Below are 71,123 nucleotides of genomic sequence, written 5' to 3'. Positions count from 1 at the left end.
ATTCAATGCTGTGAAGAAATCCAAGCTTTCTCTGAGGTTTCCAAGTTACACACAGGAAGGAGAAACAATGCTACCACTGAGGCAAAGGAGTGAAGGGGTGCAGGCACATTCACTCCCTCAAAATAAAAAAATAAATAAAAACATAAATCAATTGAAATGATAAAGGGAACACCAGAAAACATTATGTTTGTAACATAAAATTAGGTATCAACAACACTAAAAGCCTTGCAAGTATTTTGAGGCTGAATATTGCTGTGAGCATGAAGGCTACATGCTAACATGCTGATGTTTAGCAGGTAAGATGTTCAGCTGGAAATGATGCAATGTTCGAGGAATGTCTTCGATGGGATTTTTGTTTTGTTTGTCTGTTTGTTTGTTGTTCCTTCCCAATCAATATCATGGCGTGAAAAGCATGAAATAGTCATGCCTATCCACGACAGCAAGACGTGAGGTAGCCACGCTTAGTCCTGTCTAGGCGTGACAGTCCAGGAGGTGACAAAGTTATTCTTAAGTTGTTGTTTTTTTCTCCTAAACTGAACCATGTTTTCTTTTCTAACTCCAACCGTGTGTTTCTGCTCATATTGTTGTTTTCCTGTAAATCACATGGTTCAAACCTTGCAGCAAGTTCCATTTTCCTTGAAATAGACGTGCGTCTACTACAGGAAAACGTGGAACTTCCACGCCTGCACATCGTCCATCCACTCTCACGCTGGCTATCTCACGTTTTGCTGTAGTGGACGGGCGTGTCAATTTCAGACTTTGCCGTGATACCAGGTTGTCGTCAGAATGTTCCTCTTAAAGGTAGGATAATGTTCTCTCCGAACATTTTCATTTTCAAGACATTTTAAGAATGTTATCCCACAAAACATTTGTGTAATGTTTTTAAAGTATGTTATTCCACTCTAAAATAATAACATTCTGGGAAAGAATACAATCAACTTGATAGTGAAAGCATTTCAAGAATTAAAGCATAATCATCTGGCAATGTTGGGAAAAATACAGTATTTTAGGACTCCATCCATCCATCCATCCATCCATCCATCCATCCATCCATCCATCCATCAATCAATCCATGTCAAGATGGAGACCTAGCAACACTTGATAAACGAGTACCCGACACAGCACCGTGCAAAATGTAGATGTTGATTGTTATCCATCATCTCATTATGCAGGCATCTGATTAGCCCCTGAGACATCTTGCAGTATATAGGCATAACATGGTGAGCCCTGATCTCAACAACAGAACACAAACTGGGATTACATGTAGAGACAGAACACTGGAACAGAATAAATCCACAGAAGAACTGAGGCACGTTCCTCAAGATGCTCGAAACAATACCTGCCAATTATGTAAAAAACAAAGAAAAAAATGAAAGTGTAACTCAGTGGTGCTGGTTTTTAAAGACAAATTGTGTTTACACCAAATATTGATTGTATTTAGTTGTATCTGTTCACTGCACTTGGGGTGAAAATATTCTTGAAAAAATATTTTTGAAAGCATTTTCAATCTTCGGTCAGTGTCTAGATATTTTCTCAGTGCTGTATCTGTAGCAGACGTACACAGCTTTTGGGGTAGTGCGTTGTGTCTCACCTGTGTTCCACGTGTTGTTGCAGGACGCCCAGGGCAGATTCCAGGTGAAGGAGTTGGACAGAAAGAAGATTGCCCAGGCGAGCACAACAATGTAGTAGACGTTCAGCAGACCAACAATCACCTGAGTGGCATAACCCAATCCTGGAACATAAAAACATCACATGTATGGTACTGTAAAGTCCAACTCTAATTATTACTTTGAAAATGAATAGTTTGATTGGGGGTTTGAGCCCCATTGTCCACAGTCAACTGATAACAAAGCCATGTGACTAAATATTTGAGTATATGTGACTATTTACTTCCACAGATTTTATGGAGCTGTACTCTTCTTGCAGGTTATTGCTCGTCACACACTGTCACAAAAGCAGCTTGAAAGACATTAAACAGCACAACTGGAAATGTATTATTATTGGTTAGTTTTCAACAGCAGACTGCGAACACTGAAATGAGATTTAATTCTACTGATGATGGCTTCAGACGGAAGCAATCACTGCATCTCAAGTGATGCACAGAGATGAAAATTCTACAATAAAATCCTGTTTCAAAAGATGATTGCAACCCTGATAGGACTCTTCCCCAGCTGTCATGCTCTGTAGGTTATGATTATGGCTGATTACAGACTTATTAGAAAGCAGCTGAATGCTGAAAGCCTTGTAGAAAATGAACATTAGCCAGACTTGGTTGCTTTCCAACCAGTCAGCTACGTCCACAAGTCTCCCACATCTGAGCGGGATTCATACTGGATTGACACACACAAAGTCACACGTATACTGCACATGCTAATTCACATCACACTGACAAGAATAAAAGAATATAATGTCCATAAACACATTACATGGTACGGACATGTTTCACTTGTTTTCATACATTTTTCCCCCTTTCATTTAATGTATTCTGTGTGATGCACACGCAGCTGATTGTTACATAATACCATGCTTTCTGTTATCTAATAGATCATACTGAGGATGGATGTTCCCCCAAACATACATTTTTACAAAGCATCTTAATTATGTCAGAGAAGTGATGCGTTGGATCCACTTACAGTGCGTTTAACATCAATAAACATCCATTAAGTCACCTTTCTTCAGAAAATACCTTCAAACAATGGACAGACTTTCCTCCAGCAGGTGATCCCTCCCTCACTGGTGAACTGACCGAGAGCCGTCTCCAGGAAAAAGACCGGGATCCCACAAGCAAACAGGAAGATGAGGTATGGTATAAAAAAGGCTCCTGAGTAAGAACAGGTTAAAGGAAGAAAAAAAAAAAAATCACAAAGACACATTCAACATGCCTTCAAGTAATGAAGGACAGTAGGGACTAGTGTATCATCTTTCAATTGATTCAGACATATATAGTGCAAGGTGGCTTGAAGTGAAAATGTCTTTCTTTTCCCCTTTTCTTTCATAAATATATAAAACTTAAAACTAACCTATTCACAAATTCAAAACACTGTACTGAGATTTTATTGTTTACCTGTTTTAGTGTTTGTCAATGAGGTCATGTTTTATTTTGAAAAAGCCCAAATCTCCAAGTCTCCTTGGAATAGATAGAAAATATATTGAACTAGATTTTGCAGTTTGTTTGTTTGTCTGGTTCTCAGCAGGATTACAGAAAAACTACTGACCTAATTGTCATGAAACTGGGTGGAAGGGTGTAACTTGGGCCAAGAAAGAACACGTACAATTTTGGCGCAGATCCAAATTTCAGGGTGTTTCTGCTAATTATTTTTCACTTTTGATTAACAATGCTAGATTGGGCATTTGTCCTACTGAATGCCATACATCCTAAAATCCAGTAGAGGATAGTAGAGTTCAATAGTGAAAAAACATTCTGGAAATATGATGACTCCAGATCAAAATCCAGATTCACGGGAACCAGTAATCCTCTGGGACACACATTTACATCCTCAAACTTAAGCAGTTATTATGGAGCACTCAGGGATAGTAGTTTCATGGGGAAAAACTGGAAGTTGTAAATTGTAATATAAAATTACATTTGACTCAAGTAAAAGTTTCTGCTTATGAACATACAGTTTTCTGTAACAACTGTTTTGATAACAAGCTTTAATGTTCACAATGTTATTTCAACCTTCTGGTGTTTACAATTGTATGTTAAGTATGTAAAATGTACATGATGAATAAACAGCTGGAATGTGAGGCTTCAGCTACACACTAGTGTATTTTTGCCATTACTCTACAGTTGCACATGTGCATAAAAGATTTGCTACCCATTGGCCTTGGCGGAGGTCAGAGCTCTCCGAGTGCCCTTCTACTTTATAATAATCTCCTCTCAGATTAATTTAGTACCTGCAAAATTGCTTTGCGACAAAAATAAGAAATTCCCAGATTTTTAATTTTTTTATTTTAAGATACAGTTTTGATCATTTTTTTTTCTTCCACTTTTTGGATAGACAGAGTGAGAAAGAAGGGAATGACATGTAGTAAATGGTCTAACTGGCCAGGACTCAAACTGGCGACTCTCTGCTCAGAGCTCCAATGCCCACGTGGTATGTGCCCCAACTACTGGCTATTGGGTCACCCTAGAACAATGTAAGACTTATTCAACGCCACAATTTGTGCAGTGTGATAGTGTTGCCAGTGCAAAAGGGAGGAAAGGTGGTGAAAAAGCCCACTACACCTATGCATCTAACCAAATGTCTGTTTCTAGTCGCAAACACTCCATCAGACCCTGACGTGGTTGACTAAATGCTGAAACTCATGCTTTTGTGTTAAACAGGCACCAAGATGACAGGGATTTCCAGCACTCACCTCCTCCATTCTTGTAACAAAGGTAAGGGAAACGCCAAACATTCCCCAGGCCAATAATTTCTCCAGCCACTGACAGGACAAACTCGATCTTGTTGCCCCACTGACCCCTTTCAATCAACTTCTCCTCCGTACTGGGCACAATGTCCAGAGACCTGCTGTGGCCATTGGAAGGTTCCAATTTGGACATGTTCTCCACATCTCCTGGGTGTCCTAGGAGTTACAGTGGAAAGAGTGCAAGAGACAAAGCAAAAATTAGATAGAAGAAACTGTGCAAAATCCATTTTGCTTCACCTGGGTGTGACTAAGCATCTGGTCAAGACCTGCTTCGTTGAACCTGCTCATACGTGCATACATTTCATGCTGTGGCAACTTTATATGATACTGGGCTGCAAAATTCATCTGAGAATTAACAAATCATTATATAGAATGTTTGCCCTGCTGTTTTCACAACGTTTTAGTAAATTCAAACAAATCTGGAAGAAATTACAAAACTGGGTATAGAATCAAATTTCCATGACAGATGACAGCATGTTTTTACTGGTTGGATTTACCATCCAAAATTTGGGGGGATTCATTCAGGAAGCCTAAAGTGCATCCAATAAAAGGCCATCATATAAATTGAATTTGCAGAACTCAGAACTTTAAGGCACCCATTCATGGAGAGTTCCCATGTGCCAAATGTTTATGTTTACATGAGCTATTATTCATGTCATCCCCTTTTTCTGAGTTGGATGAGGTCAGTAATGGTTTGGGGTTACGTGACAACCACATTTGAAGTTGGTCAAGTCCTCAGCCAGACCCCGTTTTTGGGGCCACTGCAGCTGAAAGAATTTCTCTCTGTGGAGGAAACAGACAGCCCACTGACTGTGCTCACTCCTGTCAGGTTGCATTAACGGGCTTCTCAGCGGTCCTTCTGTTACCCTCTCTCCTCTCTCTGGATGACATTGTGAACACTGCTGTGGTCCAGATTCAAACAAATTGGTCATCAGTCTGCAGGAAACATGCTCACACTGATTCAGTTACCAGAACACAGCAATAATTCTTTCCTTCCTCTGTTTTTTAACACATCCACACAAACACAAAAACACAACTTACATGTTGTATGACCAGGTCTCATGGGACTAATGCAGCTGCCTATTATCTAAGTGTACTTCTGTAAACAACACAGGATATAGCTATCCCATTTCATGTGATATATTGTGTGAAGCCACCTTTAGGAATGTGCTCTTACTGGCAAAGGCCAAAGGTGGAGCACAACCGTGACTTTGTATGTGCTGTGTGCAAGGGTTGAAGGCTGGACTCTGTTTTGGAGCCAAATTGCAGTAAAAATAGAGCTCCTTGTTTTCTGAAGGTACTCTTGGTGGGAATGAAGGCTTAGTGCTAACAAAAGCAGAGTAGCCCCTCTCCTTTGTGCTGGCAAATTAGAATCCTTACTGGACTTGCAGCCAAATCACAGTTTACCTCACTTTTTTCACAGTTTGTCTGTGGACCACATGCCTTACTTCAAAAGACATGAGACTAAAAGTTATCATTATTTATACTGACATATTCTGGCAAAGACAAAAGGTCTTCAAACACATTTTTACACTGGACCTCAGAAAAGAGGCACCCTGTGAGAAAATAAGCCAAGACTGGGAATGACCTCATTGAGGCACAGTGGAGCTTTATCCCAGGAAACAGCACCGGCATCGAGTCTTTTTGAAATGCAATGGACTGACTGACTGTCTGAGTGAGTGACTGACAGACTGACCTACTGAAAGACTGGCTAACTAACTGAAGGATTGGCAGACTTTGTGGTCCTTAAAGGAATAGTTTGATGATACGATGAATACAGATCATTTGATGAATACCACCCACATGTCTGCTAAAGCCAGCAACCGGGTTAGCTATGCTTTGCTTCAAGAATGTAAACAGTGAGGCGAAACAGGCGGCGTGGTGCCGTCCAAAGGCAAAATAATGCACCTGTCTGGACTCATTAGTGGTAGCCTGGCAACATCACGGTGACAAGACTGCAGGAAGTTTCCTCACCCAGAAATAATCATAACACTCGTAAAATTTAAACTTTTAGTTAGACTAAACAAACAAGAAATAATGAAGTAGTGACCATTAGTGGTGGACATACATTTTCAATACTGGACGCTGCCAGGCCAGCTGCTGAACTGTCCACTCTCACAATCTATCCACATATGGTATCGATCTTCTCACTTAACTCTCAGCAATTTCCCAAAATACTGAACTATTCCTTTCAGTGTCACCAGTATGTCACAATCACAGTGACCTTGGGTAAAGTAAATAATCACTTTAGGTCTCCACCAACTCATGACTTTTTGGCTGCTAAATGTTCCAAAGTGCTAATCGCCAACTTTAGCTGTGTACTGAGCAGCGCAGGACATGTGGAGTACCATGATGTTTGCTGCAGCTGGAAACAAGGATGTTGAACTAAGAGAGTGAACCAAAACAGTAAAGATATGGCAGAACAAAAAGCTGAGGACAATAGTAGAAGATGTATTCAGATCGTTTGGTTAAGTAAAAGTACCAATATAGCAGTGTAAAAATACTCCATTACAAGTAAAAGTCCTGCATGAAGAATCCTAAGTAAAAGAACATAGATATTAGCAGCAAAATGTAGTTAAATTGTCAAAGTAAAAGTACTAGTTTGGTCCCTCTGACTGATATAATATCATTAGGTTATTAATACTGAAGCATCTGTGTGTAAGCGGCATGTTATTGTTGCAGCTGCTGAAGGTGGAGTAGTTTAAATTACTTTATATGCAGTTTTAAACACAGGGACAACAGATAAATCTGAGGGGTAGTCAGATGATTACTAAGTTCTGATCCACAAATCTGAAAAAAAACATTTTGGACTTTTTATCTTTCATTCTTTTCTTGAGATATTGGATCATTTAAACATTTATTGAAAGGAAACCATGTGAGAAGTTTAGAGGGAAAAATCACTAATGGAGCTGTAAACAACTCAGGCATCTGAAATGTGACCTCCCATGCCACACACCGCCTTATGTAAGATGTCAGAAGCCAAAGGGGTTGGAAACCGCTGGTTTAATCTTTAACATTGAGATGTATTTAAAGATGTCAAATGACAAAATTTACCTCTGAAAAGTTGTGAAATGAAAGTATAAAGTTTCCTCAAATGAAAATACTCAAGTACAGTAAAAATATTTAATATAAAGTACAAAATGTATACATTGTTATTTTCCACAACTGGCTGAAGGTGAACTGCAGTCGGGTGATAATTCTCCATGGGTTCACCAAAGCGACTCCTATTCACATGTAATCAGTCATGTTTTCTCTTGTCTTTTCCTTCTGATATGACTGTTAGGGTGATAGATACCATTAGTCAGGTAGTGAGTACATTGTAAAGATTTACAGAATGCAGCCTGTGACGTTGAATATGAATTGACAGAAGTATAGATGGAAGTAAATGATAAATCTTCTAGATGCAAAAAAAAAAAAAGATGCAAAGTGAAAGCAATGGTATGAATTGGAAATTTAAACAGAGAAAATAAGTGATTTCTTTTGCATTTTTTTGTCCTGTTGAAGTTAAATGATTTTCTTCCCTGTTAATAACGTTCTAATACTGAGTGTCACAATTAAAATTTTGACCATTTGATGCGATTATGCAAAATAAGCGATACTGCTTAAAGTAGTTATTGATTGAAAATGAACTGCAATCTGCAAAAGCACATTTCATCATGTGATCTGCTTTCTGCCAACTGAACAAACAGATTATCAACACAGAATGAACTGAGCTGCATCAAAATTTGCAGAGTAAAACAATACATTTTTTGAAAGCCAATTTTTAAATCACATATGTGCAGTTTCTGCACTTGAGCATGATGGTTAATATAGCAGGTGAAGGGCAAAAGGAAGAAAAATGCTTGGCAGAAATCTTAAAAATAAATTGAATATGTAAGAGATCATTTTAAGCAGCAGCTTTCACTGAGCTCTGCTGACAATGAATAAATAATCAAATCAGATTTGAAAATGATGAATGTTTACATTATATCTCATAAATAGCAATAAACTCACTGATTATCTGTGAGTCAAGAAAAACATCACATACTTGAATAATCAGAGGCACTCACCTTTCATATTGTACTACAATGACAGTTTCCACAGGAGAGTGGGGCATCAAATACAGGCCTGCTGCCGTTTCAGGTTTCACCATGTAACATGGAGGGGGGAGATCTGAGGAACTGAAAACTTAGTTGCAGCCGACAGTGAGATTTTCCCTCTGCTTTGCCTCTCTCTGGAGACACCCCCACCCCCTTCATCCAGTTCCATTCAGACACCCCTACACACAAATGCACTCACTCACTCCCCACAGCACACTAGTCTGTTCTGTCTCAGCATGGTGTGCTGATTGCGTAACCTTTTGACACACACATTCTCCATGGGCTTTTTCAGACAGCAGCCAGAAAGTATGGAGAAGAGGCTGAGACTGAGGTGGACTTTCAGATTGTGTGTCATGGCCATGAAAACATTCACATGGGTATTGACATGATATATTACTGAGGCTGGCCTCAAAAAGCTTTAAGGGAACCAAAATCATTCACAACCACATTCATCACTTCTGCTTCATAAAGCCTGTTGTACAACTGTAATAAAGGCCAACACAATAGACCATGTTTTAGACAAAATATGTTGTCAGGTTGTCTGCATGTTCATTCATCCCATTCTCAGCAACGCCTTGCTAGAATTCCTTAAAATTTGGCACAAACATCCACTTGGTACCAAGAATGATCTGATTAGATTTTGACTTCACAAAACACGTTTGTGGCCATAACTCCACAACATTCATATTGGAGGCATTGTCTGCTGCATATTAAAACTGCAAGCAGTGATATGCGGGCCCTGGCACGGTGCGCGTCGGGGATCCGGCTGTCCGGGGTCGCCGGCTCCTGGACATGCAATGCGCAAAGAACCGCATATCCCCGCTTGCAGTTAAAAATATATATATATATCACGTTTCCTGTCTCCAGCAGGGGGCACTACGACTACGAGCGAATATTACCATAGAGGTGTCTTCACGGCGGGACTGTTATCAAAGATGTAATGTTTGAGGAAGATCGGAATATGTACAGAAAAGTTACAGTCACTTGTAGTTTCATGGTGAGACGCTCAAAACGTGCACACCGATCGAAAACAAAATCATGATGCCGAGAGACTTTTTTGTACATCTCGATGTGATACACGTGTCCAACGAATTTGGTGCACGTAGGTGAAACTAGGTGCCAGGGTTGCAGTTTAGGGGGCGTTAGCGAGTCGTTTGGCCAATCCCACTGACCATTAAGTCAACTAAACAGGAAGTCTGCCATTTTGAATTTAGTCGCCATTTTGGCCGATTTGCACATGTTGTACTTTAACGAACTCCTCCTAGGGATTTTGTCAGACCGACTTGAAATTGAGTCAGTTCACTCTTAACATGTTTGGAATTAAAAGTTGTTAAAATAATTCGTTTTTGTCGATGGGTGTGCCCGTGGCGTGATGGCCATTTTGAGCGTCTCGCCATGAAACTACAAATTGCTGTAAATCTTATGTACATGGACCGACCTTCTCCAAACATTACAGGTATGGTAACAGTCCAGCCCTGAAGACACCTGTGTGGTAATATTCACTCATAGTCATAGCGCCCCCTGGTGGCAACTGTAAATGACACTTTTCATACTTTCACATGCTACATCGAGCTGGTTGATCACATGAACCTGAAGTCAGGTCAGAATAGCCTTCAGGCATTGATGATGATATATTGAGAAGTTCATGCGACTTTATCAAAGGACTTCGTGTTGGCGATGCGGAAAAGTTTGATGTTTCGACGTGACACAGGAAGTTGATGTTTAAGGTCAAAGGATGCCTGAAATGAAACCTCATGAAACGTGGCACATACATCCGGCGTGGTGAGACAATACATCTGATGTGTTTTGTGAGTGGACGGGGCCAAATGGCTGGCTAGCGCCCCCTAAACAGATGCCCAGGCAGCTACATTTACCTACATGTACAAAATTTGGTGGACATGTGTATCACACCGAGATGTACAAAAATGTCCAATGCACCATTAAGTCAACTCAACATGAAGTCGGCCATTTTGAATTTAGTTGCCATTTTTGGCAATTCACACATTTTGTACTTTAACGAACTCCTCCAACAGATTTTGTTGGACTGACTTGAAATTGAGTCAGTTCACTCTTAACATGTTTGGAATTAAAAGTTATCAAAATAATACATTTTTGTCAATTGGTGTGCCCGTGGCTTGGCGGCCAAAAAATGAGCCAAAAGTCATGCTCACTCAAAAAATGTCGTTCAAAAAATTACTTATGATTTTCTTTTAAAGTCATGACAAAGGGGGATCAAACCCCAAAACCTTTTAGTTTGTTCACCACCCATTTTGAGGCTCTGATGATGACTTCCATGGTCATTGTAAAAGCCAAGGGTGAAATTGTGCAGCCTGCCATAATGCCTACCTCCAAGCGTTGCCATGTTGTACTGAAGTCAGCTGTAGCGAAGCACAGTTGCAGGTCTTGGAAATGGCTTTGACCAGTGTGGTGATGGGCTCTGGTACACAGAAGTTGCAGGATTCCCAGAGGAGTTCATGGGGAACTGAGCCAAACATGTTTGCCAGGTCAAGGAATGTAACATGGAGGTCTCTTTTGTCCTTCTAAGCTGCTTGGATCTGGTGCCAAATCATGCTTGTATGCTCTAAGCAACCAGAGAATCCTGTTATTCCTGCTTTCTGTACATATGTATCATATGTATGTACTTGTTTCTTTCCAGGTAAGTGGACTGCCTCTGTGATATTAAGCGCTCCTCTCCTTAGTTATAGATAATGTCGCCCATCCTTTCTAGCTTTCCAGTTGTAGTGCCCACTTGCTGCTCCAAAATTTTTGATAGGTCATTGTTGATGGTTTCCTACTCTCTCTTTTCAACACCTTTGGGCCACTTGACACAAGGTTTGTGCCCCTTGATCTTTTTCTCCATTGGAGGTCTCTGTGGTTGGGTGGGCCACTCCACCGGCATTTCTGCGCTTTTATTTCTTTCCCCCCCTCAGTGACAGGGTTGCTGATGCTCTGCGAACTTTAGTTTGTGTCCCGTCGCTGTGCTTCAGTCGACTGATTTGACTGGTTGCTTCGTAGGAAGTACTGGTCAATTCGAAGTCCATATCTCTGCTCTCTCAAGCACTTTTTCCTCCCTCGGTGGATCTTCAAGCCTATTGCTGATGTTACTTTCTCCCAACCACAAATGCACACCTGAAGCTTGTGTCCTGCTGCTGTTGTGGTTGTTTCATGTGCCGGTGCCCTCCTTGTCCATAGTCGTGTCCGTTCCTGGGTCTGTAAGCATGTTGTCAGTCTGTGAGCCATCTTGCGCCCCCGCTCTGCAGGCTCTAGAGTTATATTTCTTTGTTTACTTTTCGTAGCATTTAGCGGGTGTCTCCAACTAACTGAACCAGCGTTGGGAACTACTGCCATGGGTAGCTAGCTTTAGGTTGAATGGATGATGATTTGGTGGTCAAAGGTCAAGGTCAATTTGAACTCATGTTAGTCCCATTATGGTGAAAGCACGATCTCAGAAACAGCTTGGGAGACTTTCTTCAAATTTGGTGCCAATGTTCACCTGGACTCAAGGGTGAATCAATGTGATTTTGGTGGTCAAAGGTCAAAGCTCAGGGAGGATAACTGTTCAGAGATTGTCTGTTTGTTTCCTTCTCAGGAATGGCGTTGACACCAGTATCACCTGTCATGGTCCCTGCTTCACTCTTTTCCATGTTTTTCGACCGGGTTCTGCAGGTTATTTTTCGCAGCAGCGAAAGTTCATCATCCTGCTCATGGTGCAAAATATTCATGGGAATTCGGTAGCAAAAGCTCACAAACGAGAGAGTTTTCTAGGTTTATTGTATACTCACAAGCCAGCACATACCAACATCAGTTTACAGGTAATGTGCAACTTTCTTCTTCAAACAGCCTGATTTTTTTTACTGCCTCTGTTATGCAGAGTTTGGGTGTGCTGCATTTGTACAGCGTTGTTTAAAGCTTCATATCTAATGTAAGCCGGTTGTACAAAATAAAGCTTACTATAGAACAGTACTTCCATTGTGAGTGCAGTCTGAAGACAGACATAACCCATCTCTCAAAAGTTTTTTACTCACTAATGTTCAACACTGTATTTTTCTACAGTAAAGCCCCTTCTCTAAACAAATCCCTTAATTCAGCCCCCTGCAAAACACTCTATTTCTTCAACCAGGCTCCTTCCTCACAGACTAAAAAGCTCATTCAGAACATTGTCTCACCACAGGGGTCCATAGTTCCCTGTTTCAAGGCATTTGCTTTAAGGTCACAATCCAGAGGGTCTGTATGGCGGTGGGGACGGGGCGACTGATGTGCATCTTTCCTGTCTGAAATCTTTCAAGGTCCTTTTGTTTTTTTATAAACCTCCCTCCCCCACTTCAGAACAAATTATCATTCAAGACACGGACACATTGGCTTTCTAGTTCTTCTGGTCAGTTTGGACTTTTAATGTATGAAAAACTACCCCGATAAATGTTTTCTGAGTTAGTTCAAAAATAACATAAATCAATAGAGCCTTTAATTTAATTTCAGTCTTATGTTCTCACCAACAGCTTGAACATGTTTGAAATCTCTCTGCATTTTTCAGAACGAGTATAGCTTTTGGCCTCATACATGATGTTACAACCCATTAACAGCAGACGTAATTCAATCCAATGGTTTATCCAAGGCTTATCAATTTAAAAACATCCTACACTGCATAATATCTGATTTTTTTTTTCTCTCACATTTCTGAATTAATTCTTCACCTTTCCTTTCCAGACACGGCGTTTCTTCTTTACTTTGGATACTACTTAGATATAATGGATAATTTAGCATTTAGGAAACTGTGCTTATTTGCTCGTTTGCTGAGAGTTTGATGAGATACAAAAATATAACTGTAAAAAGTTGTGCATGTCCCTAACTACTAAAACAGTAATGTTTGGTTTTTATATTTCTGTATTCTTGTGAATTAAACCAGTGTGATCTAATGCATCAGTGAGCTATAAATGTGCCGGTTAGTTGATTTTATTAGGACAGAGTTCAGCTATCTGTTTTCCCTGGGTTATGCCAAGCTAAGCTATGGGACCGATGGCTGTACACTCCTATCATACTTGAGGGTGAAATCAATCTTTATACCCGGTTCCCAGCAAGAAACCAAACTCTCTTTTAAAAAAAAAAAAAAAAAATGATCAGACCATTCCTTAAGGAAAAGTATGCAACATTAGATGTGGACTGAGATGAAAAGTTGCCAAAGTAAACAAAATCTTAGTAACTTAAATACAGACTGGAAAATAAAAGTTCATCTCTGTTTAAAATAAACAATTTTAGATGATGTACAAAACAGATAAATGCTTCCTTTCATGTATTATTGTTCATTGCGCCTGAGTCCTGTCAGTTGCAGAACAAAATTGTGTCTGTGCAATTTTGCTTGCAATATCGCCAACAAACAAAACAATAGACACAAAAGAAGACAGTGAAGAGCTGATGAATGAAATTTATTTCTTCTTTTCTTCTGCAGCTTCCTGCTGCTCTCTAACTGTGACACCACGGGTCACTGCTCAGATTGTACTTCGTGTACTCTGAAGGGTCCATCCTATCTCTTCACATTAAAATCAAAAGTGACTGTTAAATCAGATGTGTAAAAAGCACCTGGCTTGAGGGATCCTAGAATGAGAAGTTAAAATTTAGTCCACAGTCTCACAGGGCTTGTTAATGATTAATATTCTAATCAGTTAGACCCTAAAACTTGCATACATTAACTTGTATTGGGTTGCTAGAGGTCAGTGGAAGAAAACTGCATCATATTGTAATTGGACTGCATTATTGGGGGTATTGGACATGTTAAACAACATTTAGATACATTAATACTGCTCCAAGTAAAGGTTGACCAGGTAATACGCCACTCCACTCTTTTTCCTATTTTAGGTTTTCTGCAAAATAGATTAAAAAAGATCCGCTATCTCATAATTATTTACACAAATCAATTTTTTTTTCCAACAGGGAAAAGGCATAAAGCCACTAATAAGAAAATACCCACAAAACATCTGTAAAATGCTTCTGATTGCTCCTTCTTCTCCTATTCTGGTGGATTTTTTTGTTGTTGTTGCTTTTGACAGCTGAGGCCACGAATTAGGTAATAGGTGTGTACACAAAGATTACACAGTGTGTCAACACTGTGATGACAGATTTGATCCGATCAAACTCATATACCCGCTCTGTGTAAACAAGGCAGAAAAAGATTATAATGTGACAGTTTCGGACAGTTTCAATTATATACAGCCAAACTGTGTATCTAATGACTAGAAAATAACTAACCATATGCTTTATTATTTTTTTGCAACAAAAATAGTTGATGTCTGTAATCTTGGGCAAAAATAAGTTACTCATTAACCAATAAGTTGGAAAAACACTCAAAGGTTGAACTCACTGTCCAGTGTTGTCATGAGTCATTTAACTTTATAACTCCGCTACTTAAACATGTTTTAACATAATTATCAGAGACTAACAAGCCTGCAACACAAATAAACCATAAAAAAGGTGAGTTTTCTTTTACAATTTTGCCCAAGAAAAAGTCTGTATAATATTGTTAGATCCCTGATTTTTTTTTTTTTTTTTTTTTTTTTACAGTCAGTCAGTTCAAACCTCCATCAATTGTACAGGTTATCAGAGGTGCATTTCTGAGAAAAAATATGTTGAATATGTTTGAATAAACAGTCACACCTCTGGTGCGTTACCACAAAGACGTCTTAAAGCAATATAGTTAAACACAAAGACGTGTTGCTGGCATTAAATTCAAAATAAGCACATATTTTCATAATAAAATAACATTTCTCCATTTCAACACTTGATATGTTGTCTTTGGTCTATTTGCAATTAAATATTGTTTCATGGGATTTGCAAATCATTGCATTTTGTTTTTATTTACATTTACACAGCATCCCAACTTTTTGGGAAACGGGGTTGTAAGACCAACATATCTTTTTATTCATGGTTTGTTTTGCTTATGTTTGCTATTCATTACACTTTTCTTACTATTGTTGCTGTATCATTCTGTTTGAGTCTTGCACCCCATTTGTCCTGTTTTGAGTCATATGTGTTATTGGTAATTATATAAAAAAAAAAAAAACTACATACGATGTATTGTCAAATGGTTATATTTCTTAAATTAACCTTTATTTATAGCAGCAGTTGCATCAGTTCATTTCAAATCAGTTGTAACCAACAATGAAGTATTTTACAATATGACATGAGCCTCCTGTGAAACTAATGTGCCGTGTTTAAATAACTTCCTCTGTTCACATCAGAGCTGCATGTTGTCTTTATAAGTCTTCCTTGATTTGTTCTATTCATTCATTGGGAGCTAGTGCCCTCTAGTGATCAGTGGGAAAGGGCAACAAACTTGTGGTGGATTAAAGACACCATAGCAGACACCATAGCAGTTCCACTTCATGCTTCCTTGTTTTAACTCCAACCCGTTTGGTTTATTGGAGGAAACAGGTTTGAAAATAATGTGTATTACAAAAAAACGAAAGCTTAATATTCATCATGAAATGGGTATTCTGGATGATCGCTCCACCTGTGTCAAGATACAAATTCAAACTGTTATTATTTGTGAGCATGGTGACAAGGATTTTAGTATCTCGTAAGACTTTCTTGCAGAACACAGTAAAAACATCAAAACTGATCAGATATTTTTTCCGTCAACTTACATCAGCAGCTCCACAAATCGAACATTTTTGTTCAGGGCTTCAATGGCTTTCATTTCTTCCTCAGTGAGTGAAAAATCAAATATCTGTAACAAAATGGGATTTGTTTTTCCTGAAATTATTTGGATGAATTTATAAAATTTTAGCACCATAACTTGTCTTGTACATTGGGGAGGGAAAAAGACAAAACGAACTAAAATAACCCACAATGGTAAACTACCTGGAAATTATGCTTGATCCTCTCGGGGCTGAAGCTCTTTGGAATCACTACAACTCCTCTCTGCACATTGAAGCGAAGAGCCACATGGGCACTACTCTTGTTGTACTTTTTGCCAATGGAAACAAGCACTTTGTCCTCCAGGAGAGGAGGACATTGCACATTCACCCTAAATCAGAGGCAGATATAAAACTTTTATCAAAGATTTACATCATAAGTGTTGAGGATTGCAATGTCACATGCTAGACTAATGTGGTGCACAGATGATTTGGTGTTTTCCAAATTATATTGCATTAGTTTAAAAAAAAAAAATTATGGCACAGATTTTTGTCTTTTCACTCTTTAGTTTGTTATTGAAAATGAATTCCTCATCTGAAAGCACAATGAACCAACAAACTCACTGATGGGTACAGATTTTAGTGTCATGTCATGGCAAAAAAAACAAAAAACTTTTACTGAGTATTTGCAACCACCCATGAGTAAAACTTACATTTAAAAGCATCACACGACCCTTAAAAAGTGCACATTTCTTAAAACCTACTTACCAGGATGGATCTCGGGAGGAGCCAATTGGACAATAACCAACAATCACAATGTCATTCTGACGACAGAACTCCAGAAGTTTGGGTTGTGTGAAATATGGATGACATTCAACCTGCAGGTCAAAAGAAAGCGTAGAAAATTGGCCCCAAGTGAAGTAAGATGACATCAGTACCCTGCTCTTATTGGCGCAAATAAAATCCACTCAGACAGTCTTGTGCGTCAAGAAGTTTCCTTTCATGAAGCAACTACTTCAGATTTATTGACATCCTCTCAGCAGCTGCTGATACAATAGCTCAAAATATAACAAGACAAGAAAGACCTTCTTACTAAAGGGTATACTACTATGAACTGCACTTTACTATTGCACTACATACACTATGCTATGTGTTGTCAGTGTGGGTCAAAAGGGACAAGTGTGGGTCACCTGGTTGGATACAGGTTTGTGTTTGAGGCCAGGTTTATTCAACAGAAGCTCCAGCTGCCTCCGGTTGAAGTTTGAGACTCCCAGTGATTTAACCAACCCAGCGTCTTTGCAAGCCTCTAATGCCTGTTGAGAAGAAAAGATTGACATCCTTTAAGACCGATAGTGATTATCTTTACAGACTTACTGAGATAAAGGAGAAAAATATAAAGCACAAGGATGAGGGGAAAAGAGTGTTCTTTGGACACCTGGCAGTTTATGACACTGTACTTGTCGGTTTGAACGTTCTGGTATCAAAAGATTGTATGCAAATGTTATTTTCCCTATTTTCTCAGAAGACATTCAAGAAATGCACAGAAACAATAATAGCTCTTTCAAGCCATAGATAGGGCCACCATTTACATGCATGGCCACCACGATTACGTGATATTTTATTAAATACTATCACAACAAGATCCATGCAAGTAACCGATACCACTTTAGAAGTTATCATATTCAGCAGAACCCGATGGCACAGATTCAACTCTACGGTTATTTTCTCAGGCTGCAGTTACTGGAGTCTTTAAAAATATTTTAAGAATACAGTTGTACATTTCATAGTGTTTTTCGTAGCTGCACAAAGACTTAGGTGTTTGATGTGCTGTGCTTCATATAACATATGACATAAAGTAAAACCCTGTAGAAACACTGTAAAACACTGGGATGTATAAAGTTATAAAACAGAAGAACAGAACTCACCTCCCATGTTGCACACAGGTCTGTGTGATGATAGATGTATTTTCCATCAGCGTCTTTTGGGTAAAATTCATTTCCAGGCTAGAATGTAAGCACAATTCAATACTTTGCATTAAGATTAGAATATAGGCTATATCCTGTGAGCTGTAGTGGTGTGATCTAAGCATGGTCATGCAGAAATACTGTACCATGTGAAGGTATGGAAGTGCAGCTCGCGTCACTATTTCATCTTCATACAAATATCTGACTATGACCCAAACACTGAAAACACAGATGGCTGATTCCAGTTACGCAATCTTAAGCAAACGCACAACAGGCTGTTTAATTTGATCTCAACCCTTAAAGGATGAGCTACATTTCACACATTTAGTATGCAGCTATCTTGCATAAATATAACGATTTATTAGACTGGCTCGTCCATATTTCATAACTTAAAAAAAAACAACCCAAAAAACTTTACTGTTACACCCCATTCGGGGGTCAGTGTAATCACTTCCTGTTTTATTTTGAAATCCCCCATCTGTAGTGTTCAGAGGTGCCTTACTTCCTTCTATAGATTTGTTTCCCGCCTGTTTCATTACCTACCCGAGTTCCTCATCAGGTGGTGGTGTAGCAGATATAATGCCCCATTGTTCTCTTCTTTGTTTCTGCATAGCAAAGTTGGATCATGATGTAAGTCTCAGACTTCTGTCCTCTAGCCCACCTGTCTGTTTTTGGACGTTGCCTCTTTTTTTGGGGGGGATTTGCTCTGGCCTCCACCTTTTCTTTTCATTGGCTTGCACTTTTACTGTAAACCAGCCTTTTCGTAATTAAAACACTCTTTTCATTGATGTAGGCCTACTGCCTCGGTGTTATGGAGCCTATTTGGGTCCTCCTCCCTCTCGTGAACCGTAACGGTACAATTGAATCCGCTGGACTAGTTACACTCCATCACTTGATGGCTAGATAACACACAGGTGTGTGCGGAAGCCGGCGGAACGCTAATTATTGACAGGAAGTCACGCACACACGGACACAAGATAAAACAGGAAGTGCAGAGCGTTGTGACAGTACAAAGTTTTGTAAGTAAAGATATTTGTGTTCCTTTATTTAGCATAGTTTTCCATCAGCACGCTTTTAGAAACTGGAGTAACTTCTTATTTCAAATCATCCTGCTGGAAGGAAAACATATTTGTTAGTCACATAAATCTGTGTTTTACTTTGTAAGGGAACCAAATGGATGACTGATTGTATAGAAACCTTGAAGGCCATCGGAAGCTCAACAATGTAGAGATCCACATAGTCCAGTTTTAAAGCTTTGAGTGTCCTCTCCAAGGCCGGTCTCACCAACTCTGGTGGATGGAAGGTATTCCAGAGCTGAGAAAAATAACACATTGCTCATTAAAAAACCTTTCGATCAATTTGAAGTCAAGCAAAGGAAACATTTCTGCTGCTGGGAAGCAGATGAGCATTCAAACTATCCAACCATTAGGCCTAAGAACGACCTGATGAATTCTTAAAGGAGTAATTATCGAAGTAAACTGAGACACCTGACATAATATGACAGGATGTATTACCTTTCCACAGTAAAAGATTTCCTCTCTTTTGACAGTTCCATCAGCAATCTTCTCTCTAATGGCTTGACCTACTTCGTGCTCATTGAAATATACCAATGCCCCATCAAAGTGCCTGTAACCCGCTTCTATGGCCAGCTTGACACACTCGAGAGTCGTGCCTCTGGGTGTCTATTGGAGATACACAGAAAATGTAATTATTATTTGACCTGGTTTTGTTCAAGTTGCAGTAATGTGCAACTTGCATCATGCGTTCCTATTTGTAAGCAACAAACAGTGACACTCCTAGACAGAGTTGTCTTGGTTAGTAAGGCAGTAACAATCCAAGTTTGTCTAAATCCAGAAACACACACACACACACACAATACATTCTTACCGTTCGAGGGTCCCCATATGTGCCCAATCCCAGGAGTGGAATACAGTTCCCGTCACTGAGAGGGATACTCTGGCTTTTTGCTGCTCGATCCATGTTTGTGCAAATGTGCAAAACTGAACTGCTCTCTCTCTATTTATCTGAGAGGTAATGTAAAACTTGACCATGAACATTGAACCCTGACACTTTATCTTCAGTTCACTAATGTCATTGGCTTCTAACTGAACTACAGTGTAAAACAGTTTGACCTGACATTTTAATTATTGAACAATAATAAAATACTATATGTTCTTACACATTGTGTTTTCATCAAATTAGAACAAATGGTGACGCAGAGGATTTCATTCCACCAGTTAGGCTAAATATGATTTTAAATATGATCCAGCTTTTCAGCCTACTGTGTTGAACAACTAAATGTTATTAATATAGCTCTTAGGTTAGGTTAGGTTAGGTTAGGTTAGGTTAGGTTAGGTTAGGTTAGGTTAGGTTAGGTTAGGTTAGGTTAGGTTAGGTTAGGTGGTTACTTTATTTTTCGCTACAGCAGCATACGGGAAGCAATAAGATAATAATAGGATAATAAAAAGCAATAAAATAGCAGTTAAAAAAAACATTAAATATAAAATATTAAATATAAAATGCTTGTCGATCGAACAGCTCAAATATGCATAACTGAAAGCAGTTCTAAAATAATTGTACTTATACATGCTTCCACCAACTGAAGGTATGGCAATGATGATCAAAATATTATTATTGTATTACATTCATATACAAAGAAACGCAGACAACCAATCATAGTATAGCCTAATAAAAATATATATATTTTTTTTTAAAAAGTATTCGTTTTGCAGATGTTTTTTATTTTTTTTATTTATTAAAACGGTTGGTGTTAATTTTCAATCGGTCTGAGCACATACTCCAATCGGTTTGGTAGAAGTGATGCCAGATGCCCGAACATGTTTTTGAACCATGAAATGCCAGAAAAGTAACGTTATTAGAAGTGTAACGTAAACAGTGATCTTACGTTACATTATTTCTTTTGAAAAAAAAAAAAAAAGTGCCGATATTTGGAGTAGGAATGATATATATATAAAAAGAAAATCCGCTCCAGCTGTGGAGTTTGTGCTCTGACACTCAGCCAGTGCGATATTTTAACCCCACCCCTCGCTTGCCGCAACGAGCGCGTGCGGTGCAATTTCAGCAACGTCTGCTGCACGCGACGCGGGCGTGCGACAACTGGGTGTATTTTATCTGTCGCGCTACAGGTTTTGTTGTTACAGTGTAGGTATTGTCGTTTTAGGGAAAGACGGCAGGGTATCAACAGCTCGGTGTTTGAAAATGATGAACTGGCAGAGAGTGAAGAGGACAACGATGATGATGCTGATGATGCTGATGATGCTGATGATGATGATGATGCTCTCCTCGTGCAGGGTGCGATAGAAATGACTCGCGTGGGTATGCGCAGATAAATTTAGCTTTGAAGAATAAAAAAAAGTGCCGCAAATGGATGGCTGCACAGGAACACAGGAGTCGGTGGCCGCCGCTGTCATCATCGTTGGGAACGAAGCAGAGAGCATGCCGGTGCAGGAGTCCGGTGCAACCGACCAACATGACCTGGACACTTGCCCCGTTTGCCATCTAAACTTTCACAGTCGAGAGCCCAAACTTCTGCCTTGCCTGCACTCCTTTTGCAAGAAATGTTTGCCTTCACCCTCCAGGAATTTGGCCTCGATGGAGCCGCTGAACTCCCAGGCTGAAGGCGCGACCAAACCACGTGAGTCACTTTGTTTACAAACAATGAGGATCGATTTAACGTATCACCTTTCCACCGAGAAGGAAGCTAAAAATGAACTGTGTACGTACAACTTAAATCATTAAAAAAAAATACATTTTACGCACGTGTATACCTTTTGATTATAAATATCTCGTGTTATATCAGTTGTGTTTTCCACAGCACGTGTAAGTCCAGTTTGACTGATTTGCTCCTGTTTGGTTGCAGTGAATGTGATCCGCTGTCCGGTGTGCAGGCAGGAGTGTGTGGAGATAGATGTGATGGATAACGTCTTTGTGAAGGACTCCGTTGAGGCTCCCAGCAGCACAGTGGAGAGGACAGTCCAGGTTGGTGGCAAACTGCATCACCATACGGGGGCAGACTTGTAACTAGTTTTTAGGGTCATGGTTATAATATGATGAGCAAAGCCCTGAGGGTTGGATCTGGGGGAATTTGGGCAGCAGAAGTGACACAAAGGAGCCGCAACTGGATACCCGGGTATAACAGGATTGTCCCACTGATGTCATTCTTGCAGTCAATGTGTTCCTCTGCTTTACCTCATGTTGCCTGCTTACTAAAGATCAGCCTCTGCTTGTCTCATGCACCTGTAGCTCTGTATGACCTGCGATGACAACACGGATGCTGCTGGCTTCTGTGTTGACTGCGTGGAGTACCTGTGTGCCACCTGCGTGGAGGCCCACCAAAGAGTCAAATTCACCAAAGACCACATCATCAGACAGAACACAGAAGTATCACAAGGTATTCTAATATGTGTTCTGTTTCTTTGACAAAGGAAAGCGCTATTATGTAATCAGTGTTATTGCTGTTTGAAATAATATTTTCATGGGCCAAATGATAAATACACCTCATGTTTGATCCCTCCTCAGAATCCACTGAGGGTCTAAATAATAAGCTCTTTGTTGTTTTCCAGAGATCCATGGTGTGTCGACTCAGAGGCCGATGTTCTGTGACATCCACAAACAAGAGCCGCTGAAACTGTTCTGTGAGACCTGTGACCTACTTACCTGTCGTGACTGCCAGCTCGCCAAGCACAAAGACCACAAGTACTGTTAGAATTGACACTCAAATGGAAAGAAACGTTTCCTACACCCGTGTATATGTTTCCGTTTTTGTTATGTTATTATTATATTTAACAAAGACCTGGAGTTCTTTAGATTGATATGTGACATGTGATTTACATAAATAAGCCATAAAAGGAGTCGCATACTGTATGAATCATGTAAAAACCTCATAGTAACTGCAGCATCGACGTGTTATGTCCTTGAGCACTACATACATCGCTGCTGGTCACTTAGTGGAGCAGCAGGAGAAAAAACTCCATCCAGGGATTTATTTCACAAAAACACTCAGTAACGTTTCATAATTCTTTAATTTTTTTTAGTGTGTGTGTGTGTGTGTATTGACTCTGTAATGTTTTTTAATTAGTTACCAGTTCCTTGAAGATGCTTATAAAAACCACAAACAGCACATGGAGAGTATGACCCAGCAGCTGCAGGAGAAAAGGAAACTGATTGAAGAGGTGTCAGACTCCATAAACAGTGGGTATGTACACTATTTCACTTTTCCACAAGTATGTGGAATTAAAAAAAATGTGTTGGGAACAATCATAGTTTATAGAACTACTTCATAAGAACACATTTTGCTCTTCCGTACGACCTCTGGATCTCATGAATAAGAAAAACCCGGTAACGTATTAAGGAAAAGATAATTCATAGCTCCATTTACAATGAGATGCTTCCAAAATGTCTTTTGACACACTGTTTGATATTGCAAATCATTTGTGTAATATGCAGCCATAATAAATGTCTGAAATAGTTACCTATTGATAATTGCTTTGCAGACTTCTTCTGGTTGATCAGAACCGGACATCTGTTTATAATGAAATAAAGAAGTCCATCTGCAGTTTGATTCTGGAGATAAACAAGAAGGGAAAGATGTTAGTCAATCAGCTTGAGGTATGACTATAGTTTTTAAATACATAATAACTATAAGAAAGCATTTACCACATGCTGTCGTCCTGTAGCTTGCTGCGGTGTTGATTCCAAAAGAACAGTACTTGACTGTTACCCTGAGGCCCAGAGTGAATCCCCTCAAGCTGTTCGAACACCGCGCCGTTGACTTTATTCTTGTTTTCCAGGCTGTGACGAAGGAGCATGAGAGTGTCTTGCGAAAACAGCAGGAAGACATTGGCTATCTATCCAGACACTTGGATCATGTCATCAACTTCACCAAATGGACCACAGCCAGGAGCGGGGGCACGGCCCTCCTGTACTGTAAACGTCTGGTGAGGCCTGTCTGGTCCTTTATTCACTCAGCAGTATCTCATCACAGTCTTGTTTTCTCAATCTGAGACCCGGCTCTGAAAAGCCAGTCAGGAGCCTGCTCCGTCTTGGACTTAAAGTGGGAACATATGCTTTCTGTAGCACGCAAGTGTCCTCCTCTGAAAATTATTGATAACATCCCTTCTGTTGCAGATTCTCTTTCAGATTGGAAACCTCCTGCGGGCGAAATGCAGTGCCTCATTTATACCACAGAGCACTGTGCGCTTCCAGTGTCGGGCCTCTTACTGGGCCGCCAATGTTGATCTGGGTGAGACGTAAACAAATGATCTGATCTACAACCCTGGCAATGGATTCTTCATTTTTCTGTTCTCCTTGTTGTGGATAACTTGAAACCTCATCCAGATTTTACTGTTGTGTACTACTGGCAGATTTGAAAAGCATTCTCCTTCCACGAGATTGTAATTGATCATTTGCACAGATGGTCCGATTAGGATTTATAAGGGACTTATTAAACAAGCATGTCAGATAACCCAGAGGGGCTTCTTGAGGACTGATACCACTTGGATTAAGGAAACGGATTCTGGGAAAAGCTCTGAAGGATTCAGAGGTCCAAGATCTTAACAGGGACCCAAAATGATTAATATTTACAGCAGTTGCAGCTCATTTGAGTCCTGACCAAACTGCTGAAATGAGAGATTAACCCAAGTCAGTCAACAGATTGCCAGAAATGTTGACAATTTCCCTGATTAGTTGTTTAAATTAAGCAGAATTTGTTGGGGAAAAATCTCAAATGTTGTCTGGTTCCAGCCCCTCCAATGAGGGATTTATTGCACAATTGTAAATTAAATTCCATTTGTTTTGGAGTTCGATGCCATCACTTTGGACTTAGTAAACTTCTGATTGGCATTTTATAGAATAACCAAAATAATCAAAACATTTTAACTGATATTATTGTCAACAGTTGCTAATTGCCATATGTTGTAGCCTCACTGGTTGTGTTTATTTCTGCCCAAACCTTCTTTTCACAACAGTTCTCTGGAACATTCTCTCAGTATTGTGTATTTTTTTTTTTCTCACTACTTGTTATGCTCATCCTGTCTCTGTGTGTCTGTTCCCTCAGGCACTTTAGTGGTGGAGAGTGCACCCGGCCACCAGCTGGGTGGTTTTCAGGGTATCCCTCATCAGCTCCCTCACCCTGGGCAGGGCCCCTCAGGCTCACCCCACAGCTTTGCCGTGGGAGCTCCCCACAGCACTCTGGCTCAGCTCCAGATGCAGGTGGACAAGCTAAACCCGCAAGCCCACTGGCAGCAACAGCCACCTCCTCCACCCTGGACATGGTACCAGAGCGTCCGACTGCAGCGAACAGTCCCCGGGCCCCTGCAGGGAGGCTCCGCCTCCAACATTATACCTCCCCAGCCAGGACGCAGGTTTATGGTGCCTCAGCCCAACCATGTCAGCCCGACTAGCGGCTTCCCGAGTCCTACATTTTCTCCCCAGGTTACTACGCGTTTCTGTGCGTGAGAGGGTGCATGCATGCCCGCGTTCCTTTGACTGACAAGCCCTCTTAACAAGCACCGACAGCGGATTGCATCGTCCTAAATAGGGCTGACAGCCTTCACATCCGGGGCAATTTATGTCTTTCCTTGTCAGGATGGGTTTTAGTCTTGGATGAGCTTATGACACAAAATCATAAAGTAAATCAGTTAAATCTGTGTTGCACCAGCTGCCAACATGTGACAGAGGACCCAGAATTCCATAAGCAAGGATTGATAATATCTTGTCATCTGAGTTGTTTAGTCTAGTTCAGAGTGTGTTTTGGTTCCTGCTATGAAGTATAGGATCACTCACAGGACAATACTGGCAGGTGAAGTACACGCATAAGTTGGGTCACACTGATGTGACCAAGCTGTTGGGCTGCATAAGGAACTGATAGTAAAGAAATATACCAGTACTTAAGTTTTCAGCTTGTGTTCTGGGTAGCAGTTGTTTTTTTCTTTATACTTCTACTATGGTGCAAGCAGCTTAAAGCAAAAAAAGGAAAACTGACAACATAATTCTTGTCCATAATGTTTGCAATGCCATTGTTATATCTTGGCAGCTCTTAGTGCAGATTAATTGGAAGAATTACCTCATAGCATTCATGATGAAAAGAGAAGCTGACACGCTCAGGCAAGTTTCAAATCTCTGCAAGTTGATTATCAAACTGTTGCTGAATAAATTCAAACTGATGGTCTCCCAGACGGTTTGCGAAAACAGCGACTGCTGCATTTTATGAAACACGATTAGTATTAGAGCACTTTAAAAATCTGTATTAAATCTTAAATATTGTATCCATGGACTCTATAAGCAACAATCAAAGCATTAGGTTTTCTTTGAGTGTGGATTGATCACATTTTATTGAAGTCAATAGAATGTCATTTGTGTTAAAGTCAGACCCCAAAGCTGATTTGAGGTTTTCAGGACAGTGATTTGAGGCGGCGTGTGTGTGTGTGTGATTGTACTGTAGCATAATGTTGTAGAACATGTTGCTATCCTCCTGTTTATGTATCTGAACTACGGTAAATCAGACACATGCATTTAAATGTTTCATATAAATGCTCCTTTTCATCTCCATCATCACATGCTTTCAGATGTTTACAGGAATGTAGCATAAAAGTGATCTCCGTATTTCTATGTTTCCCTCCTTCGTTGTAGCATCATCTGAGGGGGATGGGAAGCAGCTCCAGCTACCAAACCAAACCTATTGATGGGTTCTCCTCTTCACCTCTCTACACGCATGTAACCCCATTGGCCATCAATGGCGGCGCAAGTTCTCCTCAATCACAACAGGCGGTAAGCGACTCCCTCTGTTGACTTTCCTTAAGACTATTATCATTCCATAATATCAGTTTTTTGAGTAAATGATATACAATGTTGTGTTTAGATTGAGTCCACATGTGTGAGCAGGAGGAACGACTCGGCTGGTTCTATAAACATGATGAAGTCAAGCTATCCTCAGGGGCTACCAAACAGAAATGGTACGTCTGTGCCATCAGTGGTGTTGCACTTGAATATATTTTTGTGACATGCATACATACACATATTGTTGTTGTCTTTATAAAAACAATACACTAACAGATTTTAATTTGACTTAAGTGCAACATTCACTAGGGCTCGCTGCTGCATCCCAGGAGGAAAAAACAGGGTAGGGAGATAACCGTGCACTCGCTCTCACAGACACGTACATGACCCTCGTTCTTTGGTGCTTTTGACCTCTCCAGTGTTTTGTTTTTTTCCTTAAATTGCCTCTTGTTTTGCTCTTGAGGACTGACTCCTGGAAACCTGCAGAAACACACCGGGCCAGCGGAGCAGTGGGCTCTGCTGTGAAGAGGAGACGAAGGTCTTCTCCGGGGCCACTCATTGTCATCAAAGATGAGCCAGATGATGATGGCAGTTATGTAAGGAGACAATACGTTATCATTACAGTCTAATGAGTATTTTATGTACATATTTTACTTTTGGTAGACACGTTTACCTAAAGCTTAATGTAGCAAGACTGCATTTAAAACAATAGTAATAATACAAAATTATGAATTAAAGGAATATTGTTTTTGTTTATGACTTGAGTTTCGGTCATAGTTAGCATAATGTACTCGAAGTACTTAATGAGATCTTGAAACAGGCAGTATTGTTACTATGAAGGCAGTTGAGGCGAGAAACATAAACAGTCAGGCAAGTTGTAAACAAGCCAAACGCTTAGACTGATTATTAAAACTCCGGTACTTAGAGGAAAGTACAAAAGTGAGCGCACCTGAAAAGTAATGATCCTCTATCTGTACCACTGTGTGCTACATATACGGCAAATACTGTGCATCAAAGCTGAAGCAAGAGCTCAGTCTGTAAACTTTGACATTTAAATGGACAATTTAGGTAGTACTCTTGTTTGCCGGCTTTTTTCTTTCAAATGGGTTGTTTTCACAGTTCTCTGTCATTAGTACGTTTTAATTGACCAAAAATATGATTGCCAAAAGTGTGAAAATGTAACCCAGTTTGTATCCCTTTACATTTCCAAATGTGACTGTCCCGTTGACGAATCTGCGAACCCATCAGACCTCTGAACCTTCAGTTCAGCGCAGGTGTCAATTCATTCCATATTGGGTAGAATATGAGGGTTTTTTTTCCCCTCTGTTTTTGGATTTCAGGCACATGCTAATCAAAGAGCCAGTCTCCCTGATAGCACAGATGACCAACCCCAAATCCGTTGCCAAGGTGAAGGGAACAAACTCCCAGCTCAAAGCACAGATGACAAACGCCACAGCCCTTCACAGCCTCCAAGCAGTCCGTGCGATCAGAGTAAGACGAGAGCTCCACATCACATCCGTTCAGTGGGAGGAGGACGGCAGGCAGACCAAAATCAAGCTCGGCTGGAAGACTCTAATGAAGTCTTGTGTGCTGTGTGTCAGACGGGCGGAGAGCTGCTGTGCTGCCACAGGTGTCCCAAAGTTTTTCATCTGACTTGCCATGTTCCAACTCTCCTCAAAACTCCCAGGCAAGCTCTGTAAAAATGTTATTTATTGCTGGTGTCAGATGAAAATGCCACAACTCGTGTCTTCCCATTGAATCAGACAGTGATTCACTGATTCCCTGTGGAGTAAAAAAAAAAAAAGACGCTTCATCGCTTAACAATGTGGCTGTTTTTGACTAGACGTTTTGACATTTTGGAGGTGTATGGTTTTCATCTGACAGCAGCCTTACGCACTTATTGATTGATGTTCCTGCGTACTGGCTTTTCTGTTGACTCTCTGGATTGTCTCTTCCCAGTGGGGAATGGTTTTGCTCTTTCTGCCGTGACCTGTTATTGCCTGAGATGGAGTACGACTGCAAATCTGAAGCCAAAACAATAAAACGGGAGACAGATTCTGAAGGAGGATTTTCCCCTGTGGACAAACGAGTCAGTACTTTTTTATAATTTAGGAGCATTTACAGAATTATAGTAATTATAATAACAAATGGTTTGATTACCATAAAGTTAAGTTGAAACTTGTGCACCATCAAGTTTGTCGTGACATTTTTCAATTGTCTAATTAGTTTGTAAAACACTAGTGAACAATGTGTCATTTCATTTCATTGAATTCAATTTCAAATCCCAAGCAAGGTAGCTACAAATATTACGAACAGAGCACCAACAAACATCATATGATATCATCAGAAGTTTCATTATTACCATGATGTTCCACCCAAAATCTATAATTTGGATATCAAACATCTCACCTCGCCTCTGTGATTAGAAGTATAAGGTTTGGAGTTCCGTCCATCGTAGTCATATTTGACCAAAATGTGTCTACGCAAGTCTATCCTTATCTGTCACTTTTTCGAGTATGAGTGCAAACGATAGCAACTTCCTCTTCATCCTTCATTGGACGCTGAGTCAGTAGCCTAACTCACTCATTGCCCGGCCTCGCACTCACTTCTTCCATGTTTATTGGTCTAAATTTGAACACTAAAACACAAGAGAGGCAGTTCTCCTGACCGAGAGCGGGAAGTGAGTTCTCCAGAGTGCACGAAGTAGTCTATATATCTAACAAAGCTTGCTAAAGATGTTTAATGTTTGCACTGTGAAAGCAGGTTATGTTTAGAAACTATTGTAATTTACTGAAATAAAACTTACCACAGCCAACAGTCGATAGTGGCTAAAGGGTACGATACTCATAAATAGATCTGGGTTGAGTATTCCTGTCATGAATCAATCGTAGTATCTGTTTGGCCAACCAAATATGGTTTAGGAATTATTGTGTAGATGTAGAAGAATAATATTTATTGATAATAGTATGCGGGAAAATTTCAGATTCATTGAGTTTAACACGGAGGTGTGTTGATCTGAACAGCACTACGCAGTGTTCTGCGATGATTTACCACCAGCGAATAATCAGTGTTTCAGCTGACACCAACCAGATTTGATAAGTTTGTAGAGACAAACCTTACCAGTACGATACAGCACTTGACTGTATGACATTGGCAACAAAGAACAGATTGGAGAACTGTATTTGTTTTCTCGGTTATCTGCTGACATGCACTGATTCAAATGTATGTTTTTCTATCACTGCAGAAGTGTGAGAAGCTGCTGCTGCACTTGTTTTGCAGTGAGCCGAGTTCAGACTTTCAAGAGCCTGTGTCCCCCTCGGTGAGTCTGGATGGAGGCCCGACGGACTGGAGAGGAAAAGTTCACAGGATTAGTGTCACATGGAGTTACTGTAACTGCAGTTTTAATTATATGTAATGTGTCTTATTTATGAGTAAAGACAAAGAAATGATTAACCAGGTACTGTAAATACACAGTGAACTATCTAGCTGACACACGGCTTCTAGTATTTTTCACTTGCAATAAGTGAAACATTGAGATTTAAAGACATTGCAGTACACGTGACACTTTGTTATCCTGCATTTGATCAGTGTCCAATTTTGGCTTGAAATGGCTGTTTATTATAAACCCTCACATAACAAATCAAGGTAACAATCTATAACCTCTTGTGCTTCATGCTGACATGTGATCATTTATAAATACAAGAAATTACTCATGCTCTTACTTCAACATCTGCCCATGAAGTTTTATTATTTTATTATCTCTCCCTGTCTAAATACTGTAGGTATGTGCGAATAGCAGGCTGACTATAAAGGGACCAGGGAATCTCTCCACTGTGAAAAAACGTCTGGAGGCTAATCTGTGCTACCAAAGCACTGCAGAGTTTGTGTCGGACATCAGGGTGATCTTTGGAAACTGTGCAGCCTTCAGTGAGGTACTGTTTGCAGGATATTTTAACAAAAGCCCTCTTCACAGCATTACTTCGTTTTTGACACCTGGTAATAAACTGTTTCCCTCTTTTTTATTTTTTATTTATCTTCCTTCCATGCAAGGCTGACGATGAAACCGCCAGAACACGTAGGAAACTGAAAGATGTCTTGGAAGAGTACTTGAAGCTCATCTACCCCGACCAAACCTTTCCAGAAATCAAACTGGAGATGATATCCACTGCTCCACCTGATTCTCAACTCTCATCTCCTGACAATACGTGCCAGCTTGCAAAGCGCCAGCGCACATGCTCAGACTCCCCGGAAACTACCGGCTGTCCCAGTGGAGCGGAGGGTGTTGCATGAAAGTACAAATCCGCCTCATCATCGTGATATTCAACCAGATGTTACGTGGGGTGTAACACTTTATTATAAACATTTGTGATACACAATGACCTACAGGGCACCACAAATATTTTATATGTTTCGAGATTAAATAGTATCCCAAACAAAGAACTGTGATACAATTCTATTTTCTGGACTAAACAGCTTTAAAGTTGTTGGATTTCCATCTCTGACCAAAACTTGAAGATTAAAACTGGGGGTCATGGCAAAACATACATAAATACATACTGTACATGCAACACCTTTAGGTATTTACAGGGTAAAGCTAACTGGCTGTAATGGCTGCTAAAAGCCATTTTTCTCAGTTAGCCAACAAGCTTATGAGCTAATGAGCTCATACATGGAGCGGTCATGTCTGGTGTGTTTCTCCTGTTCAGTTCTCCATGTGTAAATACTGTACAACTGTGATCAGAAGGGTGATAATCATGAGCTTTGATGTTTGGGATTCATCCAATATGGCATCAAATGTATCACGGGGCCCCCGTGGACTCGAGGGCCAGTAAATAAAAAGATCAAAGGAAAAGTAGGTTGATAAAAATGACACTTTCTCACATCATTACACAACACTAGAAAATCCCGGCTGAGACTGGGTTTTTGGGGCTGACGCCATTACCGAAATTCATAAAATCTTGATATTGCTAATATCGACTGAATTGTGGGTATTAAACACCTGTGACAAAGATACATAATGGTGGCAGGATATTTTATGTTTAATGAAAAACGTATTGTCAGTCAATCAATGCACTGAAACAGTGAACTTGACTTTGAATGTAGTCATTATTAACAACTATAAACAAACAAATAGAACCGTTTTTAAATCATCTCAAGTATCTTTATCTTAGTTTAAAAAAAATTTAAAAAAATATCGGACAACATATATGTTGACAAACAGAAAAACAGCACTGATAAATTGGTCAGGCTCTATACAATATTTCTGTTTGCTTTAATTTGTTGAGCTTTTTGATTTAATGTTGTACTGATTTAATGTTGTAAAGGTGAACATCATGTGTAATATTATTAATTTGTTTACAATATTCATTAACAATGCTTCATTAAAAAAAAAACTAAGCACACGGCCGATGGAACAATATGTGAGAGTCTATTTTTTTCAGGATAATTTCATTCAGTAACATACTTTCTTATAAATACATGTCTGCTTTTTCAGATGAGAACCAGAACATTTGGCCATAAATCTACTTGCATGCAAGTCAACTTGCAAGTATTAACAGGGTACAATTGAATAAAATTGTTTAAATCTGAGTAATGGCTCAAGGGTACTTCTCCTTCTATACAGTCTACATATTTATCATATTATTTCCGTGTTAATTGAGTCTCTCAATATCTTGCTTGAAGAAAATAGCTTTCTTTACAGTTAAGCAAAGTCACTTCCTTCTTCTATGTTTCTACAGTTGTGTTGAGAAACTCGAGACCTTTGGGCCCCACAGGGACGTCCTCAGTCTGCCTGGCCATGTTAGTGGCCCTCTGCAGATTGACACAGATGTGGCAAGACAAGCTTTGTTGAGCTTCAAAGGAACTGTACTGCCCCCACCTACCCCCTCCCCATCCCCACAAGATTAACACTGTTTGAATGCGACCTCTGCCACTCCAATTTCCTCTCCCAATGAGCTAGAAGGTCAGTTCATGCTTCTTGTTAAAACCCAAATGTAGATTGGAGGTGGAGAAGAGGAGTGAGGGCAGGCAGATGTTCACTGTGTCCCAGACAGCCGAGCTCAGCCTGGCACTGGTCTGGTTCTCCTTTTGGACATTCTTCATTCCTTATATGGTACATTATCTCTCCTCTATTACATCAGACAAAGATAAGGTGGAGGACAAGTCAGCAGTAAAGAGGTGCTCTTTGTTATTCTGATAAGTGTTGCAGAGCGGGTGGCCTCCTCTTTGACTGATAGATGACTGCAGGAACCATATGCTGCAGTATAATCTTAACCTCGAGGTACTATGACACCAATAAATGTATATCCAGGACCATAATAGTGGTTTTTTTGTTTTGTTTTAGTCATTTAGCTAAGATATTAACATGAACTTGCAAAAAAGCTGCTGAGGTTAGTAAATCCTTTACAATAAACAACATGTCTTCTTTTGTTCTTATCAAGGTTAAATGGCTGCACCACAGTGCGGCAATGTAAGAGCCGATTGATTTCTTTTGTTCTTTTTTATGCAACTGCAATGAAAAAGAGAGAAATAAAAGCAGACATGATGTTTACTGTGATGGATTACCTACTCAAGCAAGTTCTCTGCAAGCTCATATTTATGCCAAAATTGTATTCTAGATGCAAACACTGAAAAAGGTCGCTGTAGTTTCTGAACACGTAAGATAAAATAACTTAAATCTTCAACCCCAGTGGCCAGCTCTTTTCTAAACTGAAATGAATGGAGATAAGTGACTGTCTGGAAAGTAATATTATGCACTTTAATGGGCCGCAACATAAAAAACACTCGTGCGGTCTATTAAAATGTGGGCTCATTGAGAGATTGTCAACCGAGTAGAATTACCAACAAAAAGAAAACACAGACTGTGGTGGATTGAAGAGCGTATTGAGACACGACTCGTCGCACACCAGAATTTTGACAGTGCAGTTATCCATATATAACTGTCATATACTTGTGGACTTTCCTGTATGCCTGTGGTGTCCCGATATCAAGTCCTTGGTGATGTTTCTTGACTGGCTAGACTGGTGGTGGAGACATATGGCTCTGATTAGAAGATCATTTAACCTCTCTCTGTCACCATGCCCAGAGTTAGGAGACTGATTGAATTTGCAGAGGGCCTTAGTTGGTACAAAATGTTTATAATGCAGTCTAGCAATTATTTCTCCACTTCTTGCCAGGTCTGGTAGACTTGTGTTGGGGTGGGGGAGGGTGTGTGTGTGTGTGTGTGTGTGTGTGTGTGTGTGTGTGTGTGTGTGTGTGTGTGTGTGTGTGTGTGTGTGTGTGTGTGTGTGTGTGTGTGTGTGTGTGTGTGTGTGTGTGTGTGTGTGTGTGATGTGTGTCTGTGGCTTGTTTATACCCAGCCCCTTCTTACAGTTCATGATCACTTGGGCTGACATATGAGTGAGTTCATGTGGCACAGACGCAATCTTTAATTCATTAACTTTAATAGAGAAAAACAGGCTTAGTAAGAGGACTACAGAGACCTGTAACACCACCGTGACATATAATGGAGGAAGCAATAGCACAGAGCCAGGTTCCAATTGGATTTGCAATCTCCATTCAAGTGCAATAAACTCAAAAATAAGTGAATAACTGCAGTTATTTGCAGATGGCGGTAGTGAAAATATAATTTTTTTTTGTGATTTCCCCATTTCTCCTGAGATATCCAAAAAGGTTTCAAGGCGTACAGTCTGGACATAGCCACAACACATTTTCAAAATACCCCCAAACCAGCTCCAGATGTTGAGTAATCACTACAATCATTAGTCACAGACAGAAAAACTCGACTCTGCTATTGATGGGGAGACAATTTCCATGTGTGCATGCATACTTCACGGCACAGTAGCCCGAAGACACTTGCAAGTCCTAAAGTGCACAAAAAAAAGAAAAGAAAAATATGACAGCCCTAATTTCCCAAGGCAGTATTTTAGGTCTTATACTTTCCAAAACGCATAAATGTATCAGTCATAGACATATTTTAGAAGGATGACTCTTTTGTATAAACATTCCTGTCATAATACAGCACAGAATCATTTATCACTATTATCAATCTGCAAATTCAACTAAATTTGGCCAAAAAAAAAAAAAAATGCATTTAATTTAAATATACTGTTTATGAGTTTACGGCTGAAGGCTTTAATTTGAAGTTTCATAGGGGAAATAAAAGGGTTTTGATAAGTAATAAGTCCGTGTCTGTGGCCCAGCCCACCCCTCACGGTGCCATAATTAGACGCTCATTCCTCTCAGTCACGCTGCAACTGCGACTCTCAACTCCATCACATCCACCTCTTTTCCGCGGACTCAGTTCTTCTTTTTTTTTTTAAAGGAGCCCTGCCGTTTATTCCCACATCCCAGCAGGAAAAGCAGCATCGGGAAGCCCAACGTGTTCGGACACCTCTTTCTCCCCCAGTTTAGTAGAAATCTCTCCTCATTCAATGGCTCTGTGTGCAGTGCTGCTCTGCTCTGTGTTCGGACTTCTGCTTGGCCAAGGTAAGTTACCTTCGTGTAGATCACCACTACACGTGACGACTTTTGATTAAGAAAGGCTAAACCAAAGAAGGGTGCTGGTATTTGACGTGTGTGGATGCTTTATTGCATGATGACTTCCTCCATGAATTTGAGATGGTATTTACAGTAAGAATCAAACAGATAAAAGACAAAGAGTGAGACTCCGGGAAGTGATTCATTTCCCTTTGGACTAGTTGGGGCATGTGGTACAGGTTTACAAAACTGGGTGCTTCAAAGTGTTGCAGGTCTGCATTTAAGTCAAGTAAGGTACAAAAAAAAAAAAAAAAAAAAAAAATCCCATTATTTTATTACATCACGGAAGCATGGTGATTTTCTTTCTTTGTTTTTTTTTTTTAAATTGTTTTATTTATATATATAACTTACAATGTAACAGGTAATCATAATCTATTATGGCAAAAAAAAAAAAAGAAGTAATTTTTAACACCCAGGTACTAGCTGCACACTGCTGTGACAAAATCCAGATACGTATTTACATACCTTGAAATCTGCAAGTCAAAAAGTAAACTAAATTTCAACTCTCATTCATTCCATTTTGTTTATGCCTCAGCCCAGATTCACTTGAATCTATAAAGTGACATAAGAAGATCACATCACATGCAGAGTGTTAGAATGGAGTTTCACATAAGTAGAGACTTCTCACTGCCAGCGCTTTCTGTACTTTCTGCCCTGCAAGTCAAAGGCTTAAGTGTCATGGTATGCTGTGATGCCCCATCAGAACGACCAGCCGCTGATCAGGACAGGATGGTGTAGACAGGCGGGCGTGATTTATAGTGGAGAGATGTAGCAGGGTCACAGAGGCATAGGATGAGCCATGTCCAAACACTCCTGGTCCTCTGGTCACACATGGGGCAATTTTCAGTCAGCAGGGGCACTTTTCCCTGAGCTGTCTTCTTCATGGGAGGTTGGGTCACGGGTCAATTTGGAGTAAAATTCAGGGAGGTATCAGCCCCAGCAGTTACTTGACCAAAGCTCTCAGCAGTTTGATGGATGGATGGATGGATGGATGGATGGATGGATGGATGGATGGATGGATGGATGGATGGATGGATGGATGGATGGATGGGTGGGTGGGTGGGTGGGTGGATGGATGGATAGATAGATAGATAGATAGATAGATAGATAGATAGATAGATAGATAGATAGATAGATAGATAGATAGATAGATAGATAGATAGATAGACAGACAGACAGACAGACAGACAGATAGATAGATAGATAGATAGATAGATAGATAGATAGATAGATAGATAGACAGACAGACAGACAGACAGACAGACAGACAGAGTGGTTGAATAACATCTATCTCTTCTGTAACAGCCGTTTTTTTTTTTTTTTTTTACTAGTAAGGCTGACAGAAATCTTCAAATATAACCTTTAAGTGCAGCCTTGCAAAGAGATGCACACTCACTTCTGTTATGTCTGGCCAGCCAGCTACTCTGTCTGAGCGGCACTCCACCACTGGGCTCATTAAGCCTTGTTTACATGAGGTGTCTAGACGCAGGCAAGCAGTGTGCTGCCCTGCCAAGACAGAATGGCCCCCACAACCAGTAAAGTCATCCAAAATGGAAATGAGCCCTCTCCAGACAGACAATGCATCACAGAGACAGAGAACCATGGCAGACAACATCTAAACCAGAGCAAGGCTGTGCCTGGTTTGCTTCTTTTGATAAAACACAAAGAAGCCACACAGTTTTAAGGCACTTCTAGTTTTTTTTTTATTTAGGTTTGTAAAGCAGAAGACAGCTGCGGCATTGGAATTGTACGGTGGCACTGAGGTGCAAAACACAACAACAGAAAGAAAATGCAACAACAAAAACGAACAGTCCTGAAGTGCAAAACACATACATATGAAAATAAAATGCAAAAACTCCCCAAAAACCTGTGGTACTGAGGTGCAAACCACAAAAAGAAAAAGAAAACACAGCCACAAAAATGAGCAGTTTTGAAATGCAAAACACAAATACAAAGAGAAAAAAAACCCCACAACATTAAGGAGCAGTCCTGAAGTGCAACTTGCGACCCCAAAATAACGGAAATGGCGTCATCAGCTGCTCCGTCAACTTTAGCTCCGTTTTGGGAGGATTTCAGGCAGCAGCTCTGAGACGAGAAAGCGGCTGTTGCATCAGTATAACAATCACTTCAGCGGTATATCACTGCTGCTATGTACCGATCTCTAGTGGTACGCCACTCTTTTACCGCCGATAGATGTGCCGAAAGCAAAAAACTAAAGCCAGTTAACGGAGTTAATGTTACCCTTGCCACCATAGCCACTCCGACCAATCAATAACAGAAATTCCGTCATCAAAAAGGTCAAAACTTTGATTGATTTTGACACTTCGGCTTTATTAGTGAACATGATCTCGCATCACAACAGATAACGCTCCATGTTGCAGAACGTTAACCAGGCATATGCATGGCATCACATTCATTATTAACCATAGATAGGAAGAGCAGGAGAAAGGCATAACCCCTAATGAGTAACTGGTTCAGATTTTGTCACATGATCATCATCAGTTCTTGAGTTCCACACTTTTTGTGAGCTGTGATCCAAAATGACCGCACATTAAAGTTTGTGACAAATTCTTGGGGAACAGAGAGATGCAGCAGGGGGGTCATGTCCAGTGAGTCGGGGTGGTGGGGAGCTACGATTGTGTCATTTGCGTTGTACGATTGCGTTATCATTGCGCTGTCAGCGGGCGCATTGGAAAACCCAAGTGCGACATCGCTCACACAACTTCCTCAGACACCTCAGATCGTCACAGTAGAGGCTGAGGGGCGACAGCCTGAACGTAGGAGGTGAATTGACGCCGCACAGTGCCAAGAATGTCATAGAAAACCCGCCTGGCTGTGCGCCTGACCCGGTGCGCCTTTCTTCGGTCCTTGGGCAGTGACTTTCCGCCCCTCGGAAGCGTTGGCTGATTGTTATACTGATGCAACATCTCGGAGCTGCTGCCTGAAATCCTCCAGAAGCGGAGCTAAAGTTGACAGACCAGCTGATGACGCTATTTCCGTCATTTTTGGGCTGCAAGTTGCACTTCAGGACTGCTCCTTAATGTTGTTGTGTTTTTTTTTTTCTTTTTGGATTGTGATTTGCACTTCAGGACTGTACGTTTTTGTGGTTGTGGTTTCTTTTTGTTTTCGTGGTTTGCACCTCCTGACCACAGGTTTTTGGGGGAGTTTTTGCATTTTCTTTTTGTATGTATGCGTTTTGCAGCTCATTGCCACCATAGAACAGAGCTACTTTGGAGAAAAATCTCCAGAACAGATCGTCAGGAGCAGTTACAGCATGTGACAAACTATTCACGTCACTTGAAATAAGTATTTCAAGTGCCTGTGCCCCTGGAGAGAAAAGAAATGTTGTATTCATTATTTTGTGAAACCTGGAAAGTTACTTTTTGGATGCCTTTCTCGTTTCAATAAAAATAGGATGTTAATTACTGGAACTATTTAAAAGACTTGGAAGAATTGCTCTAGAAGAGTACACAAACTTGGGTCATTAACACTTCAAAATGAGCCAATAACGGTGTGAGGCGCATATTATCAGCTCTTTGGAGGCAAAATATTTTGCGTAACTTTCAACGGAACATCCAGCTGTTATTTTAACACTTAGAGAAAGAGAGATAGAGAGAAGGACGGACTTTGAGAGGTTCTACTTGGTAGGCCCATGTGAAAAGCTTTTAAAATGCCATCCCATGTCATCCAGCTGCTACAAGGTTTATTGGCCAGAGGCTACTGGGATGTGCCAGACTTCTAGAAGTCAGTAGTGAGTCAGCTAATGTGGCTGTCTAGTAATAAATCCTGCATGCATATTCAATCCATTCTGCTCGGTTAATCATCCTTCGTGTAGTAGCAATTTTTGCTGTGTTTCATTTCCAACCCAGTATCACATCATGTTATAGTATTCAATATACTCGTCAGCCCACTAGAGAATACCGTGTCAGAAAAAGTTAGGCGCCTTAGGATTAGGCACCAAAAACAAAGTGGTTAGGTTGAGGAAAAGATCATGGTTTTGGTTAAAGGTAACACGGTCACAATTTGGTTAGTCTAAGTATTCAAAATACTGGTTAGGTTTAACAGTCATGGTTTTGGTCAAAATAAGTAACACTTACAAATACTTTACTCTTTGTACTTCATCACATGACTTCCATCACCTGACCTCGGTCTTCGACCCTGGTCACATGAGGCAAAACCTTACACTGACACGGTATCCTCTAGTTGACTGATAGATGTATTACACTCATTGGCCTGATATCAGGCTGTTAAACTGTGTTCTTTGTTTTCCTGCAACCAAAATCCCTTTCTTTAAAAAAAACAAAACTGTTAGTCATTGTTTTGTCTTGCCAATACTTCATTATGGGCTGAAGAACTGCGGTTGTACAAATCTGTAAACGATACTCAGGAATTAAGTGTTTTCTTTTAATGCTTATATTGTGTTGTTACAAAGTTTACCAGTGCAAGGACTATTTGTGATAATGTGTATTCCTGCTTTTGCCTCGGCTTGACTATTTTGATTTAATGGTTATAATAAAATTCCCCCCTGTACCTCTGGGAGAAAGCAGCAAATCTACAAGACTGATGCCAGCTATTCCAGATACGTGTCCTCCCTAACTAATCTAACTTACTATCTGAACTTGCTCACTCCTGCTAGACTTCTCAAAACAGACATTGTGTCTCAAACATTTTGTTCAATGCATTTCACAATCACTGTTCCCTATGATTCCGAGCATTTAGTCACTAACCAGCAACAACTCGTATTCTGTTACAGTGGATCAACAAAATTTATTTCACGGTGAGTTTGTTTTCTCCTTTTTTCTCTTGGGGGACTTATTTTTAATAACAATTTGGCGCAGCGATCCTGGTTTGAGACGTAGGCAAAAAAAAGGTCCAAGAAGTTGATCTGCCAAAGCCATTTCACGTTTGGCAGATCACACAAACCACAGACGAATGAATGTACTTGATGTGATTGCGACAGCTGATTGTTTACAGAATCGAGGCATTCCACACTCTCTAATCCACATGAATAAACACCACACAGTTGGTTGCATTCCAGTCAAAAAGCCCCTCTTGTGTCTGCAACAACACATCAGTCATTGTTTTTGGCAAAAAAAATCCCTTAAGGCTGTTTAAATTGTCAGATTTTAAATGGTGTTTTTCCATCTTCCACAGAATCCTGGGCAATTTGCCTGAGGACAATAGCAAGATCCTCTTGTTTGCGTCACATAGAAAAAGATGATCGTTATGACTTCATCAGCAAAACAAATTGTGGCAATCAGCATGTTTTATTTTTGCCAAAAAGGAATGTTTGGCAAAGAAGTAATGCTTAAAATCGTAAAACAAATTCATGCCATTTACTATATTTGACTTGTCATGAATAGCTGGAGTGGTAAGAAACCATTCTCAAGACGAGTGTGTTAAACACCTTGCAGGTGTGTTACAGGTTCAGTGTGTAGGATTTAGGGGGAGCTGTTGGTGGAAATGGAATATAAGCTTCCTAAATATGTTTTCATTCGTGTATATTCACTTCAAACTGAGAGTTTTTGTGTTTTAGTGACCTCAGAACGCCATGTTGTACCACCGTGTTTCTACGGTAACCCAGTAGGGACAATGCAAACATTGGATCCAGAGGGGCCTCTTGCATTTTTCAAGAGATTCACTGCCATCATTGATTCTCCTATATGTTTTGAGGGGGAGGGTGAGGCAAGGGGTGTTCCGTCAGTTGCAATCTACAACCTCACCACTAGGTGCCACTAAATCCTGCACTGCTCCTTCAAGTGCAGATGCAGCAATATATATATATATATATTTTTTTCACTTTATTAATCCCCGAGGGGAAATTTCTTCGCTACAGCAGGGGGGCTCTCGGGGGAGCTGCTGCAACAGGCTGCCACTAGCGCGGCGCCAGGTAACCTGACCTGAGGTGCATGTTTTTGGATATTCCATGTGGGGTCTACACATCTCCTGCAGTGGTAAAGACAAAGCCATGGAAATGTCATTCTTACAGCAAAAAAAAATACCTCAAGTTGTTTTTAATGTTCACAGGAGCTGAGCAAATCTCCATAGAGGACTGCTGTAGAGATGGCCAGAGGCGTGGCAACGACAACGAAGACTGCGCATCCCTCCCTCTCATTTCTGCGTCAACAACATGCAGGTAAGCAGGTGCCGTCTGCCATTGTGCTCTCAGTGATTCGATAAGGTTTAAGAAGGCTGGTTAAAAGACTCACGTGGGGCCTTTTCAGATTCACAAGTCATTAAATACTGCACCTTTTGTCACAATCTTTCATTTTCTATCTGCACCATAGAAGCTCCTGTAGTATTGGGCCTGAGGGAGTTGGCCTGCACCATGTATGGGGGGAAATATCTGTAGGCCCTTAATATGAGATTGCTTTACCTTACTCCCATAAATCTGTAGGCACATTATTCACTTCACGTGAAAGCAGGAAACATTAATAGTGATGGGATAATAACAGGTCTGCTAGTAACCCAAGAAGGTGTGCTGCCACAGGTTCAGGGCCCATAAGCCAGGCAGATCTGCTGCTGTGAACACTGATGGCAAACACATTTACCATAGCCACCCTAAGTGATCCCAAATTTGTCTAAATTATAGTGTGAGGGGAAGAGAGGAAAAGGGCAGGGATTTTGTGGGGGGAGCAGGGTGTATTTAGGGGTGGAAAAGGGTGAGGGGGGTCAGAAGAGGGGCTATTTCAAAATCCAGGAAATACCTTAGAGGTGAAACGCGACATTGAGGGAGGATGGAGAGAGGCAATAACAGGAAATCTGAACGATTACTTCAAACACCAAAGGAGGGAGGGCGGGGTGGGGTGGGGTGGGGGTGGGGTGGGGGGAGAGTACGGGAGAAAAAGAGTGGAGCGAAGAGAAAAAAAAAAGCAGGAGCGCGACTGTGCCCTTAAAAGGTTCTGCAGAGGAGGTGTGCGCCTTGATGTAAATTTGAGATCTACATTAGTTTATATGGAAAGCCATTTCTGGTAAGATTTGATAAAGAGGTTTGTTGGAATTGGGAGAGGAGTGGTGAAGGACGTTTTATGCTTTCTGTCTTGTAAAACTGTCGTGAAACAGAGATCCAGCCCAGACAGAAACAGTTACCCGCCCGCTCTTAACTGATTTGACGAAGAAACAGCGAATGCCAGACAATACAATGAAATCAGATCTGAACTGAAATATTAAATAACAGATATTTTGATAATAGAGATCTCACGTGAGGGGCTGTGTTTGTCCTAAATATTGTTTTTGACATTTAATCAGCTACCGCGCAGCATTACAATAAAACCTGTACAAACATTTAATGCTCGTTCTTTGCACTGAGCTCTATGGTTAGGGTCAGCTTCTACACCTCTATTTATTTTAGATCCTGTTTTTTGCATGTCATCACTGATTTCTGAGGAAACAGTGGACTGATTCTGCCCAGGTTTTGTCATCGACTGCATGCAAGCTTTATACACTGGCAACTGTTAGTCAGCCACTCAGTGGCTAACTGTCACTCACAGGGCATGGCATGCTTATCGTAAAGGGAGTGCTGTGTTTCAGTAATACTATTCTGAAAGTCATTCAATCAAAAAGCCACAGTCTCACCATGAGTAAGGAGATGCGGAGGTGGACGAATGTTCAAGCTTGGGTCCAAAATGTGAGTTTAACTTGGGTCTAAAACAACAGAACAAAGGCCTGAGGGAGTGCTGCTCAACCCTGTTTAAGGCCAGTTATGTCAGCATTGCAAATCACAATAAACTTCCAGTGCCTTCCTCTGAAGCCTCTCAGGATGGACTCAACCCACTCATCCACGCAATTTTAGTGTGACATAAGATCCCCATCAGCCTCGCCTCAGGCTGATTTTAATGGGCTGCACTTTAAGGCAGAGTTTCTTTTCCACCAGGAGATTATTGCTAGAACTGAGAATAAATGCACCACCTGTGTTTTGTGTTTTTTCTTGCTGACAGGATAGTGCAGGAGCAGTGCTGTGTAAAAGTGCTCGAGGATAACATGTGCACCACTGGTATCAACGTGGCCAAAGGACAAGGACTCTGCGATTCTTTATTCACCAACACCTGCGAGACCAAGACCACAAAGGTGCGTTTGTACATGTATGTGCACATACATGCGCATATGTCTGTGTGGGAATGCTTTATGAACCGAAAATACTGTAAACAGAATGAAATCACTTCGTGAACCCAAAAATCTCCCTCCACTCGATCAGTGTACAGTACATCACCCTGCTGGACAGCCAGATTGGAGGCGAGTGATTGATGAGCGCAATGCTGTATATCTCTATGTGTTTTTGTGTGTGTGTGTGTGTGTGTGTGTGTGTGTGTGTGTGTGCCGTGAGCAGGATGAGGCATGTCACTCCAGGGAGGAATGGAGCTTGTTGCTGTCAGATAGATTATAAATTCAGCTCTATCTCCAGAATCTCTCGCAGGCTCACGGCCAAGCACTTTTCCCCCCGCTACATTTGTATTCCCTCTTAACCAAACCCTCTGTGCCCCTAATTTTCACAACCAACTGCACATGAACACATCATGAAGATAGATGCTTGGCAAAAGGCGAGGGGTGCAAGTTGATACATTTTCTGTAGAGGATGAGATAATTGTCGGTGCGGCAGCTTGTCTTCATTTGATCCACTGTAAAGTGCAGGTGGTGGTTTGTACATGAGCCCAGATAAGGTGAATAGGACAAAAACATTTATATGGATGAGAATGATATGACTTCACCCGCTCTCAGGTTTGTCTTGAAGTTGCTTCACTGAATTGCTTCACTTGGAGATTTCTTTGTTACATCATGAAACAAAAAATGAAAATTAGTCCCCACCTTAAACCCTTAAAGACAGTACTCCCACAATGTTTCAGAAAAGAAATACCACAAAAATGATTGTTTTTCTGAAACACTAGTATCAAAATGAGAAAGGTTTCCTAACCATTAAGGACAATTCAGCATTTGTGGGAAATGAGCTATTTTGTGTGTGAATATTTCTGTGTGTTATGGATGGAGCTACGACCAGGAGTTGATTAGTTTATCTCGGCATAGTTTAGCCTAGATTGGCGTGAAGACTGGAGCAGAGGGACATGGCTTCTAATCTGACCCAGACCTACCTCCCTCCACCTCTAAAGCTTAGTGATACCTGATATGTATTTTGTTCACAAAACTGAAGTGAGAAAATTCAACAACTTCAAACAATGTGTGATTTTAGAAGGGTTATTAATGTGTGACTTCCTGAAGTCTTTTCATCTGGTAACCAGCAGAAGCATCAGGACATGCCCCCACCTTTGCTAAGAAACCACCCAGAATACAACATCCCCTAAACACAACCTGTAAACTAATTAGATTTGTTAATAAGTGGTCTTTACAGGATGCAGTTTGTGTTACCTTTTGACAGAGCCACGCTAGCTTTTCCCCCTGTTACCAGTCTTTATGCTAAGCTAAGCTAACTGGCGCACAGCTCAAGCACAGACAGTATTATTTCCCACAGACTATTTTGGTTTCCACATACTACTGTGAGAATATACACTAAATGCTATGTTCGGCAGCTACTAACTTCAGATAGCCTACTGCAGTTTGCTGCTGGTTGGAACATGTAGAGTAATATTTTACGAACAAAGCAGAGACAGTGAGGAAAATGTCTGCATAGCTGAGGGGGCCTGCAGGACTCTCTGCAGGCTGATCACAAGGACCCCATTCAAATTACGCTCCCTTATTTTACTGGTATGATAGATTTTAGTTGCTTTAAATGGAAGCCTTCCCCCCACTTTTGGCACTTCACTCACTCAATCAGCCACATTTATTTCAACTTTCCAGAGTTTGACAACAAAATTATTTCCGCTGCTGATCTGATGGTTAAAGCATATTAAAATATACAGTATAAAGGTTGCATGTTGCCTTTGGAAATGTGTGTTTAGAAATTTTTCAATAAAATATGTGGTAAGGACACAGCCCAGATCCCCTGGTCCTGTGTGTTGGGTGTTGGCACAGCTGCCACCAAATGACTATGGTTGTAATTTTCTGCATTATAAGCCATCGCTCTTTAGTATTCTCAAATTGATTTTCACCTAGCCGCCCCTTTTTTCACATGAAACGAATTGCAAACTGTGGCATGTTAATGATTATTCCTCACATCTATACTACTGTATATCATAGTGTGCAATTAAAGTAGCACAATGCTGAAATCTAAAAAACTTAATAATGAAATTATTGAATTTAGTTGTCTGAACAAGGAATGTGAAATGTGGGTTTAACAGTATATGTTGTCCCTGTTTGCTTTTGTGTCAAATTTTGTAAATGCAAAGACTGGCAGTTACAGGATGTCTGGTTTTAACACGGTCATCATAAGACAAAATGCAGCAATGCTTTTTTACACTATTGTATGGTTTAAAAAAAATCTTTATTAAGTCATACAATGCATATTATGATATGAGTTTTCAAACATAGTGAAGATGCCAGTGAAAATCATGTTCCCTGTAATTTTTCTCTGGTCGCTCTAGAAGAAGAAGGTTCGTCCAATGTTCCGTCTGAATGATGCAGAAAACGAGCTCCATTTTGTTTTCTGTTGTCCTTTCAACATAGGAACTGTACCATACTTTGTTTTGTAAGATGAAAACATTTGTAAGAACGGATGACACAAAGTCTGAGTTAGCTGTTCACATATAAAACATACATTATTTTGAGAAAGCTTAGGTAGGAGAAAAAAAGACATTGTCAGGGTAAGTTGTGGATGTGTGACATCACCTATGTGAAATATATTCTCGTTTGCACAGTTGTGCTAAACTTCCGATTTTATCCCGCTCCTACTGCCTGCAGTTTCTCTAAAACAGTTTCCATTCATGAAATTTCTTGAAACAAAGTGTTCTAGGACAAAGTCAAAGCCACACGTAAAACAAACACACAGATAAAGTAGCTGTTAATCCCTTTTACAGTCTTTGGTATGTGTTCAGTCTTAAAGTCACTACCATCACTGCACACACACACACACACACACACACACACACACACACACACACACACACACACACACACACACACACACACACACACACACACACACACACACACACACACACACACACACACACACACACACACACACTGTTTAATTTCTCGTGTATATCTGCATTGCCTTTACTGAAAAACAACCCATCCCCCCACACGCTGCACCTTTCTCCTCCCTGACTGACATTACCAAGCTGTCAGAATGATTGATTGAGCATGCGTCAGCCACAGGGGATGATGTCATCTCATCACTGTCTGTCTTTATTTTGTTCTCACTGACTTACTTCCTTTCTAGTCCTGTGTGTCTGAAGCCAGTCATTTGGCGTGTCTTCTCATTCAGCCTCCTTCTCCTTCCATCTGGTTAATTGAGAGCTCGGCTGTCTGTCTGTCTGTCTGTCTCTGTCTTGTCAGTCTAAAGGCCGTCTCATCTATTGTGTTTTACCACCCAGCAGTCTCCTCTTCCTTGCCTGCATGTTTGGTTTTATATCTGCTGACTGAAATCCCTGACTATGTGTTTTCTTCTCTTTGTTCTTTGTAAAGTTTTAGGATTTACATGTCTCTGCTACTGTGCTGTCTCATATATCGTGCTGTATTGAATTCTGTTTTCTGCAGATGTGCTGTGACTGCTGTCTCCTGGGGAAGGCAGCACAGGGGCAGGGCTTACGGTGTGACCACCACCTGGCCGTGGGCTACCAGTGCGGCCTAGTGTCCCGGGCCTGCTGCGTGGATGGATCCTCAGGCAACCAGACAGCCCCCATGGAGCAAACAGAATGTGGGTAAAAAATATACAGCCCTGCGTGCTATTTTTTTTCTCAACTTTAGTGTCAAAGCGGTTCATTCATTTTACAGTGTGGATAAAAAGAAAGACAGAAAGAAAGCAGGTAACAGTAACAGAAAGGCTGTGCAAAACCACGAGACTATTTAGACAAAGATAGCCGAGAGAGTGTCAAATACAAGGCTACACTGCCTCCTGGTGGATGCATATGATCATTGCCTGTAGCTGTCACTGGAGTGGATACATCGGAACCAGAAATACATCTTTTGGCTCATGCAGTTGTGCAGACGTAGTTTGTTGCTCATGGGCACTTCAGCAGAGCTGTTGACCTTACTCACTATTGTCCTGCTCCACATAAATATTGTTTCCAAATAATTGCAAACATTATATACTTGACAAATAAATCAGTTGAATTTTGAGTAGAATTTGTTTTATTTTATTTAATCCATGACGTTATGTGGGTATAAACTAAAATGACATTTGTTAATTTTCTAAAACTTTTGGATCTGTGACTGTTGTTGACATTGTGAAAACAATTTATTTCACGTAAAAAATAAGTCAGCAAAACATTGATTTTGAAATGGTCATTACTGAAAAAGACTCAAAAAACACTGCTCGAAGCAATGTTGCATAAGGTGCTAAGATGTATGTTAAGGTTCAAAGTCAGAAAGGAGCAAACAGGCAGAAATCCAAAACAGGCAGGGATTAAACGCAGAAACATGTGAAGCAGTCTGACAACCTGAGTGTGGAGACTGGGAGAATATACACTGACAGACCGATCAGAGATCAGAGGCCGTTGTGAGGCAGATTTAGAACTGGAAGCAGCTGAGGTGGGCGTGGCAGACACAAGACTGAGCATGGATAAAGACTGGGACTGAGGACCTCCGGTCGGTGGCAGGAGTGACACAGGAAAAAACAAAAACAAAACAGAAAAGCAGAAAGTCCAAAACCAGAACAATTTGAGTGACTGAATAAGCATAACTGTTTTTACCTCCCTCACACAGTGCCAAACAAGGATAGCACCTCAAACAATGGAGATAACTCGGTGTTAAGTGATGAGTGCAAAGGTAAAGTAAAATAAGCAAACAAATATGCTTTTCTGCATTTAACTGATTCAATTTGTAGTGATTTAAATTCAGCAATTATGGTTATTAACATGTTTGTGTTGCTTCTTAGGAAAATGTGCTCATTATTGTGTGGAGAATGACACTTGTGCCTGTTTCAAAGGCTATAAACTCAAACCGGATGGAAGGAGCTGTGAGGGTAAAAGGCATTTGTAGTCTTTTCTCATTTTAATGTTTATATTTCGGTATAAGACAGACTCAAAACATATTTAGGTGGAGATGTTTTTCGTTAGTGGACATATGACGATTGTTTCCTCCCCTCCCCTTTCAGATATTAACGAGTGTTTGCTGGGAGCCAGCAACTGTCGGGGCGGAGAGCGTTGTATCAACACAGAGGGCTCGTTCCGTTGCCAGAGAGAGGTCAGCTGTGGGACTGGCTATGAACTCACTGACAACAACAACTGCAAAGGTCAGTGACATTTCCCTCTTATTTGCAGAGGGAATCTGTGAACATGGACCTGTGCGTGTGAATCATGTTTCTGCAGGTATTCACAGTGTGTTCAATTCTGCTCTGATGTCTTCATGCAGATATCGATGAGTGTGAGACGGGTATCCACAACTGTGGCTCAGAGTTTGAGTGCCAAAACACCCAGGGGTCGTTCCGTTGTCTCCCCAAAGTTAAGTGTGGGGCCGGCTTTATCCAGGACGCTCTTGGAAATTGCATTGGTAAGTATCTGTAGCAGTGTGTGTGTGTGAAGTGTTCCATCCAGAGCTTTGCTTTAACCCTCAGATAGCCATCTCATCTTTTGAGAAGTTTCCTTTGAAGACACCAGAAAGAAAATATTTGACATGTTCTATACGCTTAGAATTGTTTTCATGTGCAGGTAATTATCACCTTATCTGGTCAGATAGTGATCATATTGGCGTTTGATATAGCTATTTGTTAAAATGCTTTTGATACATTTCATATAGTTGAACAAACTGAACTATTACACTGCTAATTCATACTGTACGAATATAACCAAATGTAAATATGCTGCTCATACTGTATGTACAACCTACATTTGCACTCTCCAACTATCCACTTTTCCTCTGTTAAAATACGTGGTTAATGCTCACTTGTAATATTTCTGTACTGAAATTGCCCACTGTCCATCAGTGTAAATATTCATTTATAAGATATGGCATCATTAATGTTGTAGAACTTTCCTGCACTTATCTGTAAATATAACCGTCTTTGCGCTTCTGGTTAGAGGCAAACTGCATTTCGTTGGCTTTGTACCTGTACTCCGCACAATGACAATAGAGTTGCATCTTATATATGTTGTAATTTATTCGAAAGCGATTATGATTTCATATTATTTTGACGACCTCCTGATTTTTCCTCTTTCACCATCGTCAGGTCTAAACCACTGTGTCACATGCTAATCAATACATTAACCCTATTTTGGATCTTTCTTAAGTTTTCCTTCGTGCCAGCCTGTGATCACGTGTTTGATTTACAGAACCTTGATTGAAGACATTTCCAGATTTTCCACAGGATTCATCCTCGTGTTTCTAATGCTACCCCAACCTTTCTTTTGGCACCAATATTGGGCTCAAATGGATCCTAATCAATATGATAACATGCTTCTTTTTTTTTTTTTCTCCACGTTATGTTAGCATTGAAGTGGCAGTTACATTTAAACCATATTAACAGGTATTTTCAGTGTGGAGTCGAGATCACCATTCATGGTTTGATCATTTAACACGTGTGTCTGATTTTTCAGATATCAATGAATGTGTTAGCCAGACAGGTGTATGCCAGAGAGGGCAAGTATGTATCAACACAGTGGGCTCGCACATCTGCCAGAGGAACTCTGCTAACTGTGGTCGAGGATACCACCTCAACGAAGAGGGCAGACGCTGTGTCGGTACGACTGAAACACTCATCACACAGACAGGTAAAGCATCTTACCGCCTGAGGCGGATATTGATTGTGCATTTGCTTCTCCACAGATGTTGATGAGTGTAAGGGACCTGAAAGGGTTTGTTCAGGTCATAGTTGTATCAACCTGGTGGGCTCCTATCGCTGTGAGTGTGAAGCTGGCTACATCTTCAACAGCATCAGTCGGGTTTGTGAAGGTAAGCAGGCGGAGGATCTCCTTACATAAGTTGCTAAATCCAAGTGTATCCTCAGCATGAAAATAAAACCTGCACACTGTATGTACTGTCTGGTGGTACTGATCTAAATGTGCATCATGATGATTCTAGCATTTACTGTGTTTTAGATGTGAATGAATGCAGGCATTACCCCGGCCGCCTCTGTGCTCATAAGTGTGAGAACACCCTGGGATCCTACAAGTGTAGCTGCACCACAGGCTTCAAGCTTGCCGGTGACGGCAGGAATTGTGATGGTAAGGGAATTATCTAAATGATGATCACTTACGCCATATGTAGCATTCATGTACATACTGTATGCTATACAGTGTGTGTATTTCTAGTGTCAATAGAAACCCCTATTCATTTCTAAAGCGGACGACCTTTTGGCTTTGATTAAGAACTACAGCTGAAGGTTAGATTATAAAATCCCCGATTTATTTCCATCGTTTTTTCTGTGGTTTTCAAAGTCCACCAGCATTTTCCAAATGGAGACAGACAGGCAATCAATGTCTAATTTAAGAATTACATGACTGTACTTCATCAGACCAGACAGCAATTCTGATGTTCCTTTGGCGCCCTGCTTGCTGATCTGCTCTTATATAAGAAAGACAGACATCATTTTTATTTTGATGTTAATTGTCCTACTATTTGTTTCCTATTATGGACCTTTATCATTGGGCACCTCTCAGTTGTCCACCTTCTGAACCCCCCCATACCCTCCAAAAAAACCAACAACAACCTTCCATTCACTCACATGCAGAGCGTGTTGTACCTGCAACAGTTTATGTATCAACTACACATGTAAATACTTCAGAGGTATGTGTAAACATCAGTAAACTGGGACATAACTGTCTGCAATCATCTATTCTCTGTGTAGATCTGAATGAGTGTGAGAGCAACCCATGTAGCCAAGAGTGTGCCAACGTGTACGGCTCCTACCAGTGTTACTGTCGCCGTGGCTACCAGCTCAGTGACATAGATGGCATGACTTGTGAAGGTAAGATGGAAGCTTTTTAACAGGTACTGGGAGGAAAACATAAATATGATGAAACACATTTCACCTCCCTTCTGTGCATTATAAAGATTAAAGCAATTTCCCCTGTATTGATGAAGTCTCTTCAAACCAGAATAGACTTTAATATATACAGTGTGAGTACGTGTAAACTAAATAAGGTATAGATTTGTTATGTTTACTCTCTGTTTTGACTTGTTTTTACCTGTACCTGTAGATATAGATGAATGTGCCCTGCCCACCGGAGGTCATATTTGCTCCTATCGCTGTCACAATACCCCCGGCAGCTTCCACTGTTCCTGTCCTGTCAAGGGCTACACCTTGGCAATCAACGGGCGCAGCTGTCAGGGTAAGCTGTCCTTACTGCAATGTTATACATGTTTGTGGCAGACTTATGTTGACCTTGGTACAAATTGTCTTTGTGACTGTTTTTAAGTCCCGCTGTTCGGTTTCCAGATATTGACGAATGCTTGACGGGCACCCACACGTGCACGGAGAACCAGAGCTGCTTCAATGTACAGGGAGGATTCAAATGCCTGTCTTTCGATTGTCCAAACAACTACCGACGCGTTGGAGAGACGTGAGTGTCTGAACTGTATCTCTGTTGCACGCACTTCAATGAACAGAGGACGTCTTCGTAAACGGATGTAAGCTTAGATGTGTTGTCTGTGCTTAAAGCTGTATGAGTTGCCAAACAAAAACAAAAACAAAAAATATCAGAAGGCCTCGTGCACATGAACACTCACAGAGCAAAGTCCATGTTCCTCAAAGTTAAATCTGGATAGTCAGTATAATAGTATGAGCTCTGAGTTGGGGGTTACTGCAGTATCAGGCTTTTTAAACCGACCATTATTGGTATGTATGGATCAATACCCTGCATGTCCAGTGTGCTCAACGCTGGAATGACTTCAGATTAGATTTGGCTGTAGCATGTTCTGTTTTTTAGAGATGTAATGCATCTGGACATTTTGTTCAGTCTAATTTTGGCACATGTTCAGTTGAAACTGTGTATTCCCACTCTTGTTTGGAGGCACTTCTTGCATGATCCCACAGAGGGCACCATAACTGACATCAGGCTGCTGAAAGTGATGTTCCTTTCACTGCATGCCATGCACGGCAAATGGAATTCACTCTCTTTCTCTGTCTCTCTGTGCCCGTTTTGTTCTGTCTTGTCCTGCCCCCCCCCCCTCGACCCCCTCCATTTTTCTCTTTTTGCAGTCGATGCGAACGCTTGCTTTGCAATGAGTCTGTCGAGTGCCTGACCATGCCCCTGAGAATAACCTACTACTACCTCACCTTCCCCACCAACATCCCCGTCTTCACCAACATCTTCCGCATGGGCCCCTCCCACACCGCGCCTGACGATGACATCCAGGTTGCCATCACCGCTGGCAACGAGGGGGGTTTCTTCCAGACGGAGCAGATGCCGACCGGCGGGGTGATGTCGGTGGCAAAGCTCATCAACAAGCCGCAGGACTTTGAGCTGTCGCTGGAGCTGAGTCTGCGCCGTTATGGCACAATCACCACATACCTGGCTAAAGTGCTGGTGTTTGTTACCCAGGAGGACCCCAGAGTACCATATAATCCCCTACTAGAATAAACACAAGAGCTACGAAGGGTTACACAACTCTTAAAAAAGGATGTGTCATGTTAACTGCATAATCTTGTGGGAAAAAAAATGGGAATTGCAAAATACATACAAGTCTAGACTGCTGTAAGCTGTAATACATACAGTGATTCATTATCCAGGTTTATCGCTACTTTCACTGTTTTTAATCAACTCAAATATGACTCTGTCCCACACTTAATGGATGTTAAACATGACACGTCATTTTTTTTAATGAAAAAAAACACAACATCTGAAATAAGAAGCACAGTCTTTAGTTCTGTAGCATTTTACATAAACAGCGCTCTCAACACAAGACTTATGGATCATTATTCAAAATATAAATGAGGTCCAACTGAATGTATTATTTTGGAAGGGAGGCATTGTCAAAGTAGTGACTGTAGGTGGCGTTCTAGGTCAGGGTAAATCATAAAATGGTAACAACCCAAGTCTGACTACAACTGAGTGTAATTCGATGATGGTTGCATGATAAAGTCTGACGTTTTGCAGTATTTTATGGTTTATGTGCTGGATGAAGAGTTTTCTATTAAAAGTGAAATAGAAATAACACATGTTCAAGTCAAATCCAGTTTTTGATAATGGTGCATTGTGGGGTTTAATCAAATACAGCAAAGGGAGCAGTTGGAATGTGAGGCCAAATCACAGATGGAGGCATGAAGATTTCCCCTCTCATAGTTTCATGTTACTGTTATTCCAGAAGTTTCAGTGAGGAGGAACTGTAGTGATACATGCATGTCTCCACTCATGCATCGATTTGAATTTAAGAGTACATCCTGTGATCTGACTGAAAGAAGGGTCATTTGATGACACCAGTGTATACGTCTACAGGTCTGTTGATACACATTTTACCACTAAAAGACATTTAATACTGTTACCAGCTGTTATTAGTAATTCATGTTTCCTGATCATTTCTATAACTTCCTGCATCAGTAATGTTATTGAAAACATTAGCAAACCAGGTGTCTGTTTTAAATTGACAAAGAAACATACAAAAGTCAACATTTTCTTCAGTTATATACTATATACCTCAAATTTCACTATTTATATAGTCGATAAAGTAATTCCATGCCTCCGAATTCCAGTCATAAACCAGATTGGGCCTAATGCATTGTTACTCCCGCTTCCCAAATGTCAGTTACTGTGCACCGCAACTACATCTGTCTGCGGCAGTTATTTTCATGCACATCTCTTTAGCTCTCATTACATTTTGGGCTTAATGTGAAATGCACAGATTTCCACTGCATACTGCGGGTGTAAACCCCAAAGCAGACAGATAATCCAAATGAAGGCTGAGTAAGTGACACGCGATGGGATGCAGTGGCAAAGGAGAGGGAAATGTGCACCAGCAGGAGAGAGTATAAATAGTTTGACATGCTGTGAGGCTGCTGCCCGAGGGCTGTGGCTTATAATAACTGTAAATTCAGATGTCCTAGGTTCCTGCTGTCCTGAGCTGTCAGGCCAGTAAGGATGCACTTGGTCCCTAGTGGGGATATCCTTAAAATAAGAGCATAGTGGCGCGCAGGTTTTTTTTTCCTCCCCTCTGACATTGAGTTATGGGGCTCTGGGCTCTGGCCGGTGGTCTGAACAATTTGTGGTGCAGCAACATCACCGCGCACAAAATGAATGATGCCCTGCAGTGTTTGTGTTGGGGCGTTATCAATGTGCCGACTATAAATAATAATTACCAAAAAAATAAAAGGCCCTATGCTTGACCAGAGGACTTTCATCCAAAAACTCTGTTTTTCTTTCTGGTCTGAAAGTATTGGGGTTTTTCTCCTGGGCTGGGCCACGTGAGGCATGGGGAGACGCAGAAGAAGAAGTGCATATGTCCGTGCACGCTTACGTGACAAACGCACACCTATACACAAGCATGTTTGCATGTACAAAAGCGCATATTCACAAATTAACATTGTAACACACGGAGACAGGTCTTTTCTGGTGCAGATGCACTGACCCACGTGGAACTGTAATTAGCTGTGATTCCTGCTTTGAAGTGTCCGGCTGTGTGTAAAGGGGCATTTCACCCTGGGTCATTATCTTCTCGTAAATTTGCTCTCTACCCCAACAGCTTTCACCTCGTCCTCCAGAGCCCCACTCGGGTCTTTCTGCAGCTCGGGTCGTGGTATTATAAACTAGGAGAACATTTTGTGGGTTTGGCCTGGGCCAAAGCAAAACTTGGACCCAGCCGCTAATTGCTAATTACAAGCCCCTACCCAGTGGTGGCTTGACTTTTTGTCAGGGGCTTCTCTCCTCGCTCTCCATGAAAGGAGCCCTGCAACCTAAGCTAGGCCTGGGCTTTGAGCTGCAGCAGATAGGTCCCTTGAGGAGCACCAGAGATCCACGGCCCATGACTCACAACGTGGCTATAAGGCTGCCATGCACATTAACTGGACTTATACATGGCAACTTGGATATTTTCATAACCCAATATAACCATGTACTGACTTGTCTCCTTTGTGAGGGCCGAGCTTGAGTTTAACATCTTGAATGTCATAATCAAGGCTTTGATTTTGTTGCAAAGGTTCCCTCGTGATCACAAGTTCCCCGTCGTTTCAAAGAGAAACTTGTGATTTATGAGTTTGTTAATGCCTTAGAAACCTCTCTCAGAGTCTTATGTAGCAGACAGGTAGTGAATAGTAATGCTTCAGGTGGCGTTAGCTTTAGGAGCCAGCGGAGGCCCCTCTGTTCCCTCCGACCTGTCACTGATTAGTCTGTGGAATAAACAAAGCCCTAAATAATAGGATGAGAGTTGCCCTGGGGAGAGGTTGGGGAGTTGTCTCGTCATGTTGCTCACAATTTAGGAGTCTTTTAGAACACTCCCTTGCCCCATAAATCCTCCTCAAGAGATTATCTGATGTGAAGCCGGGGATGCTCAGCAAATCCAAATATTTTCCTGAGCAGGTTGTGGATCATTCTCTGTGAGTGTAGTAATTCATTTCCCACACAGCTTGAAATAGTGCATCAGAAAAGCATCAATGGCAGCGCGAGTCTCCACAAGCTACAAAGTTTGGCTGTAGAATGAGCTTTGGCCATTGTTGGTTTATTATTCTTCCAAACCACATAGAATTTGATTGGTTTTGATGTTTAGTGCTATATCCAGTACCCCTGCTGTCTTGTTCATATATTGTTTGTGTAGCGGCCATTGGAGTTGTCCCACTGAGTTCTTGCAGTGGGCTGCACCCGAGGTTGCCCTGTTATTGTGAGCTTTAGAAACCAAAGGCGGTTGACTCTGAAGTATTTAAATAGACAGTACCTAAAGGTCAGAGGCCATCTGTGTGTGTTTGTGTAATTCTTTTTGTTTGTTTGTGGGTGTGCATGTTTGATCTGTTCTTTAGAGTGGCGAGGGTGGAGCGCTCCGACACCATTCGCTGTATGAAGTCCTGTCAGCCCAATGACATCGCTTGTGTTCTGAACCCCACGCACTCAGTGTCACACACCTTCATCTCCCTGCCTACCTTCAGAGAGTTCACAAGGCCAGAGGGTAGGTACAAGTCTTTTCTTTCTTTAAATATTCAAAAAAAAAAAAATTGTAATTCAGATGGGTAAAAATGGACAAGAGGCATTCATGTTTCATCATGAGACATTTTCCTGGGGAGTAAACAAGTCTTACAAACTGCTTCTCTTCCTTTTGCAAATGTTAAGCCAAGTTGGCTGTGTCTTTATATATCAGTGGATCTCAACTGGTCTGGCCTCAGGAGCCACATTTTTCTTTCGTCATGAAATTGCAACCTAAATTTTCAGACTTACAAATATAAAAAAAAAAAAAACAGCAAAATATGTGCAACAAAAGGGCAGCTGGGCCTAAAACCCAATGAAATAAATCAAGAATGCTAATATTTCCTGAAGTATCAAATAATGTGACTGGAAGAACGCCTCTGCCATCATCACGTTTTAGAAGTGGCTGCTTATTTAAGCCCCCTTAAAATTCCCCCTGTGTACCTTTACTTTATGATTTCACTAAGCATGATAACAGGTTTTTATTCAGTGTCACAGTGATCCTCCACAACTTTATCTCCCTTAATCTTTTCGCTCCTATCAACTGAATTTCCCTTGTCAGTTGTCAGAATCTATATGACGACCTCTTACCCCCCAAACTAGCTAGACCCTGATGTTCTCCATCTTGGCTGGTCCTCACCGGAGAGTGAGTGCCATACTGGTTGAATAGAAGTAACCACAGTAATCATTTGCAGGCAGTGACAGCTGACAAGCATCTATTGGCCGGCGTGCAGCGCATGTTTCAGACACACTCATGCTCAACGTCACGGGGAGTTAAGCTCTTGTCATTTCTCATAAGCTCCGAGTCGGGGTGTAAAGGACTTGAGGCCCTTTAGCTGAACAACGGTACTGGAAAGCTTCAACCTTTTTGTGACCCTCTCAGTGTACAATAAACACAGACCCTTCTTTCTTCCATTGTATTGTCTTTCTCGAGAAAAGGACACAAACAAGAAAAGCAGGAGCTGGCAGAGGCTTAGGAGAGCAGCCCTGGTGTTATGATGGGGGTTCCAAAAGCTTTTTGTGTCTAATTGTTATCCTCCAACAGAGATTGTTTTTCTGAGAACGACAGTGCCGGCTTACGGGTCCTATCACTTGGGCAGTTACGACGTCAAGTTTGAAATCCTGGAGGGCAACGTGGAGAATGCCTTCGACATCATCAAGCGAGTGGAGAACGGAATGTATGTGGGTGAGTACACGTTGTGAACCAACCGTTTTGACAATAGCAGCTTTAGCATGCAACATGTACCACCCGACGGCCCCTGTGACTGGGAATTGCATTTTCTTTTTGACAAAGGCGGTGGTTTTTCTGACCTCATTTCTCATTTATATATTTATTTGATCACAAATCAAACTCACATGTGTGCATTGAAAAGGTACAAAAAACAGAAAAATATTCCATAAGGAATGTCTGGACTCCTTGACATGAGTACATCTGACACAGACTGTTATGGTCTTTGCAGCGTGGTGGCATCATGTAGCTGTCATCATCTTCACGGGGGCTTTTGTGTGTCTGCGTCTTTGGAGAGCTGTCCTCTGAGTGGCTCTGTGAGACAGACGAAGGCCTGTTTCTGTCTCACCAAATATTTGGCATCAATTTTCACGGTCTTTGTGGTTAAACAAAGTACCATTTAATTCACTTATCCATGGCTATGCCGATCCCAAAGATCATTACTTTCCACAATAAGTTATGGCGGCCTGAATGTAGAGGAATTGAGTGTATAAAACTACACTTGTGTATTCTTATGCATGTATCTATGAGTGATTGCAGCTGACGGGCAGTTTATCATAACTACCTGTTCATTGACTGCCACCATGCTGAAAGAAAAAGAGCCCCGCGCTACTTCAAGTTGGAGCGGCAGATACCATCTCCAGTGGTGTGTAACAACAACACATGTTTGGGTAGAAGCCATTCCCATCCTTTAGTCTGGTGGTGACCCAAGTGCTGCTGCACGCCTGTCGGAGAGCTGAACGGAGCCTTGGCCCCTGGAGGATGAGGGTGTACTCAGCCTAGGGATGACACATTGCTGGGCCTGTCTAGGTGTTTTTGTTTTGGTTGTGTGCTGAGATGCAGGCAGGGTGGCTGTGGAAGGACAGTTTCTTCTTCTTCTCTTAGTGATGGATGAAGAGATGGCCTGTCAGTAAGCACATCTGTCTTTACGGAATGAAAGGGAGTGAGGGAGGAGGAGAGCGTGTGTGGCTGTCACTGGTTAAGGCCGGATTGTGGGTGCACGCAAGTGTTCCTCTCTCGTACACTTGCAGAAACAGATGTGTGCTTATCACACACACCCAAATTCACACAAAGACATGGGAGAATTTTTTTTTTTTTTTATCACCAGCAGTGATTCACATAAATCACTGTAAAAGCAGGTATAATTATATTGCACTGTCTTATAATGGTATGTTTTTGTTGGAATGCACAGTGGTGTTATTCCGCATGAGCCATAAGCCTTAGTTTGTAATATATCATCCACTGTGTGTGTCTGTGTGCCTGTGTGTAAAGAGGACTTAGGAGAAATTCCCTGTTTATAGCGATACTCATTTGCAGGGGCAATGTGTGTGTACAAGAGAAGGAAAGAATAAAATTGGAGAGAGAAAGACAAAGTGAGAGACTGTAATTCAATGAATAAAGAAGAGCGAGAGAGAAAATATGTGCAGAAGTAATCCTGGGCGCTGTGCTTCATGTGGTTAAATGTATTGTTCCATTTCCCCACGCTAGGCCTCAGTGTCTCGCCGAGCATTAGAGCACTTAAACTGACGACCACATGAAAGGCCTGTTTGTGAGGAGCCACTTCTCTCCCAAATCCACTGGATGCTTATTGGATGCAGCTCTTGCATGTTAGCACCAGTTGCCCATCACGTATCCAAATTGAGGCCCTGTGCACTGGATCCTTTGGTCACCGAGTGCTCACTGTGAAGTGTGGCGTCCATGGCGCGATGAAGGCCCTCTTGGTTTTATTTAGTGGGTTGTGCTGCTGGTGCTTTGGCCCGCAGATGCTGCTGTTGTGTAACTATTGTATGAGGCTCGCTGACGTGTCACTTAAGGAAGCTTAGTTTCCAGTATCTCCAGTGTCTCCAACAGTGGTATTACAGCTTGGTGGGATGTGAAGAGCACCAGACATTGAGGCTCCACTAATGAACAAGTGTGTGAACTCAAACTAACTTTGGTCATTATTTTTGGCCACTTTTTGTGTTATTGAACACAAAGGAGGCAATTAGGACTCCTCAAAATCCGTCGCTAACTTGAAAAAGGGATTCCTAAAAGATTTGATTGGCCGACGCTCTTTTCCGTTCCACTCACTTACTCTCTTTGCTGCACACATAGGCGTGCAGTGCAGGCATAGACATACATGCGTATATACGCACATGCACACACATGCCCATGCAGTATTGGCTGACAGCACACCACAGTGCAAGAGCCACACAACTCTTTCCTAGCTCCCGGTCATCCATCACTGGCTTTACCAGCACTGTCACATCTGGATGACAACCCTGACAGCCGTACGCATCTGTGCAAACACAACCGTCCCTCAGCACTTGGAAAACGTGATCAGAACCAATCACACACTTGCACAATCCCATGGCGACTGCAGCAGCGCAGCAGCGATCAGACAAAATCTCTTCAGGTAGACTTTCATCAGACCCACCGAAGTGATATTTCTCATCACAACAAAGACATTTGCAACACATCATACACCTGGTTGGAAGTACAAACAGTGGTGGAATGCATTACTCATGCTAAAGCAGCCGTCCACTTCTGATTAGGGACAGCTTGTTTGAATAGGGCTGATAATGGGATGATTGATTCTGGCTGTCAGCAGGTGGACAGATGAGTCCTCCTTTTGAAAACACTGGTTCTGTGGTCTCTGCTGGAAGAAGAGTCTGATAAAATGCTTGTGGTTCCCTTGTTTGACTATCTCCCGGTGAAATACATCACAGGCTGGTCTTGCTGTTATTTAATCGCCATATATCAAAGACAGCTTGATGAGCACACACGCATTCTTTCAGCTTTGCTTTAGCCCTTACTAAGTAGCTGTTGACAGACTTCTTTATGGGGGTAAAACGTTTCTTCTTGTGCACTGTGCAAAATATGAGGTAATCAAAAGCGATTTGTGCAACTATACATCAAGACACTTTTTACACTTATGCGAAAGTCATCTGCCTGACTGTGTGTAAATCCATTGTACAATACAAACAGTACCCATCTGTGTAATTAAACAGTCAGCACATGTTTTGTCGTCTTTTGGATGTGTCCAAATGACTCCCCTTCATGAGTAATTGTTAATCATGGAAATATTTTACTGTAGCATTAATCATTGTTGTCAATTTTTTTTGAGAGTGAAACATTTTTATTACGTAGTATTTATGTTTATCTTATTGTGCAACAACAGATGACACAGTGTCTTCACTTCAAGAATCATATTTATCCTCTAGGAAAAAAAATTGGTCTCAGACGCCACAGCTAAATTCCATTCATTTTTTAAATGCAGGTGGAAATATGCCTTTGCGGTTTATATGCAGTCCAGAGAATTAACATCTTTTGCAATGCTGTTGGCACAGTGCTGGCAGCAAGAGAGTTAGATGAAAGAAAGAGGAGGAAGTGGACAGTTTGTCTCCGTGCAGGTAGTCGTGGTCGTAAGTGGAGCCATCATCAGTGACTGGTGGAATGTGAGCCTACTGTGTGAGACATGACTACCTCTGAGCCAGTGGAACTTGTGGCTCGGCCTTGCGGCTGTGCTGGTGAGGAGTCGAGGACAGCTGTGGAGATAAGCAGAAAACTAGCTCCCCTAGTTTTGAGTAGCTGTCATCTGGATGAATCATGACACGGCAGCGGTGGGCCCACCAGAGTGCGCCAAGCCCATGAGGAATCGTTGTCTGGAGATTAGTACAGCTAATCAAAACAGGGTGTCCCCCACCCAACGGCCCCACAGTCAAACCCACGGCGCTCCCCCTCGGGTGGTCCGCCACAATCAAACGTACTGATGACGAGATAGTGATGCAGAGATGTCATGCTCACCGCGTACACAGCCACTATATGGTGTGAACACGTATAATACATATTACTTGCAATAAAACTGTCGTCATAATTCATCATGATGCACTTATCTCCCTCGGTTTGGTGATCTATTTAATCTACACTCATAATTACTCATTGCTTTCAGGCAGTGTTCTAAAGAAAATCTAACTTTGTTTAGTTAACCACTCAATTCACAAATTGACTGCTTGTTTTCATCCATGATCATGAAGCGACATGACAAAATAGATTAAAAAAAAAAAAGTACCCTAAAAGATTATTATGCTGCACACTTTACTGCATTTAGAATGTAAGATGAGTTTAATGAAGAATCCTGATTTAAAAAATAAGCAAAGCAGTTTTTCATCTCCTTTCCATTTAGTCTACATTCAAGTCTATTTTATGCCTCTTACTTATGGTTCTTAGCTTTGAAAGGTCACTTGTAATGCAGTGTAAAGGTTGTGGTAAAGATAATGGTGCATGTTATGTCATTTCAGCTGCTCTGGCCCACAACTGCTAAAACAGAAAGTCCAAGAAAAGAACCAACCAGTTCCCTGCAATGAGGCTACTTCTCAGTGATGTCACTGCCCAGTGAGTGACACCGTCCAACAATGACCCATGGGCCATTTGAGAGATCAGTAACGATGACTCACTGTTAATTGACCTTAAAATATCAAGCCGCATACGCTGGCCATTTGCAGCGGGGGTGAGCGTGGATCCCACCCCCTCTTTGGAGTGGTCAGAGTCGTGTTTGGACAGCCTGACCTGACTGGCCATCTGTGTACCAGTGACAAGGCTGTAAACACAAGATCCTGTCCCCAAGGGGCCCGTACACTCTGTCTCTGTACGGTTGGTTCTGTTGTTATGCCAGGCAGTTTGAAAAGATTATATTTCAGCCACACTGACGTGTTATCAAATCTGAAATTGTTTTTTTTTTTTTTTTACTAATGGGGTAACAAGGGAGTTAGTTAGCAATTTCTTTTGGCTTGCCTTCTAGCTTTTATGGACTTTTTAGAGAAAAACTTCCAGGCCTTAAAACAAGAGTTCTTGAACAAAAACAACACTCTTTGCTCTGTTTATATTTATGCCAACAGTACTCAGCTGTGCATCAGTAAAATATAGATCAGAGAAAGAAACACAACATATCACAGTTATGGCTGTAATGATGCTAAAGAATGCCCTCCATTACCCTCTTTGTATAGTGGAACTTTGTGCACCACCTGGATGCTCTCCAATGGTTTTACTGCAGTGAGCATGCATAGCGCCACAACCAGCGTGTCATTATACAATACTGTGGTGAGGCCAATGCATACTTTTCATTTGTCTCTGGTGTTAAACCCGTTCATTTTGGATTTTGTCATACACTTCCTCGCTGAGTTGTAGAAACCAGAAAACCCCGAAATTGTACTGTTTACATGTAACCCTTCAATATTGCAGACCTCGTGGCCATGAAGGATGACAAATGCCTCCGGGCATTTGCTTCACTTTGTTTTGTGGCAGTGTCTCTGCTGCGAGTATGCATTTATTTAAGGCTATATGTTTTGGAGAATGGACAGATTGTAAAGCTGTTTGTTTGATGGTGGCTGTTTAAGCCAGTGGGGTCACCTTTGCACCCTGCGGCAGATACCTCAGTGAATCGGAGACACCGCAAACCTTTCCAGCGCTACAATTCGAACTCCTGCTCTGCTACGCCAGGCCTCACATGACATGACCTTGCAACCCTAGTCACATTGCAAATTGTCAGCTGCAGGGTTTTGAAAACCTCTCTGTGTTTATTTATATGAATCTCAGGTGGTATGGTAGCCAATCAAAGTCAACCTGTTATGTGGCTGTTGGCTTTTTGCCTTGAAGCCTGGATGAAATGTTAAAGATGAGTATGCGGTTGTGGTTTCACCTCAGGTTCACTGTGAGTATGTTGAGGCCCAGCTGTTAGCTGATGCTTTCCCCTCATTGAGGATACCACTGTGCTTTTGATGGGAAGCTTACGGAAACACAGAGTCATCACATTAGGATTTCACAAAGACGTCCAAGAGGTCACGTAGAATGACTTTAGTATCAAGCTCCTTCGTGCAGAATTGGACACATGAGCCCTCAATAAATATAACCCTTTTTTTCTTGTCATCAAAGCTGAGCAAAAAAAAAAAAAAAAAAAAAAAAAAGTTAACAAAGGCTACAAGTTGAATAAAAACTGAGGTGTTTCTTTACTATTCCACAAAACATGACAGTTACTGTGATACATCTTAGAAGTCAACATATACTCCTGATCACAAAAATTGAGTTGAGGAAAACTAAACTGTATTTCGTGTTAAGTTTAAAATGATAATCTCTATAAACGCTGTTGGGCACCATAACAGAATTTATTTTCTTAAGAGCACACTTGTGCCTTGTGCATGTGCTAATTGGATCACACATTTTTTAGAAAACACTAATGGGCCACAGACACGTTCCACATATTGCCCTGTTTAGATGCCCTTAATACATTTCAGTTCAGATGTGCGTGGCTGTGTTTTTGTCATAAACTTATATGGAAAAATTGTTGAGCTTCTTTTCATAGAAATAAACTTCAAGAGTCTGAGAGGAAAACTTACCTTCGGTTGACCCTGATTGTAAAGTGTTTAGTCCTCATTAGAAGAAGGCCGCACTTACTGCACACTGCAATTAAAACAAGCCTTAATGTAGACTTAGACCCATGTGTTGTTGCAGTGGTCCATATTGTGTTCATAATGATATCTTACTCATCTTCACTGTGCTTGCTCAACCCTGCCCGGAAGCTTTTGAACTGTTTGATTTAAGTACACTGACAAATAATGGATCTTTTGAGGGCACTTTGAGTTTGCATTGGTCACTTCAGACTTGCGTGCCATCTCAGTTGACTCACGTCTGAAAACAATGTTCAGACCCAAAGTCTCTCTTTTCCCACGTCAGTTATTTTCTTCATACTGCAGCTGTTGTTAGGTTTAAGCAAATGTTACTTCTTTCTGATGGCGCTGATGGTTTGGAAACAATAAAATATCAGACCAGCGCCCCTCCGTATAGTGTCACTACGCAACAGAGTCCCAAAACACCAAACACGGGGGTAACCCTGGTAGAAGTGGGCCCCATCCCACACTCCTCCAAGTGCTTATCGCCAGAATCTCCTGGAATATGTTGGTCATATAGATCCAACTCAGAAAAGGACGAGAGAGCAAAATAAAGTGACAGTCAGAAAGAGAGACAGAAGTTCCTGCAGCGAGCCCGTCCCAGAGTCAAAGATGGAATCCTGGAGGAATGCCTCCATGGCTGTATCGCGTGACTGCGACTGCTCCACTCCATCAAACACATGGGACTCATTTATCCTTGTGGGCCACAGTGATGGTGCCACAAACACCAGGCCCCCTCAGGAAGGGAAGAGAGGGAGGAAAAAAAAAAAAACACGGAGAAAGAGTGGGTGGGGGGGATCTTCCATCATACAATGCCAGCGTCCCAAAGATCCCAGCGGATGGCGCGTAATGGATCATCATCTGCCCTGTAGTGAATGACAACCAAATGGGTTTTACTGCTTTCTTACAAGTACCACACACAGGAGCCTCATAATTCTGACCGATCGAGGCGGTGATCCGTCGTCAGTTTGATCTTGAGTCATCCTTCTATAAACTCCATTATGAATAAGAGAAACACAAGTAAAAAAAGAAAGAGGGTGGCTGAAGGCGTGATAGGAGGACAGTGAAGTTATTGTGCTGCCTGACTGCACTCTGGTGACAGCTATTCAAACAGACAGGGGCTGAAATGTCACCGGACTTCTACAGAGAAAGGTCCGCTGACAGCCTGCATGAACACGGCCATTTTCCATCCTGCAATCACATGTTCAGTTAAACAGAGCAACCCGTGAATTCCATGGGAATTCAGTAATGCTCCGTTGCTCTGTATGTTTATTCTTCCATCTGTTTTACCATGACATATAGTGTACAGGCTCTCTTGTTCATGAGGTTTGCCGTGGGCAGTCCTTTAACTCGTGGACACCACACTTCATTTGAATACTCAAGTTAATGTACCAGCTGACACAGCAGCACACCTGAAAAAGGTGATTTTTGTATCATAGCTTTTAGATCTAATGGGAATATCATACAATACCATTAGCTATACTCGCTTAACCTTTGGGTTCCAGGGGTGTTTGTCTCTTGGCGGGAGACAAAGCGTACCCTTGAAATTTTACTCCACACAAGGCTAACACCGAGACAGCTAACCATTCATGGTCACATTAACACCCACTGCTAATTTAGAATCACTAATTGACCTAACATGCATGTCTTTGGATTGTCGGAGGAAGTGAGAGCATCTGTAGAAAACCTGGCCTGCACAAGGAGGAACATGCAAACTCCACATAGTTGACTGTCCTTCTTGCTATGAGGCGACAGTGCTGACTGGCACACCAACCTTAAATCACCAAAATCATTGCCCTACGAGATTGGATAGTGTTCAATGGTCAGAACTCATTGGAAGTATGTCCTACTGTAGAAATAACTATGAAAACTGCTAACAACAATTTGTGGAGATCCAAAATTTAACATCATATTGCCACCAGTGACTGGATGTGTTTAGCCACAGTATGTTGTGCACTCAGTCAATGTAGTCCGAAGGAAATAAATTTGAAACGTAAAAATACACTATAAGCATATATTTGTGTGCATGGTGTGTTATGCAAATTATGTGGTTGGTTGTATTGTATCTAAAATTGACCGAATTAGGGATGAACAACCGAAGAATGTCTGATTTAGACAGCCTGACTCGCACACTGTTTGTGTAAAGATGCTTTTCTGCTGAATATCAAATGTAATATGTGTGCTGAACACCGCAGACTAAATGTAATTATCATCTGTTGTGTTTGGGTGGCAGCAGAATTTCTCACCCTCAGCACTATGAACCACAACTAGATGCATGGCCTGACAGGGGTAAGAGAGAAACCACAGTGTGGCTGACCTTTTGAACCAAATCAACAACACAAAGACAGTCTAACTTTTGATAAAACCTTTAACACTGCTGCTCTTTTAGTTAGCCAGCTGTTATGTTACTGAGGAAATTATGAAATCAAAAAACTTCTATATTGTCAGTGAGCAGAGGTGTATGGTATTTGTTAGTCAAATTAGTCAATAATGTAGCCTAGACATTTTAATAATTTTAATTCAATAAAGTCAACTATATAATCCTGCTATTTGTGTTTAGTATAGTATAGTGACTGTTCCAGATTACACATCTACTGGGTCATTGTACAATTTCAGTCAAAAGATGTTTCACAATAAAAGACTTGTTAAAAAAAAGAAAGATTTTTGTCTGCTGAAATGCTAGAGGGGTTTTTAGTCTGAAATAGATATAGGAAGTGTTGAGTTTGTATTAACATGCAATGCAGTAACTTTAACGGCAAACGGTAGCGGATCAAAACGAGCCTTTGAGTTGACATCGTGAATCAATCAATACACCTTAAATGACAATATAATAACTTTGACAGTTACATTTATTTTTATTGGCCCTGTTGAATGACATTATGCTTTAGAGATTTTCATGCACTTAAAAATTTTGGAATTTCAACTGGTTCAGGAAAACTGTGACTATTTCATTTCCTCGCTTGGAGAAGTGGTGGAGTTTAGTTTGAGTGTATTCCAGCAGCATTACACTTATGTCAGTGAGATCATCAAGGATAGAGTACTGCTTGATATTTACATGTGTTGCCAACTTCTTACTGCTGCTTGGCTGCTTTTTTGCTTCAATAAATGACTGAAAAGCTTAAATGTAACATCAATAGTCCACAACTTAAACAAGAGAAATACAAAAAATGATTGCAGATTAGTATGTCATGATACAAGCCAGAAAGTTATGGTGAGCAGGGCATTTATCTCTTTATGGGTTCTCCTATATGACAATTTACTTTTGTCTTCTCCAGGTGTTGTTCGCCAAGTGAAGCCTCTGATTGGTCCAGTGGAAACAGTACTGAAACTGTCCATGCGCAACCTGTCAACTCAGGGCGACTCTGGCCAGAACATCATCAGCGTTCACGTCTTCGTGTCGGAGTTTTGGTTCTGAGAGGCGGTTGCCCAATTTTATCACACATATTAAGACATCCATTTTCAACGCTGTGCACGTTGGTTTTGTCGTAGTAGTGCATAAATCAGTGTTGAGGTTTTGATGTGATGTTTTGAAATTGTTATTACTTTTGACAGTTGCTGAGAGGAGAGGTTACTGCTTCTGATGAAAGCACGACACTTTGATTTGATGACAAGCTCAGCCTAAAGTGCACAAATATGGAGAAACCTTATGTTATGAAAAATCATTCAGACCTTTTTCTAAATTGAACGTGCATGCATGCAGAGAGGTCATTAAAGGATACGGAGTTTAGATTCAACAGTATTCTTTTCATGACATATAAGACTTTGCTTTTGTAACATCCACTTTTCCTTTCTAACTGTGTGCATTGGATGAGGTATTTTTTCTATGGAATAAACACTATTTTAGTTAGAGTATTTGTTTTTCCTTCCATTAATATTCAATGACTGATGTTTGAATTTCTTATGTAACACTTTTAGCTTCCGTTTCACTGTCAATTGTTTCCAACAGAAAAAGGAGCGCCGCCAGCTGGAAAGGCTGAGTGTATCCTCTGCAGGTGAAGAGATAGGACAGCTGGTGCATCTGTAATGAAAGCCACAGTTATGTGCAGCACTCACTGTAGGAAGAAGGATTATATTTCTCACCATGGTTTTCCACAGTTTTTTTTCTCACACCACAATGCAACTTGTCGTTCTGCTCAATTATTTCTCCTTGTCATGGCATTTATATTACTTTAGCTCAAAAATCCCACAATGCAGTTCCTCTCATCTGACAGAAACGAAAACAAATTACAGTCATCTCACACTATACCTGTCAGTGATGATACCAAATGATGACAATTTGCAAGTGTCTCAATCTCAAATTTACTGCTCCCTGTATCGTAACTACTGAGTGTCTGCAATAGTGAACAAATGCCGACACGCCAACCTAAAGATTTCCCTTTAAAATATAACATGTTTAAAATATGTTTCCATCACATTAGTAATTCAGTATAATGACACTTGCTATATCATTCATGGTCATGAAAACATCACCATGACTTGCAATTTTTTAAAAAAGGTCACAACAGGAAACTTGATTTTGATAAATCAGACATGTCAATATTAGCTAACAAACAGAGACATTTGAATAGAAGTTGACTTTTCTTCACGATGGTCTGTGGAACGTCATTGCACTCAATGATATCTGTCGAAGGGGGGTGATAGTGTATATTAACAGCTTGACCTCCGAATGCCCTCAGATGAGTTGGATGTACATAAGCTTCTACTCAAGATACTGCATGTAAATACATTCATTGTGGGTTACACTTAAGGTCTTGGTCACATTGGAAGCTGGGGGAGGTAGGATTTTGGGAAAATCCTCCTTGGTAGAGTAACTATGGAGGGAAATAAGGTGGCTACAGTAATTAAAAACCATGAACACGGATACCAACCCCTGTATTCCTAATTACATTTACCAGTGAACCAGAACTTCTCTCTCCATCAAACATTGGGGGACATGAGACCGAATGAGCTGGGAACATGTTGGTAACGGCCTAGCTATGAGACTGCAATCATCACTGTGGCCAGGCCCAGCCAAAGCCTCCCAACTCTTCAAAGACAATAGAGGAGGGGCGCATACATCAGGATCTCGAGTCGTCTGCTGTGATGGATTTTGAGGCTCTACTGAAGGGGATATCCTCTTCAGAGGAAATAGAGGCCAGCGGGTCAACCTTGTGGTAGACATGAAAAGAGGGAAGAAATGCGGTGTGTCTGCGTTCATGTGTGTGTGTGTGTGTGTGAGTAAGTTAACTCCACAACCTTAAAACCATACTTTCAGCCAATGTTTGATAAATGTGTCCTGCAGTTTTTATTTATTTTTATTTTATGATGATATAAGCGCAAGTAACCCAACTTATATAATGAATTGGTTTGGAGAATAGGTGGGAATAATTGGAAATTATATTTCCTTTCTCAGGGAAATAAACATTTGTCTTGGCATTTGATAGCTATCAATTCATTTTGATAAATTTCTATGGAGGAAAAACAAGAGCAACATTTCCAGAAAGAGCTGGCAGAATAAAGGCATCTTCTCCTTGTTGAATGAAAAAAAAAAATCTCTCTAACCAAGCATCAACCAACCGCGATATCATCCTTTGGTTTGTGAACTGCAGTTCTGAAGCCTCGAGTTCGGGAATGTGGTCGTCGCCATCTTGCTTTTTCAAAGACAGAAGTGACCATATTTGGACGGGGTGAGGAGAAACGAGCGGCGGGTCTGACTCCATCTGATTGGAAACTACGCCCCGCCCACTGAAACTTGACCACGCCACAGGCCTGTCAATCAAACAGACACACCCCCAAACACACCACTTTTTTGGGCCTAATATGCAATTAATGTTGGGATTAATTTTCGACGGACCACAAGAGTGACTTTAGTGACTGACATCATGACCTGCGGACAAAAATAATTGATTTTTCTTAAGTTGAATGGCTGTGATCCATGGAGCCAGGGCCTGTTTGGAGCCAACCCTGTTGGTGGGACTGCAGTTTAAGGCACTTTTGCATTGGTCTAATTTTTCAGACCCTGAAGCTACGCCCACTTTTATATACAGTCTTTGATACTAACAAAAATCGAGTGTATTTTACCACAAGTGTTAATTTCAGTCATAGTTGGAGAAACGCTTTAAATTGGCAGTTACCAAGATGAGACAATGCCCACATATTTGGTTCGTTTTATACTGCACATCAAAATCCACAGAAAACACATTGTAAGGATGTAAACAGCTAAACATGAACAACAAAAAGTCATATAGTCAGACTGTGTGGGAGGACATTACCAATGCAGGAAAGTCCTGGCTGCCTCTGAGCTCCACAGTAAGAAAGACTGGGGCAGCAGTCCTTCGCAGCGTTACCAAACCACATACATGTGTGGGGACAAATGAGCAAATATCTTCTGCCAGATTCTCCATCCAAAGCCAAGACGGAGCTGCTTGCACTGGAAGCCTATGGTATGACTAAACCGAGTGGGCTTGATGAGTCGACGTAATGGCAGGGGAGCAGACCCCGGTGTGTGTCTGCGCTGTTTGTTTGTGTACTCTACTGTGGCACAATGGTGGTCAGGCCTCTCAATACAAGCGGTCTTGGTGGTGTCTGGCCCAGAGCAGACAGGGTATGGGGCTGATGGGAGTCTGGCCCAGAGGCTGGCGAGGCGGGCTGATCCCAGACAGAGACCAGAGGACCTGAGGAGGCACGTGCTCGGCCGACTCCTGCACTCACCCACTCCTTCTTTTTCCTGGCGTCCTACCCTAGTTCCCACCGCAACACATGTTATAGGATATAAGTGAGTTCTTTTAATACATTTGGGGGTATTTATTTTTTTCCTCTATTATACAAACCACTGTTCCTCATTGCCATAAACACAAAAATGTTTCTTTTAGATGGGCACTACCAACTTACTATAATTTTACTCCCCTATGCTTCAGATTCTCATCTTTGTAGAACGTTTTATGTTCACTAAGACAATAGGCTAATTCATACATTTTAAATGTGAGAAGG

The 71,123-nt window shown here is 41.1% G+C and overlaps 4 protein-coding genes across 6 annotated transcripts in view; 2 read left to right on the top strand and 2 right to left on the bottom strand.

The window, feature by feature from the left end:
- Positions 1 to 8,659, bottom strand: part of slc6a13 (solute carrier family 6 member 13) — an 18,700-nt gene extending 10,041 nt beyond the window's left edge. Inside the window, exons 1-4 of the mRNA XM_069695301.1 lie at positions 8,463 to 8,659; positions 4,360 to 4,569; positions 2,687 to 2,821; positions 1,592 to 1,732 (exon numbers count right to left, since the gene is read on the bottom strand). Of these exons, the coding sequence (XP_069551402.1) occupies positions 1,592 to 1,732; positions 2,687 to 2,821; positions 4,360 to 4,569; positions 8,463 to 8,469 (493 nt within the window). The 5' untranslated portion in view covers positions 8,470 to 8,659. The remainder of the gene's footprint in view (positions 1 to 1,591; positions 1,733 to 2,686; positions 2,822 to 4,359; positions 4,570 to 8,462) is intronic.
- Positions 8,660 to 15,862: 7,203 nt separating this feature from the next.
- LOC138619080 (aldo-keto reductase family 1 member D1-like) lies at positions 15,863 to 20,061 on the bottom strand. Its single transcript, XM_069695298.1, has 9 exons — positions 19,969 to 20,061; positions 19,596 to 19,763; positions 19,279 to 19,395; positions 18,043 to 18,120; positions 17,308 to 17,430; positions 16,886 to 16,995; positions 16,344 to 16,509; positions 16,127 to 16,209; positions 15,863 to 15,993 (listed from the first exon to the last, which is right to left on the bottom strand). Exons 1-9 carry the CDS (start codon positions 20,059 to 20,061, stop codon positions 15,951 to 15,953), a joined length of 981 nt encoding a protein of 326 aa, XP_069551399.1. The 3' UTR covers positions 15,863 to 15,950.
- Positions 19,031 to 32,296, top strand: LOC138619079 (transcription intermediary factor 1-alpha-like). 2 transcript variants are annotated; one of them, XM_069695297.1, is made up of 19 exons: positions 19,031 to 19,100; positions 21,263 to 21,736; positions 21,962 to 22,080; positions 22,345 to 22,492; positions 22,665 to 22,797; positions 23,180 to 23,296; positions 23,595 to 23,709; positions 23,892 to 24,038; positions 24,229 to 24,343; positions 25,157 to 25,533; positions 26,731 to 26,868; positions 26,960 to 27,053; positions 27,172 to 27,220; positions 27,341 to 27,473; positions 28,218 to 28,564; positions 28,837 to 28,966; positions 30,122 to 30,196; positions 30,660 to 30,809; positions 30,928 to 32,296. In XM_069695297.1, the coding sequence occupies exons 2-19, from the start codon at positions 21,466 to 21,468 to the stop codon at positions 31,165 to 31,167; spliced, it is 2,898 nt and encodes a 965-aa protein (XP_069551398.1). In that variant the 5' UTR covers positions 19,031 to 19,100; positions 21,263 to 21,465; the 3' UTR covers positions 31,168 to 32,296. The 2 variants fall into 2 exon arrangements, with proteins under 2 accessions (XP_069551398.1, XP_069551396.1); XM_069695295.1 differs by lacking the exon at positions 19,031 to 19,100 and having other exon boundaries at positions 21,191 to 21,736.
- Positions 32,297 to 35,144: 2,848 nt separating this feature from the next.
- fbln1 (fibulin 1) lies at positions 35,145 to 67,978 on the top strand. 2 transcript variants are annotated; one of them, XM_069695312.1, is made up of 17 exons: positions 35,145 to 35,364; positions 41,443 to 41,551; positions 43,353 to 43,482; positions 47,002 to 47,161; positions 48,169 to 48,231; positions 48,341 to 48,427; positions 48,560 to 48,697; positions 48,817 to 48,954; positions 49,998 to 50,141; positions 50,227 to 50,352; positions 50,499 to 50,624; positions 51,248 to 51,367; positions 51,600 to 51,731; positions 51,839 to 51,962; positions 56,345 to 56,490; positions 57,550 to 57,690; positions 67,430 to 67,978. In XM_069695312.1, the coding sequence occupies exons 1-17, from the start codon at positions 35,310 to 35,312 to the stop codon at positions 67,567 to 67,569; spliced, it is 2,079 nt and encodes a 692-aa protein (XP_069551413.1). In that variant the 5' UTR covers positions 35,145 to 35,309; the 3' UTR covers positions 67,570 to 67,978. The 2 variants fall into 2 exon arrangements, with proteins under 2 accessions (XP_069551413.1, XP_069551414.1); XM_069695313.1 differs by lacking the exons at positions 56,345 to 56,490; positions 57,550 to 57,690; positions 67,430 to 67,978 and adding an exon at positions 52,601 to 53,558.
- The last annotated feature ends 3,145 nt before the right edge of the window (positions 67,979 to 71,123 follow it).

The sequence above is a fragment of the Brachyistius frenatus genome, unplaced genomic scaffold (genome assembly GCF_029030835.1).
Source record: "Brachyistius frenatus isolate BFR_SWC_R1_liver_20210118 unplaced genomic scaffold, ASM2903083v1 Contig_19, whole genome shotgun sequence".
Taxonomy (NCBI): domain Eukaryota; kingdom Metazoa; phylum Chordata; class Actinopteri; family Embiotocidae; genus Brachyistius; species Brachyistius frenatus.
This window is presented reverse-complemented; position numbering and strand designations above follow the sequence as displayed.

What these genes read in the sequence shown, in the direction of transcription:
- LOC138619080 (XM_069695298.1), bottom strand. Translation starts at nt 20,061, where the DNA reads ATGGATCGAGCAGCAAAAAGCCAGAGTATCCCTCTCAGTGACGGGAAC. An exon ending in GGATCAAGCATAATTTCCAG is followed by an intron (nt 16,210 to 16,343) that starts GTAGTTTACCAT and finishes ATTTTGTTACAG; the next exon opens with ATATTTGATTTTTCACTCAC. An exon ending in CGATTTGTGGAGCTGCTGAT is followed by an intron (nt 15,994 to 16,126) that starts GTAAGTTGACGG and finishes ATCTTGACACAG; the next exon opens with GTGGAGCGATCATCCAGAAT.
- LOC138619079 (XM_069695297.1), top strand. Translation starts at nt 21,466, where the DNA reads ATGGATGGCTGCACAGGAACACAGGAGTCGGTGGCCGCCGCTGTCATC. An exon ending in GGGGCTACCAAACAGAAATG is followed by an intron (nt 27,054 to 27,171) that starts GTACGTCTGTGC and finishes ATTTGACTTAAG; the next exon opens with TGCAACATTCACTAGGGCTC. An exon ending in CAGATGATGATGGCAGTTAT is followed by an intron (nt 27,474 to 28,217) that starts GTAAGGAGACAA and finishes TTTGGATTTCAG; the next exon opens with GCACATGCTAATCAAAGAGC.
- fbln1 (XM_069695312.1), top strand. Translation starts at nt 35,310, where the DNA reads ATGGCTCTGTGTGCAGTGCTGCTCTGCTCTGTGTTCGGACTTCTGCTT. An exon ending in GCGAGACCAAGACCACAAAG is followed by an intron (nt 43,483 to 47,001) that starts GTGCGTTTGTAC and finishes TGTTTTCTGCAG; the next exon opens with ATGTGCTGTGACTGCTGTCT. An exon ending in AGAGGGCAGACGCTGTGTCG is followed by an intron (nt 50,142 to 50,226) that starts GTACGACTGAAA and finishes GCTTCTCCACAG; the next exon opens with ATGTTGATGAGTGTAAGGGA.